The following is a 72,089-nucleotide window of genomic DNA, read 5'->3' on the forward strand; positions in this document are numbered from 1 at the left end:
ATCTTGAAAGTCTAGCCGACCGACGAATCTTGGGACATCATCCTCCTCGGCCAACAACTCAAAGGCCTTCACAACCCAGGATCTTGAAGTGTCGATGGTTTTGTCTTCGAAGCTTCGCCGCCGCCAGCAGGGCTGAGTTTCTCTCGTCTTTAAGAAAGCGCTCTAGGATAGCCCTCTCGTCCAGAAGCTCCGTCAGCCGGAGTAAGTAAGTTTGATTCAAGGCCTCCATTTCGGCCGAGCGCTTTTCCAAGGCCTCCCTGGACTGACAGTGCAGCACTTCCTACTCGGCCATTGAAAACTGAGCCAGGTCTGACGCCTTGGAAACTTTCCCGACGAGCTGCTTGTTATCCTTTCTAAGCATTCTTGCCCCGTCCTCAGTAATCATACTGCGAGCAAAGAGCTGAAATAGGAAAGACGAAGATATGTTAGGACGGTTGCAAAAGTTAAAAAATTTACAAGTACATAAATCAAGCGGCAAAAGAATAAGAAGGTACCTCGGCAACAAGTTGAGACATGTAGCTAACATGCCCGGATGAGGCTCCTCTCAAGCCTCTGATATAAGGCTCAAGGAAGCACTTTAAAAGCTCCTGCTTGAGCTTCTCACGGTCGGTCGAATTTATCCTCGCAAAGGCAGCCGAGGACTCGTCGGCCGAAAGAGTAGGAGAGCCGTCAGGAGCTTCATCAGCGACCCCTTTCTTTATTTGAAAGAGGAGACTCATCAATATTTCGGATGGGTATAACCACGGTCTGACCATTGGACGGACTCATCGGACGCCCGCCAACGCGCAAAGCCCTAACAATGTTTGAATAATAAGACTCACTAGAGGACCAGGAAGCCGTCCTATAAACTTCCAACATTTGGGATACTAGTTTGGCAACTAACCCAGAAAAGGTCGACCCGTCTAAAGCCGCGTCCGACTGAGCAGGTTGATTCCCTGTCCCGTCCAAATGAACAACCGCGTCCGGATGCTCAAAAGCAAGGGGGGGAGTAGGATCGGCCGAACCAGTGTATGTGACCAAGGCCCTCTCCTCAATGATATGAGGGTCATCCTCGGCCGGAATAGAGATCACGACCTTGGGCACATGCCGTGAGGGTATCTTCTTTTTGGCAGTAAAGCCTTTAGATTTTTTGGGGGGAGGCGCATCCCCGATTCTAGCCGACCTTTTCTTTGAAGCCGCCTTCGCGGCCAACGCCTTAGACGTTGGGGCATTTTTCTGAAAAATAAAACAAGTAAAAATGTCAACGGCCAGAAAAGGAAGTTAAACCGGCCAAGAATATTTCAGCTTTAGTGGACGGAGCTCTATTAAATACGGAGGTCAACCTACTAGAGCCAAAGCATGATGAAGGACGTCCTCTACAGAAGGAAGCCGACCAATAAAAGCTGGACGACTTCCCTTCTAAGAAGTACGCAGGTTCTTGGCCGAGTTCCATTTTGGAGCAAGAACGGTCTAAACGACAACACTCGTCCAAGAGGGAGAATGTTCGTTCTTAGACGAGTCTCGTGGGTTAAAGGAAGCCGACCAAGATACTTTAGGACGATTTGCTGATAAAGAAAGGGTTCGTCCACAAGAAAAAAAATAATATATATCTATATATTGTTAAGTATACCAGGGTATCCGTCCTCTTCTCAGAGCCGATTTTGTTGAACTCCTTCCAGAGGGAGTCTGTGAACATAGACATACTTATATCTCCCGTCCAAGATTTCTTTAGCGCTGCTCTGGCCGAATCTGTATAAGAAGAAAAAGCATGATTATATTAATGGTTGTCATTAGATGAAAGATTTTACTTGGGAAAAATTACAAGTTATACCTCTACCCTCGGCCCACCGCAAACCGGCGGCGACAAGGAAGTTATCGTCGTAAAACAAATCCTTGAAGGGGATCTAATTGGACGGACCCTTAAAAGAGGAGTTATTGATGGAATACTCTGATACTTTGAAGTATTCCATCATTTCTTCAGCTGAAATACTTTCCAGCTCTAAATAGGACGTTGTTCGTCCAGTGTTGGTAGTAGCTCGACTAAAGTATCGGTACCGTCTGGCGACGACTTCATTAGGCGCCTGGACGAACAGAAATTCGACCTTGCAAGCATGCATCTTGGACGTTTTTTCCCAAGACGTCAGGTAGCCCTGATGATTACACACACTGAACCAGGCTCCGTCCACAGTTCGGTGAACCTTGGATACATAGTGTATTTGGGAAAAGGCGGCCAACGAAGGATCGACACCTTTTAGCTCGTAGATGACTAAAAAGGTTAGGATGTTTTGCCAAGAATTTGGGCCAAGTTGGTTGTGACCTATGATATAGTAATGAAGAAGGCGGCTGATGAAGGGATGCAAGAGAAATCGCAATCCGACATCCAGGGCCAGCCGATAAAAAGCAAAATGGCCAGGAGGAGCACTAAGTATAGTGTCCTCTCGGCCAGGAAGGACAAAACGATATCCCGGCATTGGCATAGCCGTAGAGAAGTGTTTGAGGTCAGGACCTACCCGTCCTAGCCAACTGTTGTCGTCTAGAATGAACCTAGGGTCAGATAAAGGGCCCAGCCGGCGCCTTATTTCCGCCTCGTTGACCTCGTCTATGGCCGTCTCTTGCCTGGACGGGCTGGGTTCTAGAGACCCTCGGACTATATTTTCCTCCTAGACGCTCCCATGAGAAGGATTTTGGTTTGCTGGCCGGGTGCTCTGGACTTCACGCTCCCCGTCAGCGGGAATTCGTCCAGTTGATGCCTCCAACTCTGAGCTGGAGGCCGGAAGGTTTACCCCTCGTCTTATGCGAGCTGTTTGCACAGGTAAAGACTGGGTCGTCTGACTTTGCCGTCCATGTCCAAAATAAAAGAATGCATGGCCGGCCGAGATAGGCCCTGTAATCCCCCACAATTTTAAAGAATTTTCATAAATATATTAAAGTATTTATGTAGTTATATTTTAAATCCAAATGAGTTTGGAAAATGATTTGACTTTTAAAAAGGGTTGACTATTTTAAAAGTCAACTAAAATTATTTTTCATAGTTTAATAAAATTTGAAATATTTTAATTAAGTATGTTTTAATAAGAGTTTTAAATATTAGAAGAACATTGAAAAGGAAGTTTAATGGAATCGAAAGCCCAAAACGTGATAAAAAGGGAAAGAGTCATTTGATGACTAAAGTCTTAATTAGCCCATCTTATTAGTCATCAAGTTTCATCAATTAAAATCTCTTTTCCTAAGCCCACAAGTAAAAACCTTTATATAAATATCCTAAAAACCCAATTATTTCACCCTAACACTTATTTTCTCCCAAACCTCACGTGATTCTCCTTCTCCATCTACTCGACTTTTCTCTTTCCTCTTCGTGCGCCATTGACGTCCTTTTTCCTCTCAAAGATTTGTTTCTTCTTCTCCAAGTACCGTTTCTTGTTCAACAAGAAACATAACAACTCCCTCTCAAGAACCGAAACACCACCGCCGGGTCCTTTGTTCGTGGCTGCTGTGCTGCCGGCTCTTTCTTCCTTCCATTATTGTGGTTGTTTTCTTTCTTCCTCTCTAAGATTTTATTAAAGTACTAGTTTTTATGTAATTTTATTATTATTTATCATATTTGCAAATTAAATTACTGTTCTACTAGAAACTATATATATAATGTATAAATCATGAGATTTACTTAGTACGTAATTTTATATATATTGAATATATTTTTAGAAGATTTATTAAATATTATAAGTGCTGTAATTTCAGAAAATAAGTATTTAGAGAGTTTTAAAGGATTTTTAATCACTTCAATAGTTGTGCTATACTAGGGATTAAAAATGACGAAAGTTTGGTGCGTAAAAATGATTTTAAAACACGTTTAAGGGGGTTTTGATCGTTTTAAAGTTGCTGTAATTTTTAGTTCGGGATATTCATTTTCATTACTTTATTTTCTAGGCGGAGATTTCGTTGTAGGAGACTTTTACCGAGTCAAAGTGGCCTACCGATTGGAATATACAAGGTACGTACATTGTCTACGTGCTATGTGATTTAGAAGCATGCTCTAAGAGTATTTTATTTATTAGTATCGTGTATAGGACTCTATTTGTTCATATATATGATTACTGGAATTATTTTTACATGTTATATGTCTGTGTGCTACATGTGATCTAGATGTGATTGTGATTATAAATGTTTGTATGGAAGGTTGATGCAAGCAGGATAAGTCAAGTTTATTTATTAATTCGTGAGTGGATTAATATAAGTTAAAGTGAATCATGTCTTACATGTATTCTTTGAGTATTATTTATTATCTTATAAGGACTGTGGACCTTATTTGGTAAGTTACAAGTTATACCTATATAAAGGTAAAGTTTATTGTTGGCTAGGTTCAACAAGTAAGTTAGTAAAGTATAAAAAGGAATTTAAAAGAGTCTTGGTTGATGAGTTGTGATCACTTGTTAATCCAAAGATAAAAAGAGATTCTGTTATGATTGTTTGAGTATTAGTTATGTGTTGCTTGTTTGTTGTGTCAACACAAGTAATAAAAAATATTTAACGTAAAGTGAAACGAGAATAAGTTATAGACTTTAGACTAGTGCACGTCTAGAGTTGGACACTAAGGGTTGGAGTACATGGTGGTAGCCCATGGCTTTTCTAGGAATGGATTGATCACTATCCCTCTTTCAGTTCAAAGGTTCCTCGATATCGCAGGTCATTTTTGGAATATGTGGTAGCTCCCGTATTTCATATTTTTAGATAAGTCAACTCGTCCAATAACTATTCCATTTAAAGAAAGAAGTAATATTTAGAGTCTAGTTTAGTAAAGTTGTCTGCAGATTATTTTATGATATGCTATTATTTATCCCTGCATGTTATTGTTGTAGAATCATGTTAGGATTATATATGTCTGATATGTAGTACTGAGTTTTGCTGATTACGTGCTTGTTTGTGTGTGTGATCATGGCTTTGCCTATTGATCTTGTGATGATCCTTCGGGTGAGCAGAGTCGAGAAAGCATTGACATTACAGGTTCGCAGATGCATCGCATTGGGAATCTGGAATGGAGAGACTCGTTTTATGACTAGGACAATTCAAGTTGCTTTCGTAGGAACATGTGTTTTCAGACATTAGTTTTTAAGTTGGTGTGTTTTAGTTTCAAATATTGTTATTGATCTCATAAGTTTTAATAAAGTTGTTTTTAGTAAGTTGTTTTCCGCTGCAAAATTCTGAGTAAGCCGAAACGTTATCACACGGGCGATAATGCCTGGGTAATTCTCTAAGGTTTATTATAAAAGCATTTTTTAGAAAGAGAGGATTATCGGGGTGTTACAAAGTGGTATCTGGGAGCTTTAGGTTAGTTTAAGACTTATAGGCGCCTAACTAACTAGCTTACTAAGTGATTTTAGCTTACTAAGTTACCTAACTTATTAGTTATTTGAAGGAAACCTTAGTATTGCTCCTACGTTTTAATTTCGAAAGTTGGACATAAAAATTTTTATTTAGAACCATAATTTTTTTTTATTAATCGAATTTTTTTTTTCCCGGAAATTTGAGGGTTCGAAATTTTTTTTTTTTTCGGGAAATACAAGCGTTCGAATTTTTTTTTTCCGAATATATTAAGTCCGAATTTTTTATTTTTCGAGTGTCCTTGTGTCCGAAAATATTCTTTTACTCGAATTTTTTTTTTTTCAGGCACTTAAGTAGTACTCCCTCTGTTTTTTTTATCTTTCTCACTTAGAATCTTGACACTATTCATGTATAGAGAGAATCTTCTCAAATGTTCTCAATTTATAAGAAAAAACATAGTCATGTGGGGTCTTGTTTGATTCGTCTCAATTAGTACTTTATTAATATTCAATCGTTATAATTTTTACTAATATATAATGAAGGATATTTAAGTTTTAAAACGTGCATTGGAAGACGCGCACAGAAAAGTAGGAATGATAAAAAAAAAAAAACAGAGGGAGTAGTATTTATAAAAGTGTCTGCATTATATTTCATGACATTAAGGTTTATATTACTGCATTGTGAGAGTGGGTAGTATAAGAAGGGCATATAGGATAGAAATATTATATGCCTCCATTAAAAAGTTAGTTCAGCATCATTATTATTTTCTTCCCTGGAAATAAGTGCATTATTATTTTCTTCCCTGTCAATAAGTGCATTATTATTATACTTCCCTGCTAATGATGCATGAATATTTTTCTTCCCTGCTAACTGTTTATAATTCTTGCCTGCAAAGTGTATATTTACATGCCTTTGTTTTTTTACCCTTGTTTTTGTGGGAAGCGTTAGAGAGAGTGCTAAACCTTCTGGTTTATTGTGTTGTAGCTCTACGAATATGGCTGCTAATCTAGGAAACTATTTTAACCCCATCGTTCTGACCGACGATGAAGCCGACGACTTTCATGCACCTATTGACCATAGAGAGTATGAAGACTGCATTGGACGATGCGTGTATTTTGAGGAAAGAATTTGCTAGGGATGATGAAGTCATCATAGAATGGACCAGTCTAGAGGTACACTAGGGAGGATATTATATGCTGTTTCAGGTATGAATCTGAACCTGAAGAGGACAAGACCATACCTATAGAAGTCTAAGATCAGAGGAAATTCATCATTATATGAGGAGAAGAAGAGGATGAAGCTAGTGATGAAACCTTCATACCTGAGAATATAAGAGCAAGGATAAGATGGCAATGTAGTGCCATAGGTTATATATATACTTATATACTTTTTTTATATAATAAGATATACATAAGATTTAGTTACAAGAATAATGTTGGATGTGTGCCAACAAGGACAAAGGTGTTTTATAGAGTTATCATTTTAGGAAAATATAGATACTATTATGTTTTCTTTTTTTATTATTATTTCACATTTTTCCCTTCTATGGAAGAATAAAATATATTTATTTTATTGAGGAGTAAGAATTTATTTTGGGCACGTGAATGGGAAATTTTTTTTATATTCTATTTTCATTATGTGATCATATTTTTTTCTTGCTCAATTCATTTCATGTTGATATGAATTAATTTACGTGAACAATTATTGATATTAGGAACATTCATGTTGAAACTTAGTGAATTGTTGTTGATGCGATCTTTAATGATCAAATAATGTTGCCTTTTAGATGACTATGTAAGTTTTCTGGAACCTAGTAGAGTTATATTACTTTCAGGTCCGAAGTAGAATGGCTAAAACACTGAACTAGCTGATGCTATTCGCCTCTTGGCGGAGAAACTGAATCAGGACAAGGTCGAACGTCCAGAGACTGCTGGAGAGATGTTCGAAAGACTGGCCAAAGTGAAACCACCTTACTTTAAGGGACAATCTGACCCTACCTTCCTAGAGAACTGGATTAGGGAATTTGAGAAATTATTTGAGTAGTGAATTGCCCTGCTAATATGAGAGTAGGCAGGCTGTTTTATATCTAAAGGATGAGGCTGATTTGGTGGAGAGAAAATGGGGCTAGATTGAGTGCTGCTGAGGGATTCAATTGGGAAGCCTTTGTGTTGTTCTGAGGGAAATTTTACCCTGCCTTCATGAGGAAACAGAAAGCTCAAGAGTTCATCAACCTTAGAATGGGTAGTATGACTATTTCTGAATATTATAGTAAATTCATAACCCTGTCTAGGTTTGCACCTGAGGTGGTAGCTACTGAGGAGCTTAAGGCTCAGAGGTTCGAACAAGGGTTGACTGATGAAATCCAGTCGGGATTAGGGGGTGAAACCTTTACATCTTTAGATGTGGTGTATGGGAGAGCTTCACATATTATGGGTTGCAATCAAGAGAGATAAGAGAATGTGGAATAGGTGAAAAGAGAAAAGAGGTTAGTACTGGGGAAACCAAGGAATTTAAGAAAAACGGAATGGAATGGGAATTTCCAAGGAAGAAAACCAGGATAGTCGCAGGGTAGACCTGAGAGGTTGCATCATTGAAGTTTGTGACAAAAACCATCCTGGGAAGACTGAAGGGAGAGCTAGTGACCTGTATTATTGCCAGAAGAAGGGTCATAGAGAGTATGAGTGCTTCTCCAAGCACGGAAAGGATCTGAAGAATCAGGAAAAAGTAATCAGGCTAGATCAGGGTCCAACAATCAGGGAACCAGGGTCCTAAGCCTGGAGGTCAGAATAACCAAGGAAACTATAGTAGCCTGCATAAGAATCCTACCCAGAAAAACCTGCAGGAAAAGTGTTCGTGATGAGTCAACAAGAGAGAGTCTGCTGATGTGGTACTGGTAATTTCTCTATTAATTCAGTTTTCGTTAAAACGTTATTTGATTCGGGGGCGACTTATTCTTTTATTTCGTCTTCTGTCTAAAGAGTCTGGGTTAGTAGATATGATCAATTGACTTGTCTATTAGTATTCCTACTGGGGAAGTCGAAGTGTACTAAGTTGTTCAAGAACCTGCCTTTGAAGATAGGAGGGAGTGTCTTTCCATCCGATTTAATCGAGTTTAACTTAGGAGACTTAGATGTGATTCTTGGGATGAACTGGTTGAGTCTTACAAGGCCAACGATTGATGTGAAGTTCAAAAGTAGTGTTGAGAAACCCTTCGGGAAAATTGACCTCATATAGACGATTTGGGAAACCAAGAAGTTTGGATTACTCTGCTATGCAAGTGCAGAAGTTGATGAGAAAGGGGTGTGAGCTATTTTTCTGTAGCGTGCAAGATGTGAGTAAGGAAGCTGAGTTAAAACTTGAGGATTCCAATAGTGAATGAGTTTATGGAGTATTTCCGAGTGAAATTTCAGGTATGCCGCCTGCAAGAGCTGTTGAGTTTACCATAGACTTAGTTCCTGGAACTGCACCTATATCTAAGGCACCTTATAGAATGGCACCTCCTGAGATGAGTGAGTTAAAGACCAATTGCAAGAACTTTTGGATAAGGGTTATATCAGCCTAGTGCATCCTTGGGGAGCTCCTGTTTGTTCGTGAAGAAAAAGGATGGGAGTATGAGGTTATGTATCGACTATAGGGAGTTGAACAATGTTACCATCAAGAACAAGTACCCTTTGCCTAGAATAGATGACCTATTCGATCAACTGAATGGAGCGAGTGTGTTCTCGAAGATTGACTTACGTTCAGGATATCATCAATTGAGGGTAGTCGATAAGGATGTACCTAAGACTGCCTTTAGAACGCGTTATGGTCACTACGAGTTCACTGTAATGCCATTTGGGTTAACCAATGCTCCTGCTATATTTATGGACTTGATGAATAGGATCTTTCATGAGTTTTTTGATAAGTTCGTAGTGGTTTTCATTGATGACATTTTGATATATTCGAGGAATGAAATCGAACATGATGAACATTTAGGGTTATTTGGAGACTTTGAGAAGAACCAATATATGCCAATTCTCTAAGTGTGAGTTTCGTTTGGAGAAAGTAGCATTTTGGGTCATTTTGTGTCTAAGGAAGGAGTCTAGTAGATCCTGCTAAGATTCAAGCTGTGAGTGAGTGGCCAACTCCAAAGAGTGTGTCAGACATTAGGAGTTTCTTGGGTTTAGCTGGCTATTATAGGAGATTTGTGGAGATTTCTCAAGATAGCAAGACCATGCCAATTTAATGAAAAAGGAGTCCAAGTTTGAGTGGAATGAGAAGTGTGAGGAAGCTTTTCAGATCTTGAAGGATCGTTTAACCACTGCACCTGTTTTAACCCTACCTGATGGGAATGAGGGATTTGAGGTTATAGTGATGCTTCGAAAAATGGTGTTTGTGTGTTGCAACAGAATGGTAAGGTAATGTTATGCATCGCGTCAATTGAAACCTTATGAGGCTAATTACCCTACCCATGATCTAGAGTTAGCTGCCATAGTGTTTGCATTAAATTTGGAGACATTATCTTTATGGAGCAACTTGAAGATATTTACAGACCATAAGAGTTTGAAGTACATATTTACCCAAAAAGACTTGAATATGAGGCAAGAGAAGATGGCTGAAGTTGATTAAGGATTAGATCTAGACATCCAGTATCATGAGAGGGAAAGCAATGTGGTGCTGACGCCTTGAGTAGGAAATCGAGTCATAGTTTGAGTACTTTGATAGTCCCTGAGGAGTTGTGTGAAGATATGCAAAGGTTGAATCTGGAAATTTTAAATACTGGGGAAAGTGAGGCTAGACTTAGTAATCTTTCATTGGGAGTGTCATTTTCGACGAGTTATTGAGGGTCAATTGGGGATGAGCACTAGACAAGATAAAGAGAAAATGAAGCAAGGTAAGGAAGTAGACTTCAAGATTCATGATGATGGGAGTCTAAGGTTTAAAGGGAGGTGGTGTGTACCACAGAAGTGCAATGACCTTAAGAGACCTCTTATGGACGAGGGGCATAATACTCCATATTCTGTGCACCCTGGGGGTGACAAGTTGTATAAAGACCTTAAGGTGATCTATTGGTGGCCGAACATGAAGCGAGAGGTAGCTGAATATGTGTCTAAGTGCCTAACCTGTCAAAGTGAAGATAGACCATAAGAGACCCATGGGGAAAGTTCAATCGTTAGAGGTTCCTGGATGGAAGTGGGATTCTATTTCTATGGACTTTGTGACTGCCTTACCCAAGACGAGGAGTGGAAATGATACCATTTGGGTTATTGTGGATAGACTGACCAAGTCCGCTGTGTTCATACCTATTAAGGAGACATGGAAAAGAAGCAACTCGCTAAGACCTATATCAAACATGTAGTGAGATTGCATGGAGTTCCAAAGGACATTATTTCGATCGTGACTCTAGATTTCTATCTAAGTTCTGGAAAAAGGTCCAATCAAACCTTGGGACAACATTGAAAATGAGTACCGCCTTTCACCCTGCGACTGATGGTCAGACTGAGAGGACTAATCAGACTATGGAGGACATGTTAGAGCTTGTGCATGATTTTCAAGGAAGTTGGGAGGACCAATTAGATTTGATTGAGTTTTCTTACAAAATAGTTACCATGCGAGTATAAGATGGCACCTTTGAGGCATTATATGGACGGAATGTAGAAGTCCCATTTGCTGGAATGACTTTAGTGAAAATATAGTTTGGGGACTGAATTATTGAGGAGACCGTCAATGTCAAAGTTGTATTCAGGCTCGAATTCAAGCTGCGCAAGATAGGCAGAAAGTTATGCAGACTTTAAAACGCGAAGATGAGTTGCTGTAGGTGATAAAGTATTCCTGAAAGTATCACCCACTAAAGGCGTTATGAGATTTGGGAAAAAGGGCAAGCTAAGTGCTAAATATGTAGGCCCATATGAGATTTTGGAGCGCATTGGGAAAGTAGCTTATAGATTGGCATTGCCAATGGAGTTTGAAAAGATGCATGATGTATTTCACATCTCCCAACTTAAGCGTAATATCCCTGATGAGCGTCATGTGTTAGAGCCTGAAAGAGTGCAGATAGATAGTAGCCTCAATATGAGGAAAGACCTGTCAAGATTCTCGACAGGAAAGTGCGTAGTACGCGCAACAAGGATGTTCATATTGTCAAAGTTCTTTGGTCTAACCACGAGTCAGAAGAGGCAACGTGGGAAGCCGAAGAGGATATGAAGAAAAAGTATCCAGACCTATTCCTTGAGGTGAGTTACGAGGGCGTAACTCGTTTTCTTTAAGGGGGTAGAATGCGATAAATTTCGCGCTTTTGTCTATTTTTATGAGATTTTCATGCATATGTATGCCTATGTTGGGCAATTTGCACATGTTAGTGCAAAAGAAGTAGAGTCTCCGCATAAGAAAAGTGTTCATAAGTAACACAAGTGTTTTAAAAATGGGAAAGTGCACAGAGGCACTACCTTTTTCAAAATTTTCGAAATGATGAGTTCAAATTTTGAAAGTACGAGGGTTTTGTTAAGTTTCGGGACGAAACTTCTTTTAAGGGGGTAGACTGTAATCCCCCACAATTTTAAAGAATTTTCATAAATATATTAAGTATTTATGTAGTTATATTTAAATCCAAATGAGTTTGGAAAATGATTTGACTTTTAAAAAGGGTTGACTATTTTAAAAGTCAACAAAATTTTTCATAGCTTAATAAAATTTGAATATTTTAATTAAGCATGTTTTAATAAGAGTTTTAATTATTAAAAGATATTGAAAAGAAGCTTAATGGAATCGAAAGCCCAAAAGTGATAAAAAGGGAAAGAGTATTTGATGACTAAAGTCTAATAGCCCATCTTATTAGTCATCAAAGTTTCATTATTAAAATCTCTTTTCCTAACCACCAATAAAAGCCTTTATTAAATATCCTAAAAACCCAAATATTTACCCTACACATTTTTTCTCCCCCTTCACGTGATCTTCCTTCTCCCTCTACTCGACTTTTCTCTCTCCTCTTCGTGCGCTTGCGTCTTTTTCCTCTCAAAAGATTGTTTCTTCTTCTCCAAGTAACGTTTCTTGTTAACAAGAAACGTCACAAACTTCTTCAAGAACCGAAAACCACCGCCGGTCCTTGTTCGTGCTGCTATGCTGCCGGCTCTTCCTTCCTTCCATTTTGTGGTTGTTTTCTTTCTTCCTCTCTAAGATTCCATTAAAGTACTAGTTTTTAGTTATTTTATTATTATTATATCATTTTGAATTTAAATTATGTTTTATATGCAATATATTTCGGTATCATGATATTATTATAATAAATTTCAGATTTATTATAGTTAGTTTATTTTAGTTTTTATCATAAATTATAGTTTTTAGGGTTTTTAATTACTAGAAACTATATATATAAAGTATAAATCATGAGATTTATTAGTACATAATTTATATATATATTGAATATATTTTCAGAAGATTTATTAAATATTTATAAGTTGTAATTTCAGAAAATAAGTATTTAAGTTTTAAAGATTTTTAATCACTAGAATAGTTGTACTATACTAGGGATTTAAAATAACGAAAGTTTGGTACGTAAAAACGATTTTAAAACACGTTTAAGGGGGGTTTTGATCGTTTTAAAGTTGTTATAATTTTTAGTTCGGGATATTCGTTTTCATTACTTTATTTTCTAGGCGAGATTTCGTTGTAGGAGACTTTTACGAGTAAAAGTGGCCTACGATTGTATATACAAGGTACGTACATCGTCTACGTGCTATGTGATTTAGAAGCATGCTCTAAGAGTATTTTATTTATTAGTATCATGTATAGGACTCTATTTGTTCATATATATGATTACTGAATTATTTTTACATGTTATTGCCTTGTGCTACATGTAATCTAGAATGATTATGATTATAAATGTTTGTATGGAAGTTGATGCAAGCAGATAAGTCAAGTTATTTATTAATTCGTGAGTGATTAATATAGTAAAGTGAATCATGTTTAATCTATTTCTTGAGTATTATTTATTATCTTATAAGGACCGTGGACCTTATTTGGTAAGTTACAAGTTATACCTATATAAAGGTAAAGTTTATTGTTGGTAGGTTCAACAAGTAAGTTAGTAAAGTATAAAAGGAATTAAAGAGTCTTGGTTGATGAAGTTGTATCACTTGTTAATCCAAAGATAAAAAGAGATTCTGTTATGATTGTTTGAGTATTAGTTATGTGTTGCTTGTTTGTTGTGTCAACACAAGTAATAAAAATATTTAACGTAAAGTGAAACGAGAATAAGTTATAGACTTTAGACTGTGCACGTCTAGAGTTGGACACTAAGGGTTGGATACATGGTGGTAGCCCATGGCTTTTCTAGGAATGGATTGATCACCATCCTCTTTCAGTTCAAAGGTTCCTCGATATCGCAGGTCATTTTGGAATATGTGGTAGCTCCCGTATTTCATATTTTTAGATAAGTCAACTCGTCCAATAACTATTCCATTTAAAGAAAGAATAATATTTAGAGTCTAGTTAGTAAAGTTGTCTGCATATTATTTTATGTTATTATTATTTATCCTGCATGTTATTTTGTAGTATCATGTTTAGGATTATTTATGTCTGATATGTAGTACTCAGCTTTGCTGATTACGTGCTTGTCTGTGTGTGTGATCATGGCTTTGCCTATTGATCCTGTGATCCTTCGGGTGAGCAGAGTCGAGAAGCATTGACATTACAGGTTCGCAGATGCATCTCATTGGGAATCTGGAATGGAGAGACTCTTGTATACTAGACAATTTAAGTTGTTTCGTAGAACAGGTTTTCAGACATAAGTTTTAAGTTGGTGTGTTTTAGTTTCAATATTGTTATTATTCATAAGTTTTAATAAAGTTGTTTTTAGTAAGTTGTTTTCCGCTGCAAAATTCTGAGTAAGCCGAAACGTTATCACACGGGCGATAATGCCTGGGTAATTCTCTAAGGTTTATTATAAAAGCATTTTCTAGAAAGAGAGACTTATCGGGATGTGTCTTTCGATGTCGTTCACGATCCATGACATCAAATTTACAGCCACTAATTAGAAAACCTTTCACCCTTTTCACACGATTTAATGGATCACGTGCTAAAGCTCTTCTCACCTTTCCTTGTATACTACTATCATCTATATTGTAAACCTATGAATAAAAAATAGTATAGGTTAAATGATGTAGGTCATAACTTAAAAAAGGAATATAATGATCAAATTTAGAAGTCTTAAAACCTGGTTTTGCAACCATTCTGAGAATTCATAGATTATCCATTCATTTTGAATGGTGTCCTTCGACTGATTTTCCGTATTTTGAGTCTCTTCTCGCTTTTGACGTACAAATTCATTAAAAATAAGCCAAAATGCAATGTTATCTGACGATTTTTATGAATTTGATGAACTCTTATAATATAACTCATGGTGCTACTTACTGAATGACAGGTTTCATCTCATCTGAGTGAAGCAAGACATAACGATGTGCTTGCCTTAAACTTCTATCATCAGGACGAACATTTTGTGTCATCCCAATAACACGACCCCCAGAGTTATAAAGATATGCATCTAAGTCTAGAATGCCATCATCATTCCTTTTAGGGCTATTTAATACGGTCTCCACACTTCCAAGTATCTCGAACAAAATGTAAGAGTCTCCCTCAGCAAGTATCCTTCAGCAATTGACCCCTCGGGCTGGGCCTTATTACTTACGTGAGATTTCAGATAGGTTAAGTACCTTCAAGTAATGTAATTATGTTAATGCAACCACTAGTGGAAAAAAGCAGAAGGGCTGCGCTGAAAATGGCATGTAGGGCTGCGTTTTTTGACAGCAGCCCTTTCAGTAGCAGCCCTTCACTTTTCAAGTAGGGCTGCGCTTTAAGAAGGGTTGCGCTAGCTTACAAAAAGCGCAGCCCTTCAAGTAAGAAGGGCTGCGCGAGTTCCAAAAAGCGCAACCCTTTTATGAAAGAAGGGATGCGCTTTTTAGAACTAGCGCAGCCCTTCTCCTATTATTATTTTTTTTTTTTAAATATAATTCTGCACCTACTGCATGCACACAGACCTGCACCCACAGCCCCCACCCACCAGGCCACCCCACCAGCCCACCCACTGCCCACCCCCAGCCCCCACCCACCAGCCCACCCACTCCCCACCCACTGCCCACCCACTGCCTCTGCCCAGCCCACCAGCCACCCACTCCGACCCCAGCCCCCACCCCTGCCACACCCTTGCACACCCTCCACAACCACCCACCCCACTGCCCCCCTTCCCAGCCCACCCCTGCCACACCCCTGCACCCCATCCCCACCACCCCACCCCCACCACCCCCCCACCCAAAACCTCCCTTGGACAAAAAAAAAAGCACAAATTAAAATACGATAATATATAAAAATGCAAGTGGAGAAAGGTAATAATTAAATTCATATATATTTAATAATGTAAAAAGTGTACATAGGATTGATAGAAACTTTTACATTCGAGCTAAATCTCATCCTATGCAATCATCGGTAATGTGGGACGCCAACTTATCCCAAACTTCATCAATTTCTTCTTTGGTGAAGTTCCTCAAACGTGGTGTGGAATTCGCATAAACCTTGCAAAACAACCAAGGAATAAACACACATATAAGAATTCATCATTTTACCGTAGTTAGTACTTCTAAAAATGACATATACCTTCCCGAAATTCAATCAAAATCAAATGCAAGCCTAAAAGTCTACACACTAGTTATAATATATCTTATATAATCATGTTCAAAGAGAATTTGGGGTTAAATCACTCCATAAGTACATTTTGGGAGCGAAAAGGCCAAAATAGGCCGGAAATGGCCTATTCGTTCCCAAAATGCAACCAACAACAAATGCAAGCCTAAGAATCCACATACTAGTTATATTATGCCTCATATAATCATGTTCAAAGAGAATTTGGGGTTAAATCACTTCATAAGTACATTTTGGGAGCGAAAAGGCCAAAATAGGCCGGAAATGGCCTTTTCGTTCCCGAAATGCAACCAACAACATATGCAAGCCTAAGAATGTACATACTAGTTATATTATGCCTCATATAATCATGTTCAAAGAAAATTTGAGGTTAAATCACTTCATAACTACATTTTGAGGCCTAAAAGGTCAAAATAGGCCGGAAATGCAACAAACAACAATTGAAAACCTAAAAGTTACATACCTTTCGAAGATCACCAACATCTTTGCAATAGTTGACGATATCGAGCATGAACCTCATGACGTAATACCCACACGCACGTACACCTTCTTGTACCGGACACTAAAATTCACCAAAGATGCAATAAATGACATGTTCACTACAACAAAATGCAACATTTACGACCAACTTTAACAACCATACGCGTTTCTTGTCGCAAAAAATAGCCATCTACGACCAGATATTCAAACTGGTTGTAAATGGAACATATTTTTTGCGACAAGACGGAAATCTCGTTGTTAAAGGAGAAATCTGGTCGTAAATACTAAAATGTTGAAATTTTCACCGAAAATAAAAGCGGGATACTTCGCGCTTTGTATTGAAGTGAAAATTGAAACCCAAATTCATTCATTAATCCGCCTACTCTCTCCTCATCACAGGACTAACTTAAGCAAATCATTTCCTCAACTCTTTGTTTTCTCTCTCCTATATTAAAACCAAACCCCTATTTTAACCTATGATTTCGCCGAAGTTCAGGCGCCGTATTCCGTTCTCCGGTGAGTCTTCCTCCTCAATTTTAATTTCCTTTTTAATTTTCAAGCTTTTTTTTACAAGCTAAACTCATTTTTTGTGGGCACTTTCAATGTACGAAATTGATGGAGGTTTTCATAGAAGGAAAAAACGGTTTCTTTGTGTAAATCTGAGGGTCTCGGGTTAGCTCTTCCACCAAAATTTTTTGAGAATTCGATATCTTTTGGGGATTTGGATTAAAAATTTGGGGAGTTTTTTCGAAATTTTCTTGGCTTTTCTTGTTGTTTATGCTCGAAATTTTGGGTTTATTCTTGATATTGTGGGTTTATGTTCTTAATTTTCTGGGTTTTTTAGTTATTTTTGCTTGAATTCTTCTGTGTTAATATTATCAAAATTTCATTTTGTTAATATATTTACTTTTTGTGTTTTTGTACTCTTATTTCAGATTTTGATCAGTAATTATTTAATTTCTTCCATTTTTTTTGCTAAATGTGTGTTGAAACTTTAGAAAAAGTTATGAGTTCATCAAACTGGGTTTCATGGGAACTTTATTAGTCCTTTGTCAGATTCATATGTGTCCATGAGTAGAGCTCATAAGTTGTTGGTTTGGATTCTCACAAGCTTTTCTTTGCTTTTGCAGTTTTTCCTCAATCAAATACTGATGTAAGTTTCAATTTCTTTTCTTGTTTTTCCTTCTATGCACACCATGTGCTTGCTAAAATGCTTATGTGAACTGTATCTCTCTAGTTCATGAATCACCAAAAGATTTCTATAATATTGTAACAATATCTTAATGACTTATACCTACTTATAAACAATGGATTGATTTAGAAGGCTTATTATGAAGATTGCAGTGTTTAGTTCTAATGCATGTACCCCATAGTTCAAATTCAAATTTTATTTTTGTTATTGTCGTACTTTCTTTTTGCTGGGAAATAAATATTGTATTGTCATGATTGTGGAATGTGGATATTAACTTGGATTATCCAATTTTAGTCTTGCAGATTTGGTGTCACATTAGAGTGAAAATCGTAGAAGAATAGTTTGGCATGTGAAGATTATTCTCTTTTGCAGATTCATGGAGTTGCTTGGGTCATAATTTTGCTTGATGACTTACTGCCAATGCTCACCATCTATCTAGAACATTATTATGTCGATCTAGTGCTCTAAAGATGTAGTAATATTATGTGTAATACCTTACATAAAATGTATATTTTAGAAAGTTCTTTTCTACTATGTATTGTGAATTGTGAATCTTTGTAATTATATTCACATTGATGGAATATAAATATTATTATTTTGTGATTTCATTCTATTTTATTTCAAGTTTAAAGGTGAAAATATATTTCAATTTTGTATTAGTTTAAAGTTTATAAGAAAAAGCTTAAAGAAATATAAGTGTATCATACATAAGAGTTACGACCAGAAGTCTCATCGCAAAGACAAAAATAGCCAATCTAGAAAATAGGATTTGCGACCAGTAATTTGGTCGTAAAAGCTCACATTAGCGATGAGATCTAACTCTCGTCGTAAAAAATTATTTACAACGACTTAGTCTAACTGGTCGTAAAACTTTTTACGACCAAGCCTTTTACGACGAGTGACGACCAGACGCATTTCTCGTCGTAAAAGACCATTTGCGACCGGATCAAGCGCATTTACGACGAGAATTCTCGTCGTAGTTGGGACATTTTCTTGTAGTGGTTAGATGTGTATTATGTGTTTCTATTTTTTGGATGCAAAAAATTACTCATGCTACCTCGACTAAATACCAAACAGGAGGTTTTCCTTGTCGAAGTCCAGATGTAGTACGCTTCTTCATCACACTACATCAATAGATTATTATAAGATTAGATGTACATTTAATATTTAATAAGCTAAGTGTGCATATAGTTTCGATTAGGCTACCTATTTAACAATGATTTGACTAGTAAGGACCGTATTGTTCCTTTACGCAAAGAATCAAAGTGGTAGACTTCGTTACGTGACAAACATATTGCAATCAGTGTCCAATGGTTCCTACAATATAAAAATGTTATTCTTATCGTAGAACAACTAATAGGTCAATTTAATTAATTAAAAAGTGAGTATTTAAGAAGCATACGATTCAATGTAAGGAAGAAGAATGATCTTATATCCAATACGAGAACATGCGTTCAAAGAATCCTTGAGATATGCTTTCACCTCCTCTTCGTTTTTTACGCAACTGTTATCTCGTACAAAGCTTGGACATAACCAACCAAACATTGGCTGACTAGATTGCCTCAAATCATTGTATAATAGCCTGAGAATTCATATTGATAAAGTATTACCTCAAATTATTATAGAAGTTATTATTAGTTGGATTGAATACTACTTAATTAAGGCATATATGTATATTTATTAATTTAAATATACTAAAAAGTATTACCTCATGAATGTTTGTATCATGGAAACATTCAACTCTTCCCCAAGTAAGAATTCTTTAATATCAACCTTAAAATGAAGGTCGATGTTTCCTCAATGTAGTGGAATTGGTGGTCCGACAACTTAATCTCAATCATTGCTTCATCGTCTGCATCGCTAACGCACTCATGTAGCCAGAAGCACGGTTGAGTAAGGCCTTGCACCACCTCCATATCCGTAATGAGTGGAGACTTTACCGTAGAAACATTTACTTGGGCACGTCGGCCTCCCTGAGGTGAAGCTACCTTCTTTCCCTTCCTGTCGGCCTTCCCCGAACCCTAGTAATTAGTTAAATTAAAAGATATTACTGACAATCATATATAGGAACTATAAAAGAAAAATATGTATATAACTTATGTTAGACATTGTACCTGATCTGATAACCGCACCAATGCACGCGGCCATAGAATATAACTGCCAAGGGCATCAGACAATAACTGTACACCAACTCCTGCATTCGGCAGCGGAAGAGGAAATGCTTCGAAACCGGGCACAATGTCTGAAACGCTGACCACATAGTGAATATCAGCGACTGGCTGGTTGTGCAATCGTACCGCGGTCCCTAGGGGGCTGTACAGATCCATAAGCCACGATAATGAAACTACCATGACCATCTCCTTGATTATATAGCTCACATGGTGTCTCTTCCTTTAAAAAAAAACTCTATTCATAGTTAGTCTATGAAACAACATATTTAAGAACAATAGTTGTGATATTAAATGATTACCGTGAACTCCGGATATGGATGAGGCTGCGTAGGAACAGGCTGCGCTGGGAACACGCCCGCGGGAAAGTCAGGTAAGCCCATCTGCGCCAAAATGGCGTTGAAATTCTGAGTCATCTCCGCTCTGAGCTCCTCCCGAAGTTCGGCTTTCATAGCCTCCACATCTATGGAAGTGTGAATTGACACTAGAGGCACTGGATCTTGACGTAGAGGTGTATTGATCACCATACACCTTTCTCACCCCGAGGCGGACACCTCCTACGCCCCTCACACGTCCATACTGGTCCCGTCCTAGAGTCTCGTGTAAGGCATCAACTTGTCCTCTAGGAGTGAACTCACCAGTTCCTCCTTTTCCTTCAAGCCAATCTGCATAAGATAAGAGAGAAATACTCGTGAGCGCACAAGTTATATTATTATGTAAACCTTATCAAAAACTTATAATATGTACTTACAATGGCATTAGCTATCTGTTTTGTTGCGGGATCAGGTATGACTCTCTGTCCCTTTGCATAAACCCATGCATGGAACACCACCAATCGAGCGCTCTATCTGGTTGCCGCTGTGCAACTGTCGTCGTAGAGCTAGTCCCGATGTCGTGGTCGACGCAATCGTGGGGTAATGGTTGTACATCCACGATTCTCTCGCCTGACATACGACTGAGCACCCAGATGGTGATAGTGCTTCCAGCTTTTGCATTCGCGCTATTTTTAGCATATGCCTGAAACAACAAATATAAACAAAGGTTAGATATGTGTTATACAATAATATTGGATCTAAAAGTATTAAATCTTAGCTAGTAAAAAATTCTTACAACAGCTTCTGGGGTTGTTTTTTTGTTGACAAATGCATCCACTCCTCAGCTGTGATATGCCTCCATATCTGATATGGAAGCTTGGAGGGCTCCTCAAATGATGTGCCTGTGAAGCCTCAGAAGAAGGTGTTGCTTCCCCGTCGTAGATTTCTTCTTCTTTGTTCCCCGACTTTTCTCGCTTCGTGATCCACCCCGACACTAGCTTGGCCTTGAAGTCTCGGAACCTTGGGCAACGCGGATAGAAACAAATCTTCTTCGCTTCATCATTTGGAATATGGAATTGATTCTACAAAGAACGCATTTCACAAATTAGTAAATATTACATAGTATATTTAACTAAAGTGTTAAATTCTAAACGTAATTGTACGCGAATCTTACCATAGTATCTTCCCAAATCATCTTCTTCAAAGCTCGGGGACCTCTTTCCATGAGTGGAGAATGGAGAGCTTATGCATGCAAATCCCAATTTGCATGGCATACTTTTGACGCCATTTTCCACAAGGTTGCCCCAAATGATCGTAATCCAAAGTCATTAGGGTGTGTTTCCCTAGTGACTTTGTAGGTCCCCTTCCTTTCCTCTTTTTCGTTCCAAGTTCTTACTTGGCTTTTGTAAACCTTTTTCTTCACGGCGAGCCATAACCAATTGCCGCTGTTCCTTTCTCTGATCGTAACACTCATCCTCGGTAGTGTGTTCCGCACTCGTATCCGTATGCACCTCCGTCATGTCCCTGAAATTGTACAAAAACAAACGCATTAAAAAAAAATTAAAACATTTACGGCGGGAAGGGGTGGTGTAGTGGGATGGGTGTGCAGTGGGGATGGGGCAGCAGGGGAAGGGGTGTGCAGGGGAGGGGGACAACAGGGAGGGGGTGTGCAGGGGAGGGGGATAGCAGGTGGAAGGGGTGTGCAGGGGGGGGACAGCAGTGGGGAGGGGTGTGCAGGGAGGGCCAGCAGGGGTGGGGAGGGGGCCGCAGAAGGGGAGGGGGAGGGGAGGGGGAGGCAGCAGTAGGCGAGGGGGAAGGGGTGTGCAGGGGAAGGGGGGGCAGCAGCAGCAGGCAGGGGGTGGGGGAGGGGCCAGCAGGGGTGGGGGAGGGGGCAGCAGAGGGAGGGGAGGGGGCAGCAGTAGGGGGAGGGGGAAGGGGTGTGTAGGGGAGGGGGAAGGGGTGTGTAGGGGGAGGGGGCAGCAGCAGGCAGGGGGAGGGGGAGGGGGCCGGCAGGGGTGGGGGAGGGGGCAGCAGAGGGAGGGGAGGGGTGCAGCAGGGAGAGGGGGGGGGGAAGCAGGGGAAATGGCCTTTTGGGAGCGAAAAGGCCAAAATAGGCCGGAAATGGCTTTTTCGTTCCCGAAATGCAACCAACAACAAATTAAAGCCTAAAACTCTACATACTAGTTACATTATACATCATATGATCATGTTCAAAGAAAATTTGGGGTTAAATCACTCGATAAGTACGATTTGGGAGCGAAAAGGCCAAAATAGGCCGAAATAGGCCGAAAATGGCCTTTTCGTTCCCGAAATGCAACCGACAACAAATTAACGCCTAACAATCTACATACTAGTTACATTATACATCATATAATCATGTTCAAAGAAAATTTGGGGTTAAATCACTCGATAAGTACGATTTCGGAGCGAAAAGGCCAAAATAGGCCGAGATAGGCCGGAAATGGCCTTTTCGTTCCCGAAATGCAACCGACAACAAATTAACGCCTAACAATCTACATACAAGTTACATTATACATCATATAATCATGTTCAAAGAAAATTTGGGGTAAAATCACTCGATAAGTACGATTTGGGAACGAAAAGGCCAAAATAGGCCGAAATAGGCCGGAAATGGCCTTTTCGTTCCCGAAATGCAACCGACAACAAATTAACGCCTAAAAATCTACATACTAGTTACATTATACATCATATAATCATGTTCAAAGAAAATTTGGGGTTAAATCACTCGATAAGTACGATTTGGGAGCGAAAAGGCCAAAATAGGCCGAAATAGGCCGGAAATGGCCTTTTCGTTCCCGAAATGCAACGGACAACAAATTAACGCCTAACAATCTACATACTAGTTACATTATACATCATATAATCATGTTCAAAGAAAATTTGGGGTTAAATCACTCGATAAGTACGATTTGGGAACGAAAAGGCCAAAATAGGCCGAAATAGGCCGGAAATGGCCTTTTCGTTCCCGAAATGCAACTGACAACAAATTAACGCCTAACAATCTACATACTAGTTACATTATACATCATATAATCATATTCAAAGAAAATTTGGGGTTAAATCACTCGATAAGTACCATTTGGGAGCGAAAAGGCCGAAATAGGCCGGAAATGGCCTTTTCGTTCCCGAAATGCAACCGACAACAAATTAACGCCTAACAATCTACATACTAGTTACATTATACATCATATAATCATGTTCAAAGAAAATTTGGGGTTAAATCACTCGATAAGTACAATCTGGGAGCGAAAAGGCCAAAATAGGCCGGAAATGGCCTTTTCGTTCCCGAAATGCAACCGACAACAAATTAACGCCTAACAATCTACATACTAGTTACATTATACATCATATAATCATGTTCAAAGAAAATTTGGGGTTAAATCACTCGATAAGTACGATTTGGGAGCGAAAAGGCCAAAATAGGCCGGAAATGGAGAAATTACACACCTAAGTTTATGTCTCATGATTTATTGACCTTCTGCCGTTTCACAGGATCCTCAAGTACATTTATCCCTTCCTTGTGATCTACATCATCTTCCACACAAATTTCAGGATAGGTAAAAGGGGGGAGGTCTTCAAATGCATCATATTCTTCCTCATTATCAACATCACCAATACCGAGGATACTCCTTTTACCATTGACCACTTATGATCAGCAGGATCAGTTACAAAAAATACTTGCTTGACTTGTGATGCAATTACAAATGGCTCCTCAGTTTCACGTAGACGACTAAGGTCAACAAGAGTGAAACCGCAAGGATCATCGTTTCTTACACAACGTCGATTATTGTCAACCCACGTGCAACACAAGAGGTAAATATTAAAAGTACAGTAGTCCAGCTCCCATATTTCTTGTATTCGCCCATAATAGTTGCTTTCAGCATGTACAGGCGACTTATCTTTCGAGCTTGCATATTGTGTAGACGACGCCACAAGTGAAACACCACTATTTTGTTGCGATCTTGACTTGATATCTTGACGTTCAGTCCAAAACGTATACCCATTAATATCATAACCCTCATAAGAGCGTACAGCTTCACGAGGACCAAATGCTAACCACTTGACTGTTTCAGGAACACTTTCATCCAAATCATTGAGTACTCGTTTATGAAACCAATCAATGAAAGTCTTGATATGCATTTGCGTCAATGCCCTCACTTCTTTTCCAGGATTGCTAACACTTACTTCCTCCATATGTTCACTTAAATAAGGATGGACATCTGATACGTGATATAATACAAATAAGTGAGCTTGTTTACGCTTTTCTACGGAAGGTGTGATCAATTTTGAACCAATTATACCCTTGCCCTCAAGTCTGCCCTCTTGTCGGGATGTCGGAAGTCCAACAGGATCAACACTAGCAAAATACTCAGCCACAAAATTACTAATCTTCACCCACAATCCCTTGAATTATACTACCTTCTGGTTGTGCAGGATTCCGAACTTTATCCCTCAAAGTTCCCATATATCTCTCAAAATGATAGCACCACCTCAAAAACACTGGACCACACAGCTTAATTTCTCGAACTAGATGGACAATGAGATGGACCATAATGTCAAAGAATGCGGGGGGGGGGGGGGAATACATCTCAAATTTGCATAGAGTTTCAACTACTCTGGACTCCAAGGAATCGAGGGTCGACGGGTCTAGGACTTTGCTGCAGATTAAATGAAAAAATGAACACAGTTCTGTAATGGTGTGCCTCACATGCTTTGGAAGTATCCCACGAATTGCAATCGGTAAGAATACTTGCATCATGACATGACAATCGTGCGATTTCATACTCGATAACTTCAACTCACCATTTAAGGTAACAAAGCGCTTCTTATTCGATGAGTAGCCAGTAGGGACCTTAATGCCATACAATGACTCGCAAAAATTCCGTTTCTCTGCACGCGACATCGTGTAGCAAGCTGGTGGCAAATAATTCTTCTCCGAATCCTCCACCTTTTTACTTTTTGAGTTTCATCATCAACCCTTTCCTCCCCTCTTTTCTTATTCTTTCCGTCCCTTTTCTGAGCCCGCAACTCTGGTCGAATCCCCTCTTTTTCCAAGTAAAGTCGTGACGCCTTAACATCTTTTGTCTTGCCCGGAATATTCATAATGTTATTTCCCTAGGAACACTACAAGAGGGGGGGTGAATTGTAGGTGTAGAAATAAACGTAACTTTTTGCGGAAATTAAAACTTAAACGAATGAACAAGCTAAAGGAACACAAGGGATTTTTACGAGGAAAAACTTCTTGGGCCCAACAAGAAGAAACAACCTCGACCACTAGGGATTTTAAACTCAACACTATCACTAATTAGGCCAAACAACTTTGTTACAACCTAATTCTAACTCGAGCCACACCTTGAGTTCCTAAACTCAAGTTCCTGAGCCACTGTTCCCTTAACAGCAGTTCCTCTCAACTTCACTCGAAGTTTTCTCACACATACAAGCTTTACTCAAAGCCTCTCTTTTACAGAATTCACTCAAAGTTCCCTTACCCCAAAAACCAAAATACGATTTATCGAAATAAGCTTAGTGGAATTAGAGTAAGAAGGCAAAGAACAAATGGCTATTATGAGAGAATGAAGGCACTGACACTTAATAAGTTAAACTCACTTAATTACTTAGTCAGACACAATTTGGAACTTAGCTAGACTTCTATATTTATAGTGTTAATCATGAAGAACGTGGGATTAATGTTAGAGTACATGTTTAGTCCATTAACCCATGATGTTCCTTCCCCTAAGGAACACGTTTTACATCATGTCCCATGATCCCATGAACTATAAATGAACATGGATAAAATGCAGCCATTACTCCTAAGAAATAGGAGTTCCTTGAGCTTTATCCGAAAATCAGTTTTTATAAACTCTTTTTATCTTTAAAACTGAATTTCTAACCTTTAAGAAAATAATATCTTTGAAATAAAATCTTTCTAACAACCGGATATTTATTATCTTATTTTCCAAAAAATATAATCTTTTTCTAAAACAGATTTTTCTTTTTAAAACTGATTTTATCATTTGAAATTAGATATAACTAATTTCCTATAATTAAGGCATGACTTACTCAATTATCTTTTTAACCGGTACAATAATTACACGCCTAAGTCTAGTTCCTTTTATTAACTCAGTTCCTTTAACATATTCGCTAAGTGCCACTTAGTTTGTTCCTTACAAAGGAACAAACTCTCATTCTCAAATAGTCTGCCATAGTTCCTTACCATTCTTTCTTTGTTCCTTTACATTGAAACTAGAAAAAAAAAACGCCTAGCTTCTATTATTCTTGATCCAATGCTTGCTCCAGTATCAACATAGAAACTTCTTTACTTAGCCTTTGAAATCCTCTCTTGACTTCTTCATTGACTTCGTATTCTCCCAGTTCCTTGTATTGATACCTTAAACACCATACACTTAAATAATTCATTAGTTCACTACTTAGTTTGTTCCTTTGTTTCTTTGTCATTATCAAAACTAGGGTTCAACACATAAGTGTCGCGATAATAGCTTCACAAAAATTCTTCTCTATGTGCATGACATCCAAACAATGTCTGACCTTTAGATCTTTCCAATATGGGAGTTTCCAAAAAATGGACTGTTTTTTCCATAATCCTGTAGGTCTATCAACCTCACTAGCAGGTTTACCAAAGACTGTTTCAATGCCCTTCACCTGATTATAAACTTCAGTACCAGTTAATGGTCTATGAGCAACTTCTTCTTCAACCGTCCCATCGAATGCCTTCTTCTTAAACCGATAGGGATGGTCGCGGCTGAGGAGCCTTTCTGTGCGCATATACACATGTTTGCAGCCCTTAAGGTGTGTAGATTTCATGTCATCTAAACAAATCGGGCAAGGTTGTTTTCCTTTAGTCTTATACCCAGATAAGTTCCCATAAGCTGGATAATCGTTCATAGTACAAAAAAGCATGGCACGCAGAGTGAACATCTCATTAGCATACGCATCAAATACTAACACTCCTTCGTTCCACATCTTCTGTAAATCTTCAACAAGCGCTGAAGGTATACATCTATGTCATTTCCAGGTTGTTTGGGCCCCGATATAAGAAGCGACAACATCATGTACTTGCGTTTCATGCACAACCAAGGAGGCAAGTTGTAAACCACTAAAACTACTGGCCATGTACTATGCTGCGAGCTGAGATTGCCAAAAGGGTTCATGCCATCCGTACATAATCCAAGCCTCAGATTCCTATCCTCATTACCAAATGACTTATGCACCCTGTCGATAGTTTTCCACTCAGGCGAATCAGCCGGATGCTTGAGCAGACCGTCTTTCTTCCTACGATCTGCATGCCACCTCAAATTCTTCGCATCTCCTTTAATTGAGAACATGCGCTTAAATCTAGGTATTATGGGTAGATACCACAACACCTTGGCTGGTGGTCCTTCACTACCTCCAGCTCCTTCACGCTTGTACCTCGACAATCCACAACGTGGACACTCATGTAAATGCTCATACTCATTACGATAAAGCACACAATCGTTAGGACAAGCATGTATCCGCTCGTACTCTAAACCCAAAGGACACATCAGCTTCTTCGCATAATAGTACGACTTTGGCAGTTCATTTCCATCAGGGAGCATCTCAGCTAAAACTTCCAACAACGATGTGAAACTAGAGTCCGTCCAACCAGCGTTCGACTTAATGTTGAACAGTGTTACCACCGCGAAAGTTTGGTGTACTTTGTACAACCTGGATACAACGGCTTTTCAGCAGCCTGAGACATAGACTCAAAAATACGAGGTCGTCTACACGACTGATCTTCAACCTCGTGTATCATCTCGTCTACCCGATCCCTATCATCATCTCCAAATTCATCATCCAAATTCTCATCCCCTAACTCATCATCATCCTTCTTTTTTTCTCTTCACATACATCATTCTTTACCCCAGAGCTTCCCATATACCTCCCCTGCTCACCATGCCAAATCCATACGTGGTATTGAGGCCTAAACCCACGGCGCAAGACATGCTCCCTAACCACATGTATACTACTAACCTTGCTCACATTTCTACAATCCAAACAAGGACAATAAAAGTCGACTGCTCCAGAGGATGTTTGATATTCTAATGCACTTCTACAGAATTCCAAGACCCCATTCACAAACTCAATCGATTCACGACTACCATACATCCAAGTACGATCCATCTCATTCAAGAAGACCACCTCTAATAATTAAACACAACATTCATTATAATGCATCAATCATTATTAAAGTACACACACTCACATATTCAAATCACACACGTATACAACAAGCTAAGATAGTCACATGTTCAATTGTATGCATGCAGTCAAAGGTCCTTATCACTCCAACCTAACCCATCCTTGGACGTCTAATCTCACTAGTGAATATATGCCAACTTTTCAATTCTAAGGAAAATCCGGCAGCATTTCCCTACAGTTCTCCAAGTACACAATGTAGATAATTGCTTATCTACATATGTACCCAGAGAACAATGTAGCGAAACGATAAGCCAAGATTTTCCTCAGAATTGAAAAGAAGACACACATTCACCACCTAAGTGAGATCAAACGTCCAAGAACAGTCCCAAACCGGGGACTATTCAAGACTTACTCCTAATGAGTAAGTCTTGAACGGGTATCTAGGCATATATGATGATGATTCAAACAACTAGTTATTTTATATATAAGCTAAATCACATTGCGTTTTCATACAATCTCATATCAACAAATAATATATTATACATTAAAAAAATACATATATACATCAATAAATTATCAACTTTGTCTACATGTTAAAGTAGTTACCTCTTAACACCAACGACGAGCAATGAAGAGAAAAGAGATACTTGGAACTTTACTTGCCTTCCTTAGCCTCTTCTTCCTACAATTGACAAAACCCACATTGCACATTAACCATTTAATTCAATTAACAAAAACAAAAGTAACTTAAAAAAAAATTAATCCATACCTAATTAACCACTCAAATGGTGGAGAAGAGAAGAAAAGAGAAGAGAAGAGAAGAAAAGAGAAGAAACTAAGAAGGGTGGTGGTGCGCAAGGTGGTGGTGCGCAAGGTGTGGGCACAATGTGGGGGTGCTGCGCAAGGTGGTGGTGCGAATTGTGGTGGTGCGCAAATGTGGTGGTGCGCAAAAGTAGTGGTGGTGGAGCAAAGTAGTGGTGGTGGTGGTGCTCGAATTACGGCAAAGTAGTGGTGGTGGTGGTGGTGGTGCAACACTCGAAGAGAAAGAGGGAAAGTAGTGGTGGTGGTGGTGCTCGCTATTTTCGCACAACTTGGGGTAAGAAGTGAAAGAGGGAAAGTGGGAATGAAAGAGAATGGCGCGCATGCATAGGTATCAAAAAAAAAAAATACCAGCTAGTATGGCTGCGCTAGTTTTAAAAAAGCACAGCCCTACATTGAGAAGGGTTGCGCCTCTTAAAAAGCGCAGCCCTTCACCTTGGGAAGGGCTGCGCTTTTTAAAAAAGCGCAGCCCTTCTTCTTTGTAGGGCTGCGCTTTTTCAAAAAAGCGCAGCCCTTCAAACATAGGGCTGCGCTTTTATCAAAAGCGCAGCCCTTCTGTTTTTTTCCCCTAGTGAACCAACCTTTCTATGGGATACATCCATCTACAATGAACGGGTCCACCGAGTTTGACCTCTTCAACCAAATGAATTAGTAGATGAACCATTATTGTGAAAAAAGTTGGCAAAAACTCCTTCTCCATCTTACAGAGAGTAAGTTCTACCTTCGATTGAACATCATCTGATTCGTCTGGATCAAGCACATTGGAGCATAATCTCTTGAAGAAGTAAGATAACTCGTCAAGAAAATCGATCACTTTTGTAGCCTTCGCTGCTCTTAACGCAACGGGAAGGATATCTTGCATCATGACATGATTGTCATGACTTTTCATATTAATAAGCTTCCGTTGTTTCACATTGACACACCTGTACAAGTTTGATCCATATCCGTCAGGAACTTTCAGCTTTTTCAGAACTCTTAAAAATCGATCTTTCTCTATTAAAGACATGGTGTATGAAGTTGGAGGCATGTACGATACTCTATTCGCATGAGGTTGAAGCCAAAGATGTGGCCTTATCCCCAACTCTTTAAGAGCTTTTCTAGCATTTTCATCATCTCTCCTCTTATCCATATCTAAAAGAGTTCCCAATAGATTATCACACACATTCTTTTCAATATGCATGATATCTAAGCTATGCCTTAAAAGGGTGTGCTCCCAATACTCCAAGTCAAAAAATACGCTTCTTTTACTCCAAAGAACTTCATTAACATCATCCTCACAAGGACCATCGTTAACTTCATCAGCAGACACACCAACTTGTCCTCTCCCTCTTTTCTTCCCACTCTTCTTAGAAGATATGTTAGTCTTTCCGTAAACATGTATGATCCCTTCTTGTTGCTTCAAGACCTCCGATCCACTTTCACGAACTGGAGCAATACCTTATTCCGGTTTATCAACAAATAAAGCAGCTTCACTGCGATAAGGATGATCAATAGGTAACCATTTTCGAAACCCGGGGTAACAAATCTTACCTCCAAATCTATATGAGTTAGTAGAATGGGTGCATATAGGGCAAGCCTTATAACCTTTTGTACTCCATCCAGATAACATGGCATATGCCGGAAAGTCACTAATAGGAGAGTGCAAGGCTGCTCGGAGCTTAAATTTTTGCCCACTATAAGCATCAAAAGTATCAAAACCTTCCCATAACATTTTTAACTCATGAATTAATGGTTGCAGGTACACATCAATATCTATCCCTGGACCAGATTTCCCAAGAATTATTAAAGATAAAATAAAAGATGATGGTTTCATACAAAGCCATGGTGGTAGATTATAAGGAATCAAGACCACCGGCCATGTGCTATGATTGGTATTCATTAGACGATAAGGGTTAAAACCATCACTTGCTAAACCCAATCTAACACTACGAGGATCTCCGGCGAATTCATGATATTTTTCATCAAATTTTTTCCAAGCCAAAGCATCTACTGGGTGCCTTAACATACCATCATTGTCACGATCATCTTTGTGCCATCTCATATCTTTTGCTGTTTTTGATGACATGTAAATTCTCTTTAACTTAGGAATAAGAGGAAAACATCGCATAACCTTAGCTGGCTCACCTTTCTTACAGGCTTCTTTACCTTTCTCACTTATATCACCCTCCTTACCTTTAGTCGCCTTCCACCTCGACGTATGACATATTTGGCACTCATCTTTTTCCGCTAAGTCACCCCAATACAACATGCAATTATTAGGATAAGCATCAATTTTCTCATAACCTAGACCCAAATCCTTAATTACCTTCTTTCCCTCATAATAGGATGACGGAAATTCCATTATTTGAGGAAATGCATCTATCAGAAGTTCAAGCAACTTTGTGAATGACTCGGCAGACCAATGGAACATACACTTAAGATGAAATAGATGCAAAAGAAATGATAGCTTTGAAAATGTAGTACACCCCTCATAAAGAACCTCATCAGAAGCTTTAATTAGTCTTTTATATTTGATTTCTTCTTCTTTGGTATTGAAGGATGGAAGTTCAGTATCTACCTCCTCATAAGGGAAATCATCCTCCTCATGCATGTCGCCTAATACTTCCTCCTCTAAATGTGGTTCTTCAAAAGATTGATCTTGAGGTTGAGAAGTGGATGGTGGAATGCTAACACTAAATGCATCATTTAGCAAGCCTCGAATATCGTCTCGACCTACTATCGTTTCTTGGCTACTAAGAGGTCCTTGGGTACTACTTGTTTCATCATTTTTATGGTGAAAGATCCAATTCCTACACTCCTTGTGAAAACCGTTAAACAAAATATGTCCCCCTACATCATCCGCACTATACCATTTACGCAACTTACACTTACTATCGAGTTTTCCTTCTTTAAGAGTCTCTTTAGCTAGCTCAATGAAAGTCATGCAACCTTTATAAAAAGCCGGATCATCATTTCGTAAATCAATCCAACTCGTATCCATGGCTACACAAAACAATAATATGAAGAATCATAAAGACGAAAAGTTCATGTTAGATTAAATACTATCATAATTTTGAACGTTTGAGCTTATCCCCTATCTATTATAAACTATATTTTACATCAATTCTAACTCTAATTATATATAAGCTTTTTCATAGGTATGTCTACATTAAAAACAAAGGAAAAAAAATTAGATTAGCTATTCAATGCAAACCGAATCTATCATACAAGAATGTGTCCCCATTCATAACTATGAGGGCAACAAAAGTACCATTGTATACTCATGAATAATATTAGCAGATAAAAGCTACCAATATTTAGAGCACACGTATTTTCTGCATAGAGCCCAGCTGCATTATTAGCAGATAAAACTAGTTTCAAAAAAATTGAGTTATGTTTAACATTTCATCTATTTTATGTTTTACCCTGCATCCTTGTGACAGAGGCATAAAGGTTTAGTTTAACAAAAATTTTACTCGGAAAACAACCTTGACGAACTATCAATACCTTCCTGAGTATCTAAGGTATCAGGAGCATAAAGGTTATGCTCTGAATTTAGTCATTTAAGCGGATCAAAGACTGCAATAACACTTCAAATAATTATTGTTGTTGTAACAACTAACCTGTCGATTTAGGTATCTAGCCTTATCAGCATAGATCCGCGATTCAGATGTTAAGCGACTGGACACTTGGCTGACCTCTACAAAATACAAAGGAGATACATTACATAACATAGAGCTCGATAAGCATTACAATATATAATTTTCAGACAAATTCAGGGGTAGAACACTAAGTCACAGCAGCACGAGTGCTAATTTGACCTCTAAAACCTTATAGTGCTAATTTGAGTAACAAGCAGCAGGAGTACAAACAAAAAAAGAGTAGGCGCCTCAAATAGAAGAAAAACAAGAGGCAAATAATAGAAAAACATTTAAAATATTTTGAACATCTCTACGAAAACAATGTTATTTCCAATTAAATAGACAAAAAAGTACCAATAACCAAGCAGGAGGAGGAGTGGACATACAGAGGAACATACACGTGCAGTCAATGAAGCAATAAGTTAATATTATGTACCAGACAAACTTCTTTTCTATTTCTAAATATAAATATGAAAAATCTTGGTAACATTAACAATAATCCAACAATAACATCAACCATAAGAACACTAAATAACCAAAGAACACTAAATAGTTATCTTCCATTGCAAGGATCTTTTCTATCAGCTTCCATGCTTGTGTGAAATAGTAACAAAATGTTGACTTATATCATGTTCTTCTCATATAAAGATGTCTTGTTCAGTAAGTTTCATATTTGTGCAGCTTAATGAAGGAGCCATTTTGTTCTGTGTCGCTTGTATGGGTTGTTCAAAAGGATGGACTTGCAAAGCGCTGTTGTATAATCTGATATGATGTTATAGAGGTAAATTCAACTTCGCTGTTGTATAATCTGATATGCTACTGACTATGAGAATAATTCCAGGGAATAGTTCATATAACAGTCCCATGTATAGTGCTGCAATTACATTAATACCATATTTATGGAAATTGGAAGTAAATGGATTGGACTTTTTCACCATGAATCCGTCTAAATAGAATGTTGGGGCTTAGATTTGATATTTTATGAGATTGTAATAGAAGAATCCTCCACCAGAACTACTTTTAAAGGCATTAAGGGGTTTTTGGTATGAGTGTTAACAAAGAATCTACTTAAGCAACGATTATTATAATCTTATTCACCAGTCCAGAGAGTAAATAGGAAACATGTATTAGTCGGAGCTAATTTAGGGGGCAGCGGGGAGTTGATGTTAGAAGTGAAATATGTAGTACACTACAAACCACATACTAATAACAGTGCAAGGCCTTGTCTTGAATTTTAAAAAAACCCTTGGACAATAACACCCAGCAGAAGCTTTAAAAACTCAGCAGAAGCTTAAAAAATCCTCAGCTGTACATATCATTTTAGCAATATATATATATGGAAGCAACAAAATTAAGTGGTACATAATCTGAGTTTAAGTAAACTTAATTAGGTTTGATTATAGCATGTTTAATTATAAGCTTAATGTGTCTGTAATTAGTAGATTAATTGCAAGGAGGGGGGAATGTCCTTCAAAAAGAAATTAGTGCTTTTCCAATTACTGCCCATAGAGATATCATATAAATATGTTGGACCTCATTGTTTGAACTTTGAAGACTAAAGCACTTGGATTGGCTCCCTAATGGAACAGTAGGCTACTGTAAAAGAACTATGTCAGATGATGCGTATCTTTGAGAGTAATAAGGCAACAATGTGTGTACAACTGAGCGGATCCTTTGAGATATATATGGCTAGTTTGACTAGAAAGAAAAGATGAGGAATGCACAACAAGACTTCACCCTTTTAGTCCTGTTTAACTGCATTGGAGAAACAACATAAAAGGGAAGGACTTTAAGGCCCTACCTTGTGGTTCTGTTTTCAGTCAAAACGCTCCGACTCCTGAAGCCTGGCCTATGAATCTACATAGGAGACCATTGCTAAGTTTGTGTATGATGTTGAGGGAAAAGGGGTGGGTGCTCAGTTGGATGAAAAAGAAATCGTAAGGGGAGAAAAAGCAGGCGAATGTGACATAGAAACGAACCGGGGACAGGTTGAAGAACACTAAGAAGAATAATGAGACAGGTTAACCAAACAGATATTAAAGGAACTACAATACTCACTAGCATTTGAACCAAAAAAAGTCACGGAAGCACATATGGCAAACATTTCAGTTCGGGCAGATTCAAGTTCAGTCAATATGATTAAGGAATAGTGAATATGCTAGGAAGGATCTGTAGCAACAATTAAGAGTAGTTCCACCAAACTCTTCAACTTTGATCCCCACTTGAATTTCTATTCCCTAACCAAATGAAATTGATTTATCTGGTTTTAAAAGCTATTCAGTTAAAATGGCATGGTTACAACTGATTTATCTTTCCTCTCTTTTCGTTTTCAGTTCCACCAAGCTATTTGATGGTTGAACTAGACCATCTGTTCAGTCGTCAATTTCCCAAACAAAACTGATTTATCTGGTTTTAGAAGCAAATTAATAAGGAAGGCTGCATCACCTAGGAAAATGCTTGATAGAAGTTTGTTTACTCATTAAGATCATACATTCGTTTTTGACAGCACCCTAATACATCAATACATCCAATACTGACACTAATACATCCATGCACCTTAATATTTATTCACTGTCTCATGTCCCTGCAATTTTTTCCCTATAATTCCATAGGCTCCACATCTTTGAATCTCTCTCTTAGACTTGTCCTTCATCTCCCTCATCCTTTTCCCCTTTGCCTTTTTGTTACTTTCTATTTGATTATTAGAACGAATCATACTTTTACCCAGTACATTGCACTCGTTACAGTTGGAAGGATATCGAAATAAAACTTTTGTTGTATATTCTATCGGTTGTGACCAAGACAGGATTGTAAAATTTATCATTAACGTTACGGCATTGATGTTATTAGTAGGAGGATTCAATAATATACGAAAAGATGGCAGTATATAACTAATAAGTGATCTTTCTTTTTTTTGAAATTTTTTGAAACTAATAACTTAACTACAATTGAAATTACAAGTTAGTGTTTTCTTTACAGAAAATTGTAAGTACTTCAGGAATACCAAGTTTATATATATATTTATATGAAATTGGAAGATTTTGACCTCCTTTTAGCAAATTCAATGAAATAACACAACCCCAAATACAAATCTAATGCAAATACAACCTAGAAAACAAAAAGTAGCATAAATTCACAGAATGCCCATTGAATTTCAACGAAATTCCTAAGAATTTCACTAAGGTGTTTACTGGACAAAAGAAGATATTGAAATTAGGGAATTTACGTCGGAACGAATTGAATGAGAGTCGGGATTAATCTGGAACATTTTTCGTTTCATAAACAACAAAATATGAAGAATTTGCTCAAAGGCACTGACCTTGAGTAATTTGCAGAAGAAAATCAACCGAGTATGGAGTTTTCGTCAATTAGCAGCTTGAATTTACATAATTTGTCACCTGTAATTTGCAGAATTTGCGTCAATTAGCAGCTCGAATTAACCTTGAATATGAAGAATTTGTAAAGCATTAACCTTGAATGTGAAGATCAATTTGCTCACCCCAATTTAGCTAGTTCAAGAACGCTGCTCTAAGATTACGGTTGAGAATTTGCCTTACTATTCCACTACTATTAGGTGGTTACGTGGTGACCGACTAATACGCGTGCGGTTAAGAGAGAGAGAGTAAATTATTTTTTCATCAAAAAGTTTGAAAATAGCGGGGTTTAGGTTGACATGTTATGGGCACGTGGTAATATCTCGACGCTTTTCTGTGATGAGAAATACTGCAACACAGAAAAGCGTTGAGAAAAAACACACTTTATTGATTGTATTTAACACTTAAGTAAAGTGTTGAGACAATTGTGTTGAGAAAACACTCTTTTTCTAGTAGTGAGGGCCGAAACTTTGGGAGAAGGAGGAGAGAGAAAATACTTGTGTGGGAAAGATATGGGGTTTTTGGTTTATATAGGTCTCCCTTGTGAGCTTAGGAAAAGGTGATTGGGCTAAAATAGAGTTTAATGATTGATGAAACTGGTATCTGGGTCCCGATACCCAACTAGGAGTCCTTTTCCTAATCCAAGTAATGTTGGGCTTCCTCATGCCCACTTAGAAATCCTTTTCCAAATCCAAAAAGTGTTTTAATAAACATTTTAAATATTTTTCGAAGAATGCCTAAACAAAATATTTTAACTTCTTTAAATCATTAAAATAATTCCTTTGACTTTTAAATAGTGAACCTTTAAAGAAATAAATCATTTAAATACTAAATTATATTTAAATATAAATAACTATGCATTAAAATATGTTTATAAAATTCATAAATTTACGGGGGATTACATGCTTACACTCACTCACTACTGATTTTAATTGACAAATTCGCGTGCCATTTGAGACAAACACTTTGAGATGATTCTGCAATTTGTTAGCATCATAAAATAATAAACTAGGACGGAGGTTTAGAGAGATAGTATTTAGGAGCCAAGAAACAAGCATAGTGTGAATAGTACTCCAATCTGCTAGGTATTCCGGCGTTAAACGCTTTAAGATTGTGCCATCTATGAAGCCAAGTTTCCATTTTTTTCATTCAAGGACGTACTAATCGTGTGCGACCATTATTCAAAATTATCACCTTTTAATTGAAGGAAAAATTGATTCTAATAATCTAACCTTTGGGCCGTTCACTCAAAATAATCCAACCTTTTGATTATTATTTAATAATCCAACCTTTTAGGACAATTCGCAAACAACGCACCGTGACCTGTTGAAACAGGTAGGTGACCATTAGAATAGGTTAATTGCACACGTGTCTTGCCCTGATTTATTGTGATCTAATTAATCAATATTAATCTTAATTAAAATAACCAAACAACACCCCACCCCCACCACCACCACTGCCACTCCCAACAATCTCCATTTCACCCCCACCACCACCACCACAACCGCGGCACCAACCACTATTGCCCACCGTAGTACCAACCACCACCGCTAACCACATTTCACCCTCACCACCACCACTGCCAACAACCCCCATTTCACCCACACCTCCGCCACTGCCAACAACCCCCATATCACCCCACCCCCAAAGAACACCACCACCACCATCAACAAGAAGGAGAGAGAGAGAGATTCGAAGGGGGGGGGGGAGGTGCTGCCGCGAGATTCGAAAGGGGATGCGGGGGAGTGGGATTCGAAGGGGGATGCGGGGAAGAGGGAGGGGGATTCAAAGTGGGATGTGGGGGAGCGGGAGGTGGAGGGGGATTCGAAGGGGGATGCGGCGGAGGGGGAGGGAAGGCGCTGCTACGGGCCAGGGGAGGGGAGGCGCTGCTACGAGGGAGGGGGCTGGTGGGGGTGCTCAAAGTGGGGTCGGGAAGGGTGGTGGAGGGGAGGGGGTGCTAACAGTGGGGTCGGGAAGGGCGGTGTAGGGAAGGGGGTGTTAACAGTGAGGGTCGGTGGGGTGAGGGAGGGCAGGGGAGGGGGGTGAGGGAGGGCAGGGGAGGGGGGTTCCTGGTGAAGTGATGAGTAGGGTGGTAAGGGGGGAGGAAGAGAGATAGGGAGGGAGGGGTTAGAGAAGAAAAAAAAGAAATATGGAAAAAAAAAAATACAACTTTAACAGGTTACCGGTTTCATGGATCATTATGAGCAGATACAACTAAAAGGTTGGATTATTAAATAATAATCAAAAGGTTGGATTATTTTGAGCAAACAGCCCAAAGGTTGAATTATTAGAATCAATTTTTCCTTAATTGAATAGGTTTAACACCCCGAAATTCTGATACTTCTGAAAACAACTTATAATAAATAACTGGGAAATCCAAAGGTGCTACGCCACGATAATTAATAATAATAATAATAGTAAGGCTAATAGTTCTAACTAAAATAATAAACTATAAATTTTAAATAATTATTACAGACCACCTAAATAGAATGTAAATAATTATTAAAAACTAATATAGGTTCTAAAGTCAAATCAATAATAACAAAAGTCTTTCAAAGTCTTATTAAACTAAATGAGATCCAATGCACTCTTTAACCCAACTATAACCTAACAATGCAAGTCCTTGCACATTACAACATTATAATATCAACAAAAGGCTGAGGAAGATTTAATACTGTATAAAATAAAAATATTCAATGTGTAGGCAATACATATAGGAATATCTTGCAAGTTCATTTAAAAGCTGCACAGATTATATATATATATATATAATATTTATATTATAATATATATATATATATATATATATATATATATATATATATATATATATATATAGTATTAACTTTTCAACAACCTCTGATCCATTCTTTCTTTCGTTCTAAACCATTCTTTAAAATTTTGAAATATAACCTTTCGTAACTCGTGAGTAGGAAGTAATAACAATCCAATGAGCTAGCTAGGCTCACTAGATAAGGTAAATACCAAAGTTCCTAGTATGCATACCCCTAACTTGAGAACGTACCAAGAAGGAAGATGAATGACAAGAGTATTGATCAATATACTCCCAACTACTAAAATACATTGTTGAGACATTGTTAACATCAACTACTTCCATACTTGAGGAATATTGCTTACGGGAAAACCTCGCATTTTCTTTAAACTTGGTAACAATGAGGAACTTCCTCCTTTTAATATAAATCTCATACTTCTTTCAGTAAAATATCGAGAACTACTCAAATCTTAATATATAAAAACAAACCATAAAAACTATCTCATTCTTAGAAATAAATTTCCAAAACGATATAAAAAAAATTTTGAACTCCTTTGTACAAACATAGTAAGAAATCTTACCTTATCAGCAATCACAGTCAATGAATCTCAATCTCAAGTCAAAAAGGTTCCTCTACAAACCCGCAATCTATAATATGATAATATAGTATAAGTCATTTGACTATACTTCACATAATGCACCTATAAATGGCATTACCTAGCTAATGAGCTTTCACTGATTATAACCACATTTCAATTAAATTAAACTTAGTACAAAAGATCACAAAAATCAATAGGTTAACGGTCAAAGATACCAAATTGTGCAAATTGGTTAAACTTGGATGGTCGTAATAATGATATATATAAAAATCTCGTTTACCCGAAATTATTGAAGATATAGTACCTACTATTGAGCATTTTAGAATATCATCCAACTCCTGCTAATCTGATGGATTAGAATACTTGTTGAGACTATATGTTAATTTGTTCAACAATATCTTAAGCAAATTAAATGTGAACCAAGTTGAAGACCTGATGGTCTGCCAAAGTTTGTAGTCAACATGATGTGGTTGATATACATAATGGTGATCACTGGTTTTAGACATAGTAAGAATACCACGTTTTCCTATCGTCACCATACTAAAATAATATTACTACTACTTCCATACAAATTTTTCTGCGATAATAATGGGCTTATAATTCGAACTAGGCAATTTAGAAACAATCCAACATACCACAAATTTTAGAACATATTTCGAGAACAATAATTTTGCAAGCCCAACTCGAAATTATGATAACTAAATTGAATTAAACATCAATCATAAACCAATTACACAAATTTCGTACAATAGAAATTTGTCCCCAATTTATTAAAGAACCCTAATTTACAGAAACCCCAAATTCAGATAATCAACCAAATACAAAATTAACACTTAATATTATGACTTACTTGATTAAGGGAAGTAACTGACTGTGAAATTACTCTATAAAAAGAACCCCAAAAACTGCTCTTTGACCCGATTCTCAACCCGAAATCGCAAGCACAAGAACAATATGTTCCTCTTCGAAAAATCTACAAAATCCAGAGATGTTGAAGGTGGATGAGTGATGATTGTTTTGCAATTTTAATGGAAGTATCTGGTTGAAACAAAAGGTAGAAGAGAAGGAATGAAAAGTGTCGTGGAGGAAGAATTTAAAGGAAGTAGTTGGTCCTAAAGTTCTAATTTCTTTTTTTTTTTCTTCTTGTTTTCTTTTTCTTTCTCTATCTTTATAATAAGGTTAAGGTTAGCTAGATGAATTGGTTGGTATATTTAACCTAGGAAATCTAGGAATCAATTTTTTGACATGATTTACAATGTGCATAACTAACTAGGAGTTACTAAGTACAACGACTAAGTTTAAACAGCCATGTACTAACAACACTCCTATTTTCAAGGCGCCTCTATGTTACTTGATGATGCGTGGCTTGATGTGCTCCTAGCAGTCCTTGCACTACTTGAACTCCGTCCTTGGAACGCCTAAATTATAGGGTTAATGGTTAAGTTGGACGTGTGAATGAGGGTGTAACAACTCCTTATTCTCATGCCACTTGCACACACTTCCACGTTGCATTCTCCTTCTTCCTTCTACATCTTCTAAGCTGCATTTGAACTTGCTCCAATACATCCTAAGCTAGGAAAATGTCGAGATTACATGGCTTAACAAGACTACATAATAAAAACAACTTAAAACAACTAGCATGACTACATGTCATGTACGCAACAATGAATGACAAAAACAATGAAACTCCTATGGATTTAAGGACTCTAACATCTAACTTATTCGAATGAAACATAGAAAGATATAACTTAATGAATCAAATTAAAGACTTCCATGGAAGAAGCATTCATCTTATCATCAACTTTAATAAGAAAGATACAATCACCAACCATGTGAATGAGCTTTGTATCCTTCATAACCATCAATGGTGAGGCAGCATCATCACCATTTACAACATCCTCCCTTTTTGAGAAAATTTTTACCGCAAACTTGGAAGATCGACTTCATCTTCATAAATGGACTAAGGTCCAAAACATTAAGAGTAGAAGATACACCATAATCACCTGGTAATTCAATCTTGTAGGCATTAGGTTTGATCTTCTCAAGTACCTTGAAAGGACCATCAGTTCTAGGGCTTAACTTAGAACGTCTCTTGGAAGGAAAACACTCCTTCCTTAGATGAATCCACACCCAATCTCTAGGAGAGAATTGAACATCTTTCCTTCTCTTATCAATTCGTTGCTTGATCTTTTCATTAGCTATGGATGATTCTTGCTCTCACAAGCTCATGTAGCTTCTTAATCTTCTTGGTCTCTCTTCACCCTCCTTGCTAAACTTGTCTCTAATTGGTAGGAGAGCCAAATCAAGAGTACATGGATTGATCCCATAGACAACTTCAAAAGGACTCATTCCAGTGATCTTATGAGGCAGCCTATTATATGCAAATTCAGCATGGGGTAGCATTTCCTCCCATTGGCTTGGACTTTTAGTAGATAAAGCCCTCAACAAGGTAACCAAGGTTCGATTAGTTACCTCGGTTTGGCCATCAGTTTGTGGATGTGATGATGTGCTAAACTTGAGCTTGGTTTCCATCTTCTTCCACAATGTAAGCCAAAAGTGACTCAAGAACTTTGTATCTCTATCATTCACCATGCAAACGAACTACCTCTTTGAAGTATAAAAGGGTCGTTTGAACCGCATCATGAGTAGTATGGCTAGGGATGAAATGAGCCATCTTTGAGAACCTATCAACCACCACCATTACTGCATCTTTGTTGTGTTTTGTCCTAGGAAGCCCCGTGACAAAATCTAGGCTTATGTCCCTTTGCGTGTTCACAAGCTGCACATCTCTTCACTATATGTACTCAACATCCTTCATTAATCGAGGCCAAAAGAAGTAGTCACTTACCAATGTATAGATTTTCTCAATACCAAAGTGTACAGCAAGGCCACCTTCATGAAATTCTCGAATTAGAGACTCCCTTACACTATGTTTAGGCACGCATAATCTCTTGTTTTTTAATAGAAATCCATCATAAACATGATAGTCTCCACTAGCATGAACATGACACTTTGCAAAGAGCTCTCCAAAATCTGGATCATCAACAAAACTTTCCTTCAATACCTCCAAACCAATGACTCAGTTCCTAAGAGAAGTAAACAACAAGTATCTTCTTGACAAGGCATCAACACCCTTGTTCATCTTCTCGGACTTATGCTTGATCACAAAGTGATAAACTTGCAAAAACTCTACCCACTTAGCATGGTATGGTTGAAGTTTTTGTTGGCTTTGCAAAAACTTGAGGGCCTCATGATCCGAGTGCAAGATGAATTCTTTTGCAATATAGTAGTGCCTCCAATGATCAAGGGACCTCACAAGAGCATAGAACTCTTTATAGTAGGTAGAATACCTCCTTTTAGCTTCGTTTAGTTTCTCACTAAATTAGGCTATGGGTCATCCATTTTGAGAGAGGATCGCACCAATACCAACTCCATATGCATCACATTCTACCTCAAAAATATCTTCAAAGCTTGGCAAGGCTAATATAGGTGTTATGGTTAGGCGTATCTTAACCTCTTCAAAGGTCTTTTGTGCTTGGGGACTCCATTCAAATTGCTTCAGTTTAGTAATCTCAATGATAGGAGCCATGAGAGTACTAAAATCTCGAATAAATCTTCTATAATAAGAAGCTAGGCCATGAAAACTTCTTACTTGTTGGATTGAACATGGAATAGGCCATTCTCTAGTGGCTTGCACCTTCTTTTCATCCACTTCAATACCCTCGTGTGATACAAGAAAACCAAGATATACAACCTAATTTGAGAAGAAATGACACTTATTAAGTTTTCCATAGCATGGTTCTCTCTCGAAAACTTCACATACTTGGTGTAGAGGATCAACATGCTCTAATTCACTCTTGATATAAACCAATAAGTCATTAAAATACACCACTACGAATTGACCAAGAAAAGGTTTCAAGGTTTGGTTCATCAATCTTATGAATGTGCTTGGTGCATTTGATAATCCAAATGGCATCACTAGCCATTCATACAAGCCTTCATTTGTTTTAAAGGTAGTCTTCTACTCATCCCCTTCATGAAATCGAATTTGATGATAGCCGCTCCTTGAGTATATCTTTGAGAATACTTTCGGACCATGTAAGTCATCTAAAAGATCATTTAACCTAGGAATAGGAAAACGATACTTTATAGTAATCTTGTTGATGGCCCTACTATCAACACACATGCGCCATTCACCATTCTTCTTTGGCACAAGCAATGTAGGAACAGCACAAGGGCTACTCCGTAATCAAGTCTTTCTCCTTCAATCCCTCCACGTGCCTTCTTATTTCTTCAGTTTCTTTTGGGTTTGTTCAATAGGCAGGTTTATTAGGTAGGCTAACTCCGAAAACAAGGTAAATTTATTGTTGGATGTCTCATTTAGGGGGTAGGCCATAGGGTATTTCTCGTGGGAAAACATGTGATAATCGTTTAAGCAAAGGGGTTCAAAAGGGGTGTTGTGGCTCGATGGGTAGGGTTGGTTTTTCAGCTAAAACACTCAAGATGAGTTCTTAAAATGATTCATACTCATGGTAGGATGATTCAATGAGGGTGTTTAAGGGCACGGGTTTCTTCGTTTGATTGTTAGGGTGCTCTTTTTTCCTCGGATATAAAGGAGTTAACACAATTTTCTTTTGATTCTTCACAAAGGCATATGTATTCTTGTAGCCATCATGAATTACCTTCCTATCAAACATCCAAGGTATTCCCAAGAGGACATGGCACGCATCCATGGGAATTACATCACAACACAACTCTTCATTATACTCCTTTCCAATAGTAAAAGCAAGCAATACACGTGAAGAAACATGTATACCTTTCCCTTGGTTTAACCACTGAATCACATAGGGGTTAGGATGAGAGGTAGTGTTTAGGTTTAGTTTGGTGACTAAGGTTTGGGAAGCCACGTTAGTGCAACTACCTCCATCAATGATTAAGGAGCAAACTTTGATTCGTATAGTACATCTTGTATGAAAGATAGCCTCTCGTTGCATTTGATCTTCATTAGTAGTTATGCCACTAAGAGTTCTCTTTACTACTAAACATTCACCATCATCTGGCCTTATGTAACGCCCTTCTTCTTCCTCCTCCATATAATCTTCCTCCTCCTCTTCATATCCCTCATCCACTGCCTCATACTCCGCAAGAGTGACAACCTTTTTGTTAGGACATTCAAAGGCAATGTGCCCGAGTCCTTGACACCTATAACACCGTCGAGGGGTGGTTGGTACAGTGGGTTCGGTTTCATTCTTTTGAGGTGTTTAGAAGTGTAGGATGTGTTTGGTTTAGAAGGGGTTTGTTTGGCTTAGAATATGGGGTGGTTTTAGTAAAAGGGAGAGAAGAATCCTATTTACCTTTTGATTTGTTTTTGTTTTGGCATTCTACCTTGTGAGCTAACAGAACTAGCTCTTCTAAGGTTGAGTATGAATGTAACTCAACAACATTTGCAATAGAAGGGTCTAAGCCTCCTAGGAGACGCACCAATGTTTCAGGTTCATCCTCCATTACATCACATTTCATGATATAAGCTTCGAACTCCCTTGCATACTCCTCAACAGTCTTAGTTCCTTGGTGAAGGTGATGGAACCTCGAGAAGTTCTCTTGTACATAGTATGTAGGCAAGAACTTCTGTTTTAGGAGTTTCTTCATTGTCTCCCATTTCCTTACCTTCTCCTTCCCCATCCTTTCTCTCTTGGCACATACACTTGCCCACCATGTTGAGGCATACTTCCTCAATTTCAAAGCTACAAGCTTAACTCTCTTGTCTTCCGGCACTTGTTTGTAATCAAACACTCTTTCAATGGTTCTAATCCACTCAACAAACTTATTAGGATCAAGTTTGCCATCATAATTAGGTATATCTACCTTGATATCATTAGAAGGACGAGGATTAGGCCTTCTAGGTTGCAAAGTTACATCACTTGCATCATCCGAATCATCACCTCCTTCTCTTTTATGATTGAGCCTTATTGAGAGTTTCCTTACTTAGACTTGCAATTGGGAGGGGGATTAGATCCATCTCCCATGGTTAAACAAGCTCAATTTGAGCAGTGTTGTGTTAGCGGTTGTAGGGTTATTGTTTGGGACAAATTTGGGAGTGTGCTTGGGGTCTAATGGTAGGTGAAATGGTTAGGATTTAAGCTTAGTTGTGATACCAAGATGTTGTATAATTGGAGCTACACTCGAATTACACAAGAGGGAAACAAAGGAAACAATAAAAACACTTAAATCCACAAGCTCGATTGAATGGCAATCTTTTAAACTACTTAGATAAGTCACACCATTAGGCAACTTAAAAGCTCCTAAAAACACAAATTAACTAGCCAAAGTTAATTAAGAATAGGCACTAAACACTTGAATTCCAATCCAAGAATACAAAGTAATTGGCAAAGATAAAAACACACGTTTTTTTGGTTAAGTCATAAAAGTCATGTTCTTTCATTGCAAGGCATTCGACTATTTATAGGCTATTACAACTTAAGAAGAAAGAGACGATCACCAACCAAGTGAATGAGCTTTGTATCCTTCATAACCATCAATGGTGAGGCAGCATCATCACCATCTACAACAGGTGGTTTCGAGTTTAGTTTGAATTTTTTTTTTTTTTTTTTTTTTGTGAAAAGCAAATTTCGAGTTCTAGGTTTAATATATGGATCTTGATACCATGTTAAGTTTGATCAAACTTGTTCTATTTCCTTTATATCAAAATCAATACATACAACCTAAAGGGCAAAGTCCTAATATGAGTCGAACTAGGAATAGATTAACATAATTATAAACATCATTAATATCCTAATATATATATATATTAGTCATATCATAATGGAAAAACAATGAATCTCTAGTCATTATAGTTCATGAGTTCAAACTAATCAAACTCTTGCCAGTTAAAGCAATGCGACTCTAACCAAATATGTTCTTGCCTTGCTCAAGATATTGGTCTTCAAACAAGCCTCACATGACGTTTGGTCTTGTCTGCCACAAAATTTCGCACAACAATCGCTTGCTAATGCTATTAATCTTCGCTTCCAACCTCTCTATGGAAATTATCTATTTCTTAATGTCTTTAACATACCAAAATCATGTGGGTTTATTGGTTGCTATCAACGAACTAATATCAAATGTTGACCTAGTTACCTCTATTTTTCGTGGTATTGGCTCCGATCATGCTATGCTAGTCACTGCTATCTATAGATTTCCCACATTACATTTAGAATTATGAGTGGTTCTCTTAACTCCATTTATTAGTTCTCGACGTTTTTGTTTTTATTGAAGTAAAATAAGATCAGAATAAGATGGTTGAGAAAAAGAAAAAGTTCAGTGGATTTACAAAATCGTGATGTTAAGGGTGAATCTAAAGTGGGCAAATTTTTTCTTTTGCATAATTATTTTATGTTAAAAAAAATTCAATTTTAAATTTATAGCGTATAGTAGTATTAGAGTGCATCTTAGGTTAACATTCAAAGATGGTGTTGAGCACGTGTGACATAGGCGACCGCGCAGGACCCCGCAAATTTTCGAATCCGATATACTATTTTTTTATTAATAGATTTTGACTCGTTATATAAACATTCTTCGTTGTTGGTATATGACTCATAAATCATATATGCATACAATTTTTATTGCAGTAGTATGATTGATATGAAACCGAGTAGTAAACTGATCAAAATAGCACTTTTGCTTATCTTATTACGAATTTGATTTCCTTAAATTACTTCAAACTTAATTAATCAAACAATAATTTTTTTATACATGAAACTAAAGGTTTATGTTTTTTTGGAGAGCAAACGCGAGAAACCGTTTTATTAAATCAAATCCATTTCCACCAAAGTTGTAATACTTTTGGGAAAAGAGTTTATACAAACTACCTCAGCTTTAACGTTCACATTCCACGTTGCCATTAGATGTGCAACGGTGTTTCCCGCTCTCCTAACATGACAACACGAAAAAGCGTTAAAGACTACACTAAGAATGAGTACATCCGAGAATAAAGAGTAGATAGGAGCAAATCCCATGTGTTTGCTCAAAAATAGAGATGACAGACAACACATCCCCTTCCAAGCACACATTTGTGGACCCAAATCTTCGAGCTATCATTACTCTATAACGAGCTGCAGCTGCTTCCGCCATACGAGCATCCCAAGCAGCATTCATGCGCGTTGCAGCTGTGACCAACAACCCTCCTTGCGAGTCACGAATAACAGCCCCAAGACCCACCACTTTGTTGACCCCCACATGCGCATCTACGTTCACTTTGACCCAGCCTGGCTTGGGTGTCGTCCACGCTGCAGCAGATGGTACACGAGGGTGCGGAGTCACCTTGATTTGTGCACTCTTCGAGCATTCACACGTGTCCTCTACAAGCTTACAGAAACCAGCAGCCACATGAACTGCAGATGGAGATGAGGCTTAAAAAACTTGTTTGTTTCGATAAGTCCAAGAGGCCCATGATAGGGTTACAAAATGTCGCAGCTCCTCACAACCCTCCATGCCTACCATCCACAACAATATCTCAGCAAAAGATGTTTTTGGCGCATCCTGTATATGCCGCACAAAATCACTAATTTTCCATAAGTCCATCGCATGTTTGCAGAAAAAGAGCGAATGAATTATTGTCTCCACTTCACCACATATTGTGCACTTGTTATCCGGGGCTATATGTCGATTAAAAAGTCTTTCTTTCACCGCCAAACTGCCTTTGCAAGCAAGCCAAACAAAATGTTTCAGTTTATTTGGCCCCTTTATAGCCCAGACCGTCTTCCACAGTTCCGTCTCCATCAATACTTGCAGTCAGAGGGCCAAAATTTCGACAACGGGATATCAAGAATTCGTGCACTATCATCAAACGCGAACAGCAAATTCACTCTTAATCGTCTAATAATTCAAAAAAATATTTTCACAAATTTAACTCTTGATGAAATTAGACACCTTTCATTAATACTGATAATAAAATAAGTCATGGGGATAATATAAGAAAACCATGAGCTTATTAAGTATTAAAACATTAAAATATATAGTATTAGACAAGATTGTAACACATGGCTATTCATCCTATAAACCATTGCCTTGATGTCAATAAATGAAATTCAATAGAGTCAAAATCTAAAGAGACGACTTACACAAAGAGCGCCTCTAATTTTACCTCAATTATGTTAATTGTGTGAACATTTTTTTGCTATTGCAAATTTTAAACTTAAGTAATCTTTGTACTCTTAATATATCAATTAAAGAACCAATATAATTAATCTTAATTGAACAGGACCTCCTTGATAAATGAACCGCCCCTAGTAATATGTTACACCATAAATTATTGTGTAACAACAGCTCATAAGGTAAAACATTTATAACTGTTTCATGTCATTATAAAACTCTTTCATGTTACAAGTGAATCTCATATCATTTGGAATTGTTTCATGTCATTTTTAAATCTATTTTATGTATTTATAAAAAAAATTAATGTCATTGTTGGTATGTATTATATCATAATAAGTACTGACTTCTATGTCATTTTTGAGTATATATCTTGTTCCCTATTTAATTATTATTTTGCAACTATTTATGTATCTTATCATTGTTATACATACTAATATTATTTATAAGAGAAAATATATAATTAAAACCCTCTTTTATGGCATTTTTCAGCAAACTTATAGCATTTTTCCTTATTTCATCAACATTTTTTTAAATTTTACATCATTTCTAAGAAAAATGATATCATTAAAACTCACATTTACGTTATTTTCAACAATGTGTATGATTCTGGATAAATAATTATATTTATAAGGTTAATAATCATGATTTTTAATTATTAATTAGAAAATTTTTTATACGTTATTAGTTACAATTTTCTAGTTATTAGTTAATGTTTTTGGGGGTAATATATAGTTTGAAAATAATAAATTGTATTCTATTTGTTATATTTTTCGATTTAATAGTTATGGCTTTGGATTATTAGCCATAAGTTTCAGTAAAATGTTTTTGTTTTGGGTTTATGGCTATGACATTTTGGTTGATTTTATGGTTTTGAGTTAAGAGTATAGTATTATGCAATAGTTATGATTTTTCGGTTAGCAGGTACGATTATCTAATAAATATGATTTTGGATAAAAAAAAGTTACGAACTTTAAGTTAATAACTAGTATTTGGGACCCGGGCGTTGCTCCGGATTGGTACTATTTTACAAAATTGATATGCATTTTTTCCCATTTCCATTAAAATATATTAAGGAAAACTCAACATTTAAAAGGTATAAATATAATAATATGAACACTTAAAACATGATTAAAAGTTGGTTGAGATGGTGATTGTATAATGTAAAATTGAAAGAGGTCATGAGTTCAAATCTTGTTGCAAGCTAATTTTACTTTTGTTATTGACATGACTTATCACTTGTGTACACATTGAACAATTCGAGTGGAGTAATAGATGTGCCACGTGGCGTGTATACATGGCGTGGAGGTGCCATGTGGCGTGTATACATTGTCACGCATGCCTATTAATATATTGGTATAGATTAAGTTTTTCCGTTAATTATTATTTTTAGGAAAAAGGTATGACATCAGACCTCGCCTAACACAATAAGCTTATGTCGATAGATTGAGGCCCAATTTTATATTGAGAACGTATTGTGTCGGACTCGTCCGACACAACATTCTCATCGGACGAGCACGCGCGCGCGCGTTAATAAAGACCGAAAAAATAAAAATAAAAAACAAAAACAACACCTTCATCCCCTTCATCTGCTTCATCCGCCATTGTTCAAAAACAAAAACAACCGCAAAATATCGAACAGATCCACTTTCTCCCTGCAATTAAATCTCATTTGAACATTCCACTACTCAAATCTAGTTCAAGCAAGAATGTCAACCGAAGATTCGAATTCACAAATCGGAAGTTCATTACAAATTGATCTAAGCAATGAGAATACTGACACATATCTCACATTACAAATTGAACTACACAATGAAAAACGTAACACAGATATCACATCAGAAAAAAAAAAAAAAAGAAATTACATGAAGAATCAGCTGGAAAAGAAGACAAAGAAACAGGTGTATGTCTAAAATTAATTTTCAATTGTATTTACTCATTTTCAGTTAGTATGTGTAAAATTAGCATTTACATTGCAACAAAAGTCTATTTTTCACTCATTAACTTCTTTTTCAGTTTGTCTTATTTATTACTCAGTTAGACTTGTTTATTATTCAGTTAAATTTACTTTGTTTTCAGTTAATATAGTTTTCAGTTAGACTTATTTAGTTTTCAGTTAGACTTATTTAGTTTTCAGTTAGACTTATTTAGTTTTCATTTAGACTAATTTAGTATTCAGTTAGACTTATTTACTCTTCAGTTAGACTTATTTACTCTTCAGTTAGACTTATTCAGTTTTCAATTAGACTTATTTAGTTTTCAGTTAGTGATATGATTCCGCGACGGGAATCTGCTTAGCTTCGAATAACCTTCACTCAGTTAATCTCCACTAAGGATTCTAATTCACTTTTATGGCTTCACTCACCTTAAACTTGAATTAGGAAAGGATTTGAGATTGGTTTATTAGCTTCACTCACTAACTCACGCAAATCTCGCTTAGTTTTAGGTTTACTCGCCTAAATCTAAGGTTCTTGTATTTAGATTCACTCTCTAAAAACAATAAAATCTTGGAATTAAGTACGTCCAAAATCAATCATAAACTTACGTTTAATCTTTAAACAAAACAACTCTAACTTATTATTATGGCCGAAATAGCCTATTTATACTACAAGATTTCCTAAACCTACTAGGACTAGTAAAGCTTAAAAGATAAATCTAATCTTATCTATCTTTATCTTAAGGATTAAGATAAATAATCACTCCTAATCACACGCCTATATTGACTCCTAATTAGACTTTGATAAGGAATTAGACTCCTACGTATAATAGGATTCCTTTATCAACTTAAACACTTAATTAAATAAAACCTTAATTTACATAGAATTCTAACAGAACTAGAAACTCTACATAATTACTACCTCTATTTCATATCATTTTCAAACATGATGCTCCTCATACGCATCATACTCTCCTTCTTGAAAAAATTGTCCTCAAGTTTTGATGTCCATGGAATCATCCACGCACGATAACCATGATCCATAAGACGAAGTACATGTATGAGAAAAAACAATGGAACCCTTGTAGTTTGTGGATGTGCATGACAACGTACGACATCCTTATAGCAAAAATCACTAGAATATGAGATTTGTTCTTTGTGAATAACATGTTCTTTGCGGCTGTGTATATGCAACTGGGATTCAAAATTCGCTTGTGTATATGCATGATCAACAAGTGAAACATCTTCATGCTTGCTATCCTCATGTACTGTTGTAATCACACGGTCTGAAGGGTTGACAATTGCCTCACCAATTTCTGAACAGTCATCGAGGGCTTCGACATCAAACTCATTCGCTTCAGATTCCATTTTCATACAATTCACAGGCAAATTTTCGCTCTTTTGTTCACCTTCAACAATAAGAAGTTGTTGTTTTTCTTCCTGGCGTTTTTCTTTATATTGTTGCATCAAAAATTTAACTCTTGCACCGGCTTCTTGCATACGTACAAGAGCTTGTTCGAGGCTCAATGTTAAATCAAATTTATCCATATGAACTAAACAACAATAACCAACTGCAAGTTTCCAGTAAACTAAACCCAAAATTTCACTCAGAGTTTGAGATCTTAAACATAAGTAAAACACCTCGAAAATTCATGAAATTTTGTCACAATATACCCCTATGTGTCCTGAACACTCGACCCAAATTTCATCAAAAAATAATTATCCAATCGAATGCAGTTTTTATTTCACTCACAGTATGTAATCTGCCCGAAAAACAGAAATTTGCGTCCAATGTTTTCGTTTACTGCGACTTCGTTACTGCTCGGAATAGGCTGAAATTTTGACACGATGTAGCTTTGTATGTTAGCTTTCCAGAGAACTAAACATCGCACAATTTGGATACCGTACGCGCCTTCACGCGCCGCCGCAATGCACCTTGCTCTGATACCACTTGATATGATTCCGCAACGGGAATCTGCTTAGCTTCGAATAACCTTCACTCAGTTAATCTCCACTAAGGATTCTAATTCACTTTTATGGCTTACTCACCTTAAACTTGAATTACGAAAGGATTTGAGATTGGTTTATTAGCTTCACTCACTAACTCACGCAAATCTCGCTTAGTTTTAGGTTTCACTCGCCTAAATCTAAGGTTCTTGTATTTAGATTCACTGTCTAAAAACAATAAAATCTTGGAATTAAGTACGTCCAAAATCAATCATAAACTTACGTTTAATCTTTAAACAAAACAACTCTAACTTATTATTATGGCCGAAATAGCCTACTTATACTACAAGATTTCCTAAACCTACTAGGACTAGTAAAGCTTAAAAGATAAATCTAATCTTATCTATCTTTATCTTGAGGATTAAGATAAATAATCACTCCTAATCACACGCCTATTATGACTCCTAATTAGACTTTGATAAGGAATTAGTCTCCTACGTATAATAGGATTCCTTTATCAACTTAAACACTTAATTAACATAAAACTCTGATTTACATAGAATTCTAACAGAACTAGAACTCTACATAATTACTACCTCTATTTCATATCATTTTCGAACATGATGCTCCTCATACGCATCAGTTAGACTTATTTACTCTTCAGTTAGACTTATTTACTCTTCAGTTAGACTTATTTAGTTTTCAGTTAGACTTATTTAGTTTCAGTTAGCCTTATTTAGTTTCAGTTAGACTTATTTATTTCTCAGTTAGACTTCTTTATTTTTCAGTTAGACTTATTTTCTTTTCAGTTGATCCTTAAATTATTTCATTTAGTATAATGATTCTTTCATTTGATACTATTACAATTATTTTCAGCTACACTTGTTTAGTTTTCAGTTAGTGCTTCTGTTCTTTCAGTTAGTGTCCTTATTTTTTGTCAATGAATCTCACAGCTGAACATGAATTCTAAGTACATCAAGACGAGAATATCAGTAGCAGTTTAAATAGGGAGACACGTTACAGATCACGAAGATGGTTACAACTTATATCAAGCACACTCAAGAGCATTAGGATTTAGTATTAGGAAACAAACTCTAAGGAGGAGGAGAATTGATAATTCAATATACGAATTCTACTTGGTTTGCTCAAAGGAAGAACCTCAAAATCAACAAACAAAATAACAGAACCAAAAGAAAAAGACACACAACAACAACATGTTCAGATACCAGATGTTAGCAGCCAACCAAGGAAAGAAAGGAAAGAGTAGTCAATGAAACAAGAACAGCATGCAAAGCCATGGTCAGATTTAAGCAAGAAAAACCTGGTCAAGACTTTGTTGTAGTAGCTCATGAGTTGCAGCACAACATGAGTTGGTAATACAACAGAAATACATCATCTGAAATCAGAAAGGAAGATAATGAACAAAAAGGACAACTAATAGAAACAATGGTTGAATCTGGCATAAAGCCAATGCATGCATACAACTTTTTGTGTCATGAGGCTGGATCAGAGGAAGTAGTGGGACACACAAAAAGGGACCATCTAAACTATATCGCACAGTATAGAACAAGATTGGTTGAAGGAAAGGATATGCAGAGCGTGTTGGACTTACTTCAGCAAAGAGCAGATGATGATCCTGCATTCTTCTACAGGCTGAAATTTGGGGAACATAACAACATTGTCAGCTACTTTTGGCAAGATTCAATGATGTTGGAGGACTTCAAAGCATATGGAGATGTTATGATATTCGAACAACTTATAGGACAAAAATATGGACTAATATGGCACCATTTGTTGGCATAAATTGCCATTGGAAAACAACAATGTTTGCATGTGCTTTCATAACTAATGAAAAGGAAGAGAGCTTTGAATGGCTACTAGAAACATTCAAGAGAGCAATGTGTCAACAAGAGCCAACGACAATTTTCACTGATCAAGATAAGGCAATTTCCACTATTTCAGTTAGACTTCTTTATTTTTAATTTAGACTTATTTATTATTCAGGTAGACTTATTTAGTTTTCAGTTAGACTTATTTAGTTGTCAGTTACACTTATTACTTTTCAGTTAGACTAATTTACTTTTCAGTTAGACTTATTTAGTTTTCAGTTAGACTCATTTAGTTTTCATTTGGGCTTCATATTACTTCATTTTGTCTAATGAAATTTTCAGTTAGCATTTACACTGTTTCAGTTAGACTTCTTTATTTTTCAGTTGGTCTTCATATTATTTCTTTACTATTTCAATTAGATTCACAAGCATTCAAATGAAAGTGATTTTAGCATAATATGTACTATCTTAAAACAGGTTTTCCCAAATTCAAGACATAGGCTTTGCCTTTGGCATATAGAGAAGAACTTTGTAAGCCTTTTCGGATCCCTCAAGACCAATGAAGACTTCAAGAACATGTTCAAGAACTGCTTGATGGGGTGTCAAAATGAATCAGGCTTTGAAGAATTGTGGCCGAAAATGATGGAAATGTATGGACACGAAAAAAAGGAATGGTTCGATCAAGTATATGATCAGAGACACAAGTGGTGCACCGCATTAAATAGGGATATGTTTTCATCTGGAATCTTATCATCACAAAGAAGTGAAGTCACAAACAAGGCAATATCATTCAATGCAAAAGCAACAACAAACCTGTTTGAATTCTATCATATATTTGAGCAAACAGTGAAAAGATGGAGAAGCAATGAAACTAGTGACAACTTCCGAACAGAACGAACGTCCCAAAGCTGTCAAATCCAAATCAAAGCTTCTAAAACATGCAGCTGATGTATACACACTAGCACTGTATAATGACTTTGAAACAGAGTATGAGTGGGTAATGGCATCCTTTTTACGAGCATTTGCAACAGAAAACTCAGAGATGAAGTTGTTTGAAGTCTCACCAGAAGAAGATTTCACCAATTCACATACAGTAGCATACGATGAGGCTACAACAGAATGTGTGCTCATGTCAATGCTTCACAGAGACGGCGATGCTTTGCTTTCACATAATAAGGGTCATGCACATGTTCAGCATATTTCAAATCCACAACAATATATCCTTAAGAGATGGACAAGACTTGCAAAGTCAGCAGTATGGGAGAATGTTCAAGGTTAGTGAAATAAATCAATATGACTAACTGACAAATTAATGCAACTAACTGAAAAAATGAAGACTCCAACTGAAACAATTAACTCATCACCTGAAAGATTTACTTAGTCAACTGAAAAAAAAAATGGCTCCAGCTAAAAAATTAGTATAACTAACTGATCCATTAATGTTACTAACAGAAAATTAATTAGGGGTTTTGTTTGTGTGTGGGAGGAGAGATATTAGCGGTGGGGGGTTTTTGGGGGTGTGGGGTTTAACACTTAACTAACTGAAACAATTAACACACCACCTGAAACAATTTATCAGCTATCTGAAAAATTTAGTTAGTCAAATGAAATAATTGACTAAGAAACATTTATTACAGCAGACAAGGACCAAAGCCAAAATGCACTGTTGTGGACACCATGGAGACATGCAATAACCAAGAATTTCTACAACCTAGTGTCAATATGTCAATCAAATGAGGATGCAAGAACATTATGTGACAAGTCGTTGAAGGAATTATACAAATCAGTGAAAGAAGTTTTCAAGACCGATCAACAAAAACAACAAGAAATCGAAGACGAAGAACTACGAAGACAGACAATTGAAAATCCTGAGGTGATAAAGACAAAAGGAAGATCCCCAAAGGGAAACAAGAGAGTAAAAGGACATTTTGAGAAGCGTAAAATGAAGACAAGGCATCCGAATGAATATGGAACAAAAACCCCAAATGTACCTGAAGTTGAATAGTGTACAAATAATATTAGTTTTCAATTGTATTCCAGTCAGTAATTGTATTCAAATTTACACTTGTTCATTTCTCAGCTACTCGAAATTCAGTAATATTAGTATTTATTGTCCTTTAGTTAGACTTTTCAATTAGACTTGTTTACGTTTCAGCTTATATTAATTGTGCTTCAGTTAGACTTGTTTATTTTTCAGCTAATCTTTATACTGCTTCAGTTAGACTTGTGTATTTTTCAGCTAGTGTTAATTGTGCTTCAGTTAGACTTATTTATTTTTCAGCTTGTATTAATTGTGCTTCAGTTAGACTTGTGTATTTTTCAGCTAGTGTTAATTCTGCTTCAGTTAGACTTATTTATTTTTCAGCTTGTATTAATTGTGCTTCAGTTAGCATGTGTATTTTTCAGCTAGTGTTAATTTTCCTTCAGTTAGACTTATTTATTTTTCAGCTAGTATTAATTGTGCTTCAGTTAGAGTTGTTTATTTTTCAGCTAGTGTTTATAGAGCTTCTGTTAGACTTGTTTATTTTTCAGCTAGTCGTTATTGTCCTTCAGTTAGACTTGTTTGTTTTTCAGCTACTATTTACAGTGCTTCAGTTAGACTTAAAATTTATATTTACAAATATATGTCATACACTTATTATTATGAGTTAGATTTTTCATTTTTCAGTTGGTGATTGTATTTTTCCAATTAATTTTTCAAACAACTTCATTTACACAAATGTATTCCATTTAAAGTAAGTGTAAATGTACAATTCTAAAGATAAAAAATATATAATAAAGTTTGGCAACTAAGAATAACGAAATTTCAACAATTGCTCTAATTTCACTTTGTCTTCAAATTTATTATTCAACACCTCTTCTACTTGCGCCTCATGCTCCCTCCTTCGCCGTAAAACGTGTGCTTCTTTTCTATTTGTCCTCTTTGATCGATTACATGCTAATTTATCTAGAACAACCTCTTTATCCTTCCTTAACTTCTGTCTTGCCATCAGTTGAGGTTTGTTTGCAGACCAAAAATAACAGTCATGCTTCACTTTCTCTCTCAGTTTGTTTAAAGGATGCTCCACAAGACGAAGCGCAAGCCTGCACCGCTCAAGGTTTTTGGTGGCTGCCTGAAAAATAATAAAATCAACACTATTAAAAAAGTTTCAAAAACAGAAATTAACAATTAAAAAATAAAACTAACTGAAAACAACAACAACATCAACTAGTCTTTATAGTGCTTCATTAGACTTGTTTTTTTATAAGCTAGTCTTTATAGTCTTCAGTTAGACCAGCTTGTTTTTCAGTAGTCTTATAATGCTTCAGTTAGACTTGTTTGCTTTCAGCTAGTAATGATAGTGTTTCAGTTAGACTTGATTGTTTTTCAGCTAGTCTTTATTGTGTTTCAGTTAGACTTGTTTATTTCTCAGCTAGTCTTTATAGTGCTTCAGTTAGACTTGTTTATTTCTCAGCTAGTCTTTATAGTGCTTCAGTTAGACTTCTTTGTTTTTCAGCTAGTCTTTCAAGTCCTTCACTAACTGGCTATCATACCCTTTTCTATTAAAAAACTTTCAAAAACAGAAATCTAACAAGTAAAAATACTCCCTAAAAACAATAAAGTAATCATACCCTTTTCAGGTCAACAAGTGCAAAATGGTTAGCATTTTGACCATCATACAGCTCCATGGATTTGATTGCATAGACACCACAATCATATTGTTGTCCTTGCTTCTCCAAGGGAAATAAAGAGTTGATGTTTGCCAATGGTGGAGATGATCAAAATCACGACATCTCATATTACTTGCATAAAAGAATCAAAAGCACGACACTGCATTTGAAGATGAAAAATTAAGAACAATTAAAAAACAAGTAATAAAATGGAATAAAAAAATACAATAACAAAAGCTACGTACAAAGTATGTAAGACCGTTAAATTCCTCATGCTATATCTATCAATACCTTCATGTCTGTACGATTGTCAATTTTTCAATCCTTTTAGCTTTCTTGTTCAGCACCAAGACAGTATAATGATCATCCTTGTGAACAGGAACAAAAATCTGAAAATAAACATAAGATGCAAAAGCAATAATGTCTCTGACAGAGAACAAAGAACTAAATGAAATACTAAAAACACTAGCTGAAACAAAAACATACACTAACTGAAAGATTGAAAACACTGACTGAAATGTAAATTACTCCAACTCATTTATATACACTAACTGAACTAGAAACATACACTAACTGAACTAGAAAAACTAACTGAAAACATAAACTAGTACTAACTACAAGTAACATACACTAAGTGAAATAGAAACAACACTAACTGACTAGAAACTAACACTAACTGAAACATAAACTATACTAACTGACAAGTAACATACACTAACTGAAATAGAACATACACTAACTGAAACATTTAAAACTAATACTAACTGACAAAACATACACTAAATGAAACATAAACTAATACTACCTGACATGAAACATACACTAACTGACAACAACATACACTAATAAAACATAAAATAATACTAAGTGAAATCAAAAAAATAAAAAAATGGTTAACAATAATACAACTAACCAGTTCAGCTTCTCGAATATCATTCCCTGGAAATGATTTCACCCATGAAGAAATAGCTTCCTTACATTTATTGTAGTATAAATCATCATCTTTTATAACCAGCTTTTTCTTCTTTTCTTCCCATTCCTTCAACTTCTGATCATACTCACTAGTGCCCTCCAGCTTTTTCCAAATAATCTCATTTTCAGCAATTTCACTATCAAACCTTAACCTTTTTTACCTTCTCAGCACACATCCAATTGATATAGTTCTGCAACAAAAGAAAACAGATAATATGACAAACTGAAAGACAAAGATGACCAACTAAAAAATAATATGACCAACTGAAAAACATAATATGACAAACTGAAAAACAGAAGATGACCAACTGAAAAAATAATATGACCAAATGAAAACAAACATATAAAACTAAGCAATAACACTAAACACTTACAAAAGGCATAATATTAAACCAGAATCTCCGTTGCAGAAGGTGATTCCTCTTCTTGCCTATTAAACATGAGGCGCATCCATCAATAACTCCACTGGTGAGCCAACCTTGACGAGGCATGCTAATTAAGTCGAATTTGTACAACTGAACCGCATAGTTGCTATGAGGATTATCAAAATCCACAATGAGATCACTTTGTAGTTCACTTTGCATAATATGATTTTTCATCTTCCCTTCTTCAGAATCTATATCAATGACATAAATGAAACCAGCAACCTCTGCTCAGGAGACAGATCACTCAAATACTTATTATATTGTTGCAAGCTTCGACACAATATTATGTCATGATTGTTGACAAGAACAGCCTGCAATCCAGGTGTAGAAGAAGAACCAATATCTTTCGCCTCATCCTCTTCTTTTTTGGCTCATTAGAATCAACTCCTTGTGCACAAATCCTATCAATGAGGTCATCCAAACCTTCATCGTCATAATCATCACCTGGTTCCTTAACTCTCAAAACTTTCTCAGATTTCTCTGAAGTATGGTCATAGTCCCACCCCTTCAATAATTCAGGTGTTGAAGGAATTTCTGACTTTGATTGTTTCTGAGGTTTGTAGGATTTGTATGATGATTGATCAGAATAAGAGCCATCACCCTGCATTCAATTAAAATATCAAAAAATACTAACAAAAAATGACAGATATACATCTGAAAGATAAACATACACTAACTGAAAATAGAAACAGATACTAACTGACAAGAAACACAAACCAAATGAAAAATAAACTATTACTAACTGACAAGAAAGATACACTAACTGAAACATAAAATAATACTAACTGACAAGAAACAAACACTAACTGACATGAAACTTACACTAACTCAAACATAAACTGATACTAACTGACAAGAAACAAACACTAACTGACAACAAACATACACTAACTGAAATAAAAGATATACTAAATGACAAGAAACATACACTAACTGAAACAGAAAAATAAACAAATTAAAACACAAACTAAAACTATACTTACTCGAGGATATTTTACATTTACTGGAGTGATGATTGGAATTGAACTTCCAACACCCTCACCACTCTCTGCACTGTCTGCAAATCCAACATCCTCAACAACAGGACTAGGAGTTAATAGTTGGAATGAAGGGCCATCGAAATCAGGATCTTTTTCCTTTTAGCAGAAGAATCAACTCTCCAAGACGTCTGCTATATACATTCTCAACAGCTTCAACAAAAGAGGAGGAGGAGGAGGAGGAGTTGGAGTACAAAGATCAATAAGATCAACACCAACAGCGGTGCGAGTAGGGACGTGTGTAGAACTCTTACACTTATCCTTATCCTTAGCCCCTTTAAGTTGATCATCATCAGCATTCCTCGTCTTCGTATCATCTTCCTTTGGTTGTTCTTTCTCAACATTAATTCAAAAACAAAAACAATAAAAAATAAATATAAAAAGTTCCATTTGATATTTATATGATATTCAGTTGGTATTAATACTATTTCAGTTAGAGTATCAAAGTTTTCAGTTGGTCTAAATATTCTTTCAGTTTGACTTGTTTATTGTTCAGCTAGTCTTTATAGTGCTTCAGTTAGACTTGTTTATTTTTCAGCTAGTCTTTATAGTACTTCAGTTAGCCCTATTTATTTTTCAGTTCGTTTTCATATTGTTACAAACTGAAACATATTTCAGTTGCTATTTATAAGATATTATTTCCTTTAGAGCATCACATTTTTCAGTTGGTCTTTGTAATTCTTTCAATTAGCTATAAAATCAAAGAAACTTACTTCCTCCTTTCTCTCCATCTGCATGAACCCCAGCATCCAACTCTTTATTTCCTCCTTTCTCTTTATCTCCTTGAAGACCACCATCATCATCAGCATTGCCAGTCTTCTTATCATCTTCCTTTGGTTCTTTCTCATTATCTTCATTCAAAAACAAAAACAATAAAAAAAAATCTAAATACACAATAACTGAAAAACACAAAATCAAAAATGAATCAATTCATTGACAAACTGAAACAATTTTTCCACCAGATTAAATAAAAACAAATACCAAAAGTTTCATTTGGTATTTATATGATATTCAGCTAGTATTAATATTATTTCAGTTAGAATATCAGACTTTTCAGTTGGTCTTTTTATTCTTTCAGTTAGCTATTTAACTTTTTCATTTAAGCAAACTGAAACAATACAATAAGAAGAACTTACTTCCACCTTTCTCTCCATCTCCATGAACACCAGCATCCTTATCTCCTCCTTTGTCTTCATCTCCTTGAAGACCAGCATCACCATTATCATCAGCATCATCATCCTTTGTCTCATTATAATTCTGGTGATCCTTATCATCATCACCATCATCATCATCATAATCATCATCTTTATGCTGATCATCATCAGCATTCCTCTTCTTTCTCATCCTCCTCTCTCTTCTTTTTCATCATCTTCATTCAAAACATAAAAAAACAACTAAATACACATGAACTGAAACAATGTTTCCACCAGATGAAAAAAAAAACATCAACTGAAAACATCCAGCAATCAAATGAAAACTTAATTGAAGTGAAAAAATTCATTTAGTATTCATCTCATTTTCAGCTGGTGTTCATATTATTTCAGTTAGACTGTCAAAGTTTTCAGTTGGTCTTTTTATTCTTTCAGTTAGAGTCTCAAAGTTAGCTATTTCACTTCTTCATTTAAACATTTCTTTCAGTTAGAGTCTAAAATTTTTATTCCAACCAGATTACAAAACTACAACAACAAAATGAAAACAATATAATGAAAGGAACTTACTTCCTTCTTTCTCTTCAACTCCATGAACACCAGAATCCAAATCAGGAACATTTTCATTTCTTCCAAACTCCAAATCCACAGGTCCGCTTCACCAATAGTGAAATTGTAGGATCAACTTTGTTTGCACTGTCTTTCACTTCCAAATGACGCTTGCATATGTCGTCAATTTGACTCAAAAAATCTGTGTTAAATATATCACTGTCATCCAGAGAAATACTGTCTTGAGACAGCTTCTCGCCTTCCTCCCGAATATTTTGGGCAATCTCCAAGTTCACTTGACAGAATGCAAGCGCATTCCTCTTCAACTTGTGCATGTTCTTCACATATTCCTTCAATTAAAAGAGCAAAACAAAATAAACAAACAAATCAATATGATAATGACACAGAAACAACATAAACAAAAAAATAAGGACCAACTGAAAGAATCCAACAATCAAATGAAAACTTAAATGAAATAAAAATAAACTTATTTAGTTTCGTTACGCTAATTTAGTTTACAGATAGACTTATTTAGTTTTCAGTTAGACTTATTTAGTTTTCAGTTAGACTTATTTAGTTTTCAGTTAGACTTATTTAGTTTTCAGTTAGACTTATTTAGTTTTCAGTTAGACTCTTTGTACTCTTCAGTTAGACTTTTTAGTTTTCAGTTAGACTTATTACTCTTCAGTTAGACTTATTTAGTTTTCAGTTAGACTTATTTAGTTTCAGTTAGACTTATTTACTTCTCAGTTAGACTTATTACTTTATTTAGACAATATATTTCAGTTAGACATATTTATCTTTCAGTTAGACTTATTTAGTTTTCAGTTAGACTTATAGTTTCAGTTAGACTTCTTTATTTCTCAGTTACACTTCTTTACTTTTCAGTTAGACTTATTTGCTCTTCAGCTAGAACTGACATTATTTCAGTTAGAGGTTAACAGTCTTCACTTAGAGTTCAAGAGTAAAAAAATAAAAACATAAGATAAATGAACTCACAGGAACATCAAGAGCATCTATTTCCTCATCAGTCATCAAACTATGAGGAAGATCCATAACAAGCTGCCTAGTTGAAGGTGATGGACCCTCAACCACCTTCATTATAGGAGAACCAGACTTCCTACTAGCAGCACTAACACTAGGAGCTTTAAACTCAAGCTTCTGTTTTTCACGCTTCACCGGCAGAATAAAACCATGTTGATCTCAAACTGCTTCACAACACTACTCAAATCCTTCTCTTCCTGCCAATAAGTGATAAATGGCTTACTGACATTTGAAAAATCCAGATTACGACACTTGATGTTGTGAATAACAACAAGAGTCAAAGCGCTAATGCATCCCCGAAGCTTGAATGTTACTTTCTTCTGTCCAAGCTCATTCTTCTTCATCATAATAGACTGATGACAGTCCAAAACAGCAGCACAAAGACTTCTTAATATATATCCACACCAGTCATAGCTTGAAATTGTAGATGCATCTTCTAAACTCTTGGCACATTTCAGCACAGGCCCTAAATCAGCTATAGGACATAGAAGCTTGGACAAGGAAAAGATAACAAATAACTTCTTCAAATCATCCCCGGATTGATATTTCTTAAACAAATCATCCGAATTTTTTCTACCAATGTATGGCTTCTTGGGTCAGAAATACCAAGAAACCTATGCCAATCCTTCCTGGCACTTCCAGCCTCTATCGACTACCTTTCCTCTAAAGGCATCATCATCTATAACCTCTACTGGTTTATCTGACACAGGTAAACCCAAAACATCACTAATGGTAAACTTATTAAAAATCAGTTTACCATTCTTTGTTGAAAACATCATTCCAGATGCATTGTAATTCAACAACACCTCCAAATTCAGATTAGGACAAAACTTCTTTATCCTAATATCTAAGAGACTCCCGAACCCAATATCCCTATTGTCTCTTTTTTGCTCATCACTCAAGTTACTAACCACTTCATTTAAATGGGAATAGTCTGACAATACTTGTAGACTAATAGACTTCATTTCTTGCTCAGTGAAATTCCTAAGAAAAGTAAACAAAAATAAATTTAAAAAATAAAAAAGAAACAATCATATAATATAAAAGGAGAATAATGAAAAAAACATACGATCTATCAAATGTGTCTTTCTGTTCATCGAGATTAGACCTTGAAAATGAAAACTTGATTGGTGATAAATCAATTTTGCCTTTCTTCTTAGACAATGATTTATCACATCTGAAAGAAAGAAAGTTTAATCAAACGATAAGACTAACTGAAAACAAAAACAGCATCAACTGAAAGAATACAAAGATCAACTGAAAGAATACAAGTTCAACTGAAAGAATACAAACATCAACTGAAAGAAGACCACCATCAACTAAAAGAATACAAAGAGCAACTGAAAGAAGACCACCATCAACTGAAAGAATACAAAGGTCACTTGCTTATTTTCCACTTGTTTATTTTTCAGCTACTCGAGATTCAATTAGTTATATTACTATTTATATTGCTTCAGTTAGACTTGCTTGTGTTTCAGCTAGTCTTTATTGTGCTTCAGTTAGCCTTGTTTATTTTTCAGGTAGTCTATATAGCGCTTCAGTTAGCCTTGTTTATTTTTCAGGTAGTCTATATAGTGCTTCAATTAGACTTGTTTGTTTTTCAGGTAGTCTATATAGTGCTTCAGTTAGACTTGTTTACTTTTCAGCTTATATTAATTGTGCTTCAGTTACACTTGTTTATTTTTCAGATAGTCTTTACAGTCCTTCATAGTAATTTCTTTGTTTTTCAGCTAGTATTTGTTGTGCTTCAGTTAGCCTTGTTTATTTTTCAGGTAGTCTATATAGTGCTTCAGTTAGACTTGTTTGTTTTTCAGGTAGTCTATATAGTGCTTCAGTTAGACTTGTTTGTTTCTCAGCTAGTCTCTACAGTCCTTCAAAGTGACTTCTTTATTGTGCTTCACTTAGACTTGTTTGTTTATCAGCTAGTCCTTATTATTTCATTTAGTATAATTATTCTTTCATTTCATTCTATTCCAATTACACTTAAAATTTTTCATTGAAAATTTACATTGCTTCAGTTAGACTTGTTTGTTTTATCAGCTAGTCTATATAGTGCTTCAGTTCGACTTGTTTGTTTTATCAGCTAGTCTATATAGTGCTTCAGTTAGACATGTTTGTTTTTCAGCTAGTCTATATAGTGCTTCAGATAGACTTGTTCGTTTTTCAGCTAGTCTATATAGTGCTTCAGATAGACTTGTTCGTTTTTCAGCTAGTCTATATAGTGCTTCAGATAGACTTGTTTGTTTTTCAGATAGATTTGTTCGTTTTTCAGCTAGTCTATATAGTGCTTCAGATAGACTTGTTTGTTTTTTAGATAGTCTATATAGTGCTTCAGTTAGACTTCTTTATTTTTCAGTTAGACTTCTTTATTCAGTTGGTCTTCTTACTATTTCATTTAGTATAATGACTCTTTATTTCATTGTTTTCCAATGAGACTAAAAATATTCAGTTACAATTTACATTGTTTCAGTTACACTTCTTCATTTTTCAGTTACACTTCTTCATTTTTCAGTTACACATCTTATTTTTTAAAAAAAGTAAAGAAAAACAAATGAAAAACACCAAAAGAAAGGTAGAAATGTCTAAATGAAACAAAAACAACATCAACTGAAAGAATATAAGAAGCAACTGAAACAATACTAGAATCAACTGAAACAATACAAGAATCAACTGAAAGAATATAAATATCAACTGAAAGAATACAAGTAGCAACTGAAAGAATACTAGAATCAACTGAAAGAATATTAATATCAACTGAAAAACAACAACAACTGAAAACATATGTGTATAATACAAAACAACATAAACTGAAACACAAACCCTAACAACATGAAATAAATGCACTAATAAACTGAAAACATCCAAAAATAGAAAAAAAACAAAATAAATATCTCAACTACACTAAGAACTTGAAATATACCTTGGATCATAATCACCATCTTTCTCTTTCTTCTTCCCAGCAGTAGACAGTGCCAAAATTTTTCCTGAAGATGCGACACTCTTCACCTTATTCGACTTCGGGCAACATTACAATTACAACAACAAAAACGCTAAGAATTTGAAAACAAAAAAAAAAAATTGCAGCAAAAATCAAACGAAATTATACCTAGAATCATCATCTCTAATCCTCTTCACCATATTTGCGATGCAACAGTAATGAATTATGAACAAAAAAACAAGCTAAGTTTCAACAGCAGAGAAGCAGCGAACTAGAAAAATTCTAGAAATAATCAGTAAATAATATATCGGTTTCTTTGAAAAGAAGAAGAATTAGTTTTAAAACTAGCGAGAATCAAGCAGATATCGAAAAAACAGTTTCAAACTCGTAAAAAGATAATGACCTAATAACCGTTAAATGTTTTTTTAAAAAAATAAACAAAGCTGCTGATCAACAAAAATAAAGAAAACAAATATGAAAAAAAAAGCCCGCGCGTTTTTAATGGGCTAAGCCCGTCCGACGGAAAGTATTGAATCAGACGGTCTGACCCAATACTTTCACTTTTATATTTAGCACAAGGCCTCCATTATTTTTGACATGGCCACTTTATCATCTCTCGAAAGTTAAACAGGGTAAAGCTCAAATCATTTCTGTTATTTTGCTTTGTTTTTTTTTTTTTTTGAGGGGATCTGTTATTTTTTATGACAATGAAGAAATTATATGATTGACCCAATTAAACGTTTCCTTATTCATCGTTGACGAAAAGAGCCAAAAACCAAAACCACATTTAAAATTTAAAATCTAAATTCGGATCCAGTGTACCTATTCGTCCAAGTGGCACATCTCCCATTGGTAAAAGAAATATAAAATTGTAAAAACTTAAAATAAAAGAAGTATAATAGTGATAATATTTAAAATAAAACAAAAAGAAACATTTTCTTTATGTACGCAAAAAAACAAAGTATGATTAAATTAACTCCTATGGGCCCACATAAACAGTTTATTTCGGCCGCCCCGTTTTGTCGTCTCCTCTCATCACCCTCCACCACCGTCGCTCCCTTTTCCTTTGACTCCCCACGCTTTTTTCTCTCTCTTATCCTTAAAAAAAAAAAAAACCTTCTTTTTAAATAAATCACTTCTTATATGAATTTCTTTCTTTCTGGTTTTCTCTAACTAAAATTCCTTTCTCCTGTCCCCTCATTTTCTCTCTCCTCTTTTTCAGAAATAGAAGAAGACTCATAATATTATCATATGAAGAGCTTACAGTTGGCATGCTTGAAGATTGCTTCTTTTTCTTCTGATGCAATTTTAGATCAACTGTTTTTCTCTTGACTTGGGTTTTTACGAGAAGATCATTGTTTTTACCATTTTTCCCTTGGGATTTGCTTCATTTTTTAGTGGAGTATAGTAAAATCTATTTCTTTTCTTCTTTATTTTTTATTTTTTTTTGCAAAGGCATATGGCCGGTAGTAATGAAATCAACGTCAATGAATGCAAGGTAATGCTCTTTTTTTTTCCATTCTAAGTTCAATTTCGTTGTTTTTTTTTTCTAAATATTTCCCGTTTTTTCGTTAAATTTACATAATTTTTTCTTGGATTTAGATGTAAAGTAAGTTGTAATTGATGTCGGTTTTAGGGAGAAATTTGATTTTTTTTTTTCTTGTTCCAATAACTTAGTTGTCTTTGTGAAAAAAAATTCCAATTTTGGTTGGTCTTTCTTGGTTTGGAAAGTCAAGATTAAGAAAATAGGAGTTTCATCTGAATGTCTGAAACATGAAGTATAACTTTGGACTTTATTATTTGATTTGAAATATATTCTCTTTATTTATTTTGTTTTTTCCTATTTTGTTTGGTTTATATTCTTCCTAACTGATCATCCTCTTGTTTGAAATTTTGTGTGGGTTTGTTAATATTTTTTTGAAACTAAGAAACAATATTGTGAGACTTATTTTTGCATATATATTAGTTTGATTATTATTTATTTGTGCAAAAATGGTGGTTGCAGAAAGTAGTTCCTTTAAACACATGGATTCTGATATCAAATTTCAAGCTAGCATACAACCTGCTACGCCGGCCTGATGGAACATTCAACAGAGAACTAAATGAATTCCTAGACCGTAAAGTTGCTGCCAATACAATCCCAGTGGATGGAGTTTTTTCATTCGACATCTTTGATAAGTCTACAAATCTCCTAAACCGCGTCTACATGCCGGCATCGCCAGATAATGAAGCGCAATGGGGAATTGTAGAGCTCGAAAAACCACTTAGCTGCGAAGAAATCGTACCTGTTATAGTATACTTTCACGGTGGTAGTTTCACTCACTCGTCAGCTAATAGTGCCATATATGATACCCTGTGTCGCCTTCTTGTTAGCCTCTGTAAGGCAGTCGTGGTGTCCGTAAACTATCGTAGATCACCAGAGCAAAGATACCCGGCAGCTTATGATGATGGGTGGTCGGCAGTTAAATGGGTTAGTACAAGACCTTGGCTACAAAGTGGGAAAGAAAGTAACAGAAAAGTCCATGTTTATATGGCCGGGGATAGCTCTGGAGGTAACATTGCACATCATGTGGCAGTCAGGGCTGCGGAGGAAGGGGTCCAGGTGATCGGGAACATCCTATTGCACCCGATGTTTGGGGGCGAAAAGAGGACCGAGTCAGAGAAGAGATTGGATGGGAAATACTTTGTTACAGTTCAAGATCGCGATTGGTATTGGAGAGCTTATCTACCGGAAGGTGAAGATCGGGATCATCCAGCGTGTAATATATTCGGACCTCGTGGTAGGGAGATCAAAGGGCTAAATTTACCAAAGAGTTTAGTGGTTGTGGCTGGTTTAGACTTGGTTCAAGATTGGCAATTAGCTTATGTTGAAGGGTTAAAAAGTGCAGGACATAAGGTGAAACTTCTATACTTGGAACAAGCAACAATTGGGTTTTATTTCTTGCCAAATAATGACAATTTCTATACTCTTATGGAAGAGATAAAGAAGTTTGTGAATCCTAACTGTTAATAGTTAGTTTCTTTCTTTGTCCTACTTTTAACCCCTCTTACCTAGAGTTCATCCTTATACAATGACAAAAACAGCTTTTAACATTTTCACCTTTACATTTGCCTCTTTTTTTTTTTAGTTTTCCACTTTGAAATTAAGTTGGGTGTGTGTAGCTAAGAATTAAGATAGATTCCTGTGGTTAGTGTTAGCATAAGAAATGTGTTACTCTCATTTATGGCAACGATCGATCCGAGCGAGTTTTGGATCTATGGAGATAAATTCCAGTGATTGTTTGGGTTAATGGCGATGCTGTTTCTGTTTGTGATTCATGAGCTCGTTATGACTGACTACATTCGATTCGAAATCTGCTCAATTCATCGTTGGATTTGACAGAACCCAAAACCAACTATAAGTTGAAGTTAAAAAGTACATGCTCAACACCAGACAAATTAAGAAGGTTGGTGTTTCGGGTGTTAAATTAGTTGATGTAATTGAGTATTATTATAAGGTGCTAATTTTAGAGAACATGGATATTGTCGACATAAAGTCCATGCCCTTGTGAAGCATTAATGTAATCTTATACAGTTGTTATTAGATATGAATTATATAAAGGAAATTTTTGTTTGTTTCCTTTTTCTTTTTCTTTTTGAAATCTAATTACATATGTATATATGTTTTGTCTTGGCGATTTGAATGATTAATTCTTGAAAATGAAGATGTAATATAGCAAAATTTATGTTGATAGAGAAAGTACAATGTAACTACTTGGTACTTGTCGTACATATTCGTCTGTAGAAGAAACCTGATGCTTCAGATTAAGATTTATTTCCTACCACTTTCAAATCTTCCAAGGGAAAAAAATAGTATTCCCTAATAAATTTTTTTGGGTTGTTAAATAACACTCTAAAATTTCCTACTAACGCCCTACATATGTATAAAATACTGTATTATTATGTTTTCTATCTCTTTTCTCATTTCTCTCTTTCCTTCTTCACTTCCCCAGTTCCCCTCCCCATCTCAAGTACACTACCACCGCACCACCACTGCAGCCCTCATTTAGGGGCCCATTACAAGCGAGTCACCCCAAACTCCAACCCCCCTCAGACCCCAAGCAAATGCTTGGGGTACGAAATGAACCTTAGACTTTACTAGGAGAGATGGGAAAGTTCAACAGTTCAACCAACCTCAATTTTTTTATTTATATAATTTATTATTATATGATATACTTATATAAAATACGAGTTTAGAAAGTTACTAAGTTTATTTGTTTAATTTATATATATATGTATGTGCTTGATATATACTAAGTTTAGTTGTTTAATTTATATATATGTATGTGCTTGATATACAAATTGAATGATCAGCTTGTAAATTCAATAATGGTTTGGGTTAGGGTGGAGAGCCATTGACACATATAATACAATAAACTATTCGGATACATGGAGAGTATTTAACATGTTTACTTGTTAACTTAATATGATTTGACCAAATTTTTCTTTACGTAGGATGAATATCCCTTACAAGTAGGAGAAATATAGGGATCTCACTTTGCAATAGCATGAGTCGAATTCCTATCACATAATTGAAAGGAGAACCTCCAACCAACTAAATCAAACTTGATTCTTACAATTTGACCAATTCGTCAGTACTCTTATATACTCATTTTTATATTACATGTGATAAGGGACATCTACTAGCTATATTTTCAATCAACTTATATATTCATTCCTTTATAATTTGTCAAAAACTCTACCCTTCTACGAAGAATTATTAGAATCTATGTCCAATCCCAATATAAAGTTTATTTGAAGATGGAAGAAGAATATTAGGTTGTTATATCATCTTGGTTTGGTTGGTGAGCTTGAAGTAGGATATGCTCTTTTGATTCTGCTCTCAGGTCAAGCTTCAACTCTAAGAAAGATGGACTTCATTATTCATGTTCTTACTTTGTATATCCTTCCAAAAATTCTCTCGACCTGCCTTTGTTATAAATGTTTTCTCTTTTTATCTTAATTTATAGAATAATAAATGATCGAGTAAAACTTATCTGTGATGTCCTTCAAAAGGAGAAAAATATAAAAGAACAAACCAACATGTGATGAGGTGATTAATGGATCTATGCAGAATACAAAGTTATCCACGCGTAGTATTCTTGATTAGGTATTCAAATAAAATTGGCAGTTAAGTTTTTTTTTTTTTAAGGTTAAGGTGGTTACATAGTGGTCTAATTATTCATTTTGTATTCTTAAGATATAGGGATTAAATTTTATGAGATTTATTTGAGAAATTCCTTTGTCCCTCCCTCGGGTGAGTCCGTTCATTTTATCTTTAAAAAAGTTAGAAACTCTTTTTTTCCGTCAAAAAGATAAACGAAGTTGGTAATGCTTAGATAATTCATACAGGGCCTCATTCACTAATTACAAAGTATTTTTTTTCTTAACATTTACTTAGATACATAATCGTAAATAAAAAATTAGTAGCGCTATCTCTTTTTAATAAACAAATTGATTTTTATGTTCGGCAATATAAAATTTTAACTATTAATGTATCTAATTACCAATAAGTTAAAATTATATTAATTTCATGTTGTCAAAATATATGTTGAGACCTATCTAGCAATATTCTACTGGATATTACTTTTTATTGCATATAAATCAGCAATGATAATCAAAGTAATATATGTAAACAGTGTACGGATACAAATTGCGTGAAGTAAAAATGAGGAGAGTTCCTTGTCAAATATAAATAGATAGAATATTGATCCTTGGTCAGTTAAACTTTAAACTATTTTTATTGTTGCTTTCTTTCAAGAGAGAGGTGAGTTGGCTTCACCTAAATATCTTCATTTGTTACTAAAACCTCTCCTAAAACCTCTCCTGGTGCACGATAAGGGTTTTGTCTATCGTGCGCGTGCAAAGGTGGATGGGACGGAAAAAGAAGACGGTGGTGCCGGAAAACACTGTCATAGCT

At 36.1% G+C, this 72,089-nt stretch overlaps 4 protein-coding genes, 1 long non-coding RNA gene and 1 other non-coding gene across 7 annotated transcripts in view; 2 read left to right on the forward strand and 4 right to left on the reverse strand.

Annotated features, from left to right (window-relative positions):
- The window catches only part of LOC104899259 (BAG family molecular chaperone regulator 3), a 32,686-nt gene extending 27,530 nt beyond the window's left edge, over positions 1-5,156 (forward strand). For both annotated transcript variants that reach the window (XM_057396296.1, XM_057396295.1), the window contains exons 5-6: positions 3,907-3,970; positions 4,956-5,156. In XM_057396296.1, coding sequence (XP_057252279.1) covers positions 3,907-3,970; positions 4,956-5,036 — 145 coding nt within the window. In that variant the 3' untranslated portion in view covers positions 5,037-5,156. The remainder of the gene's footprint in view (positions 1-3,906; positions 3,971-4,955) is intronic.
- Positions 5,157-29,616: 24,460 nt separating this feature from the next.
- Positions 29,617-29,734, reverse strand: LOC125492164 (small nucleolar RNA SNORA17). The gene has a single exon (XR_007268608.1). It is a non-coding gene; the product is annotated as a small nucleolar RNA SNORA17 (small nucleolar RNA).
- Positions 29,707-32,118, reverse strand: LOC125491800 (uncharacterized). The gene is made up of 2 exons (XM_048633884.1): positions 30,669-32,118; positions 29,707-30,563 (listed from the first exon to the last, which is right to left on the reverse strand). Exons 1-2 carry the CDS (start codon positions 32,116-32,118, stop codon positions 29,707-29,709), a joined length of 2,307 nt encoding a protein of 768 aa, XP_048489841.1.
- A 619-nt stretch (positions 32,119-32,737) lies between these two features.
- On the reverse strand, positions 32,738-36,355 carry LOC130592073 (uncharacterized). Its single transcript, XR_008970230.1, has 3 exons — positions 36,231-36,355; positions 36,078-36,156; positions 32,738-32,817 (listed from the first exon to the last, which is right to left on the reverse strand). It is a non-coding gene; the product is annotated as an uncharacterized LOC130592073 (long non-coding RNA).
- A 20,737-nt stretch (positions 36,356-57,092) lies between these two features.
- Positions 57,093-58,101, reverse strand: LOC109133909 (uncharacterized). Its single transcript, XM_057396125.1, has 2 exons — positions 57,979-58,101; positions 57,093-57,479 (listed from the first exon to the last, which is right to left on the reverse strand). Exons 1-2 carry the CDS (start codon positions 58,033-58,035, stop codon positions 57,156-57,158), a joined length of 381 nt encoding a protein of 126 aa, XP_057252108.1. The 5' UTR covers positions 58,036-58,101; the 3' UTR covers positions 57,093-57,155.
- An 8,900-nt stretch (positions 58,102-67,001) lies between these two features.
- LOC104899258 (gibberellin receptor GID1B) lies at positions 67,002-69,749 on the forward strand. The gene is made up of 2 exons (XM_010686415.4): positions 67,002-67,628; positions 68,136-69,749. The coding sequence occupies exons 1-2, from the start codon at positions 67,590-67,592 to the stop codon at positions 69,138-69,140; spliced, it is 1,044 nt and encodes a 347-aa protein (XP_010684717.2). The 5' UTR covers positions 67,002-67,589; the 3' UTR covers positions 69,141-69,749.
- Positions 69,750-72,089: the final 2,340 nt, after the last annotated feature.

This window comes from Beta vulgaris, chromosome 7 (assembly GCF_026745355.1).
Source record: "Beta vulgaris subsp. vulgaris cultivar EL10 chromosome 7, EL10.2, whole genome shotgun sequence".
NCBI lineage: Eukaryota > Viridiplantae > Streptophyta > Magnoliopsida > Caryophyllales > Amaranthaceae > Beta > Beta vulgaris.

What these genes read in the sequence shown, in the direction of transcription:
- LOC109133909 (XM_057396125.1), bottom strand. Translation starts at nt 58,035, where the DNA reads ATGGAGCTGTATGATGGTCAAAATGCTAACCATTTTGCACTTGTTGAC. An exon ending in CACTTGTTGACCTGAAAAGG is followed by an intron (nt 57,480 to 57,978) that starts GTATGATTACTT and finishes ATTATTTTTCAG; the next exon opens with GCAGCCACCAAAAACCTTGA.
- LOC104899258 (XM_010686415.4), top strand. Translation starts at nt 67,590, where the DNA reads ATGGCCGGTAGTAATGAAATCAACGTCAATGAATGCAAG. An exon ending in TCAACGTCAATGAATGCAAG is followed by an intron (nt 67,629 to 68,135) that starts GTAATGCTCTTT and finishes TGGTGGTTGCAG; the next exon opens with AAAGTAGTTCCTTTAAACAC.
- LOC125491800 (XM_048633884.1), bottom strand. Translation starts at nt 32,118, where the DNA reads ATGGATACGAGTTGGATTGATTTACGAAATGATGATCCGGCTTTTTAT. An exon ending in TAACTCATATAGATTTGGAG is followed by an intron (nt 30,564 to 30,668) that starts GTAAGATTTGTT and finishes GTATTGCTCCAG; the next exon opens with TTCGTGAAAGTGGATCGGAG.